Here is a 72,089-nt window from a genome sequence, read left to right as displayed (position 1 = left end):
TATTAAAGGAATATTCTCCAATTTAGATATTATAAGAATATTATCATTATGTTAAAAGGGACTCTATCCTTGAGAGATACATAATAAATATTTATGGAAAAACTATGGGATATCAACAAATTCTGAGATTTGCTTTAAAGTATTCAAAGGAATGTGAATCAAAGATGGTATAAATGAATCAAGGTGAGTTGAAAATTAATGAGGATTTATTGTACTGGTCTCTACTTTTATGTATATTTGAAAATTTCGTTATACCTAATATAATCAGCAGGAATAATATCAGCTTTTGATTTCTCCTTCAATTATTTTGTGTTTTCAGTTCTCTTTCTTGATCTACATATTCTACTTTCAAATGTTTTAAAATATTTTAAATGTGCTTAATTGTGACTTTGAGCAAATAATAGCAGTAGCCCTGTGCCAAGTTTCCTTTGTTGTAAAATGGAGATAATAATAGACTTCCTTAAAATATTGCTGTGACTATTAAATAATACAGAACATATAAACTGCTTAGAACAGTAAATGCTAAATCTTATTTTTAATATTATATTGCATCAAATGGTTACCTAATTTAATTTTATACATGTGAGGACCGATTTGTACCAATTTTTGTTTGTTTGTTCCATTTTGTCTTTTTGAATAACAAGTAAAAGGAAGCGAGGGTTTATTTACTGTAGTAAACGGATGTCGTAGAGGTTGTGATATAAATGTTCACCAAAATCCCACACATCACCACAAAAGAACTTACTCATGTAACCAAATCCCACCTGTTCTCCAAAAACCTATAGAAATAAAAAATTTTTTAAAATCACATATATAAAAGAATATTGAAAGAATAGAGAGCCATTGTGACAAGTAATTTTATGTGTCAACTTGATTGGGCTAAGGGATACTTAGATAGCTGGTAAAACATTATATCTGAGTGTGTCTGTAAATGTGTTTCTAAAGAGATTAGGAATTGAATCTGTAAACTGAATAAAGAATATGGTCATCACCAATGCAGTGGGCATCACCCAATCCACTGAAGACCCGCATAAAACAAAAAGATGGAGGAAGGGTGAATTTGCAATCTCTGAGTTGGTGCATTCATTTTTCTTCTGCCCTTGGACATCTGTGCTCCTGGTTCTTAGGCCTTTGGACTCAGATAGAATTACATCACCAGCTTTTCTGTTCTCCAGCTTGCAGATAGCAGATCATGAGACTTAGCCTCTGTAATCACATGGGCCAATTCCTGTAACCTCTCTCTGTCTCAATCTCTGCCTCTGTTTGTCTGGATAACCCTAATACAGCTCTTCTCCATTGCTCCTGAAAATGGAATGATGATTTGCACCAGAGTATCCCATACATACTATTGTTAGTCATCAGAACAAATAACAGAATTTGTATCTATGGCAATGAGATAGGAGGTAAAATACCAATATAACAATAAAGAAGTTGTCAAGATAATTCCTGGAGAGACTTTCAAGCACTGTGATCTTAAGACCTTACATTTTTGTTGTTCTGACTTTTATTTTAAGTTCAGGGGTACAAGTGTAAGTATTATACATAGGTAAACTTGTTTCATCTCCCAGTGTTAAGCCTAGTGCCCATTAGTTATATTTCCTAATCTTCTCCCTCCTCTCTCTCACCTTCTGAAAGGCCCCAGTGTGCGTTATTCCCCTCTGTGTGTCTATGTGTTCTCATCATTTAGATCTCACTCGTAAGTGAGATCATGCAGTGTTTGGTTTTCTGTTCTGTGTTAGTTTGCTGAGGATAATGGCTTCCAACTCCATCCATGTCCCTGCAAAAGGCATGATCTTGTTCCTTTTTATGGTTGTATGGTATTCCATGTACCACATTTAAAAAAAAATCTTTATATGTACCACATTTTCTTTATCCAGTCTATAATTGATGGGCATTTAGGTTGATTCCATATCTTTGCCATAGTCAATAGTGCTGCAATGAACATATGTGTACATGTGTCTTTATAATAGAATGATATTCCTTTGGGTATATATCTAGAAAAGGAATTCCTGGGTAGAATGGTATTTCTGTCTTTTGGTCTTTCAGGAATCAGCACACTGTCTTCCACAATGGCATAACTAATTTACACTTCCACTAACAGTGGGTAAGTGATCATGTCCTTTGCAGGGACATGGATGAAGCTGGAGGCCATTATCCTTAGCAAAATAATACAGGAACAGAAAACCAAATACCACATGTTCTTACTTATAGGTGGAAGCTAAATGATGAGAACACATGGAGACATAGAGGGAATAACACAAATTTGGGCCTTTCAGAGAGTAAAGGGTGGGAGGAGGGAGATGATCAGATAAAAATAACTAATGGGTACTGGGCTTAATACCCGTGTGATAAACTAATTTGTACAACAAACCCCTATGACACAGGCTTATCTATGTTACAAACCTCCATTTGTACCCCCAAACTTGAAATAAAATTTTAAAACAGATTTATGTACTTTCTCTTGAGTTTTATAAATTTCACGCTATTTTGTTCCATGATTCATTTTGAGTTATTTTTGTAGATGGAGTGAAATCTCAGTTTTTTTAAAAATGTAGGTAGTCAGTTTTAAAACCGTTTGCTCAAAAGACTGTTTCTTCTCTGTTTTCCTTTATTGAAACCTTTGTCAAAAATCAATTGACCATAATATAAGAGTTTATATCTGAATTCACAATTTATTTTATTGATTCTATTTCATTGACTTACATGTCTATACTTATGTAATTCACACTGTCTTATTTACTATAGCTTTGTGTTTGGAGTACATTTTGGGGTTAAAAAAAAAAGTGAGTTTCCAACTTAGTTTTGATTCTTGAGATGATTTTGGCTACTCTAGGTCCCTTATATTGTCATATAAATTTAAAATAAGCTTGTTAATGTCTAGCAAAAAAGCCAGTTGTGACTTTTATAGATATGATGTCAAAGCTATTAATCCTTTTAGGAAGTATCATCTTTTTCATGATATTAAGTTTTTCAATCCATGAACATGGGGGTTTTTCTATTCATTTTAATTTCTTTGATTGCTTTAATTCTTTAATTTCTTTCAGCTTGTTTTATAGTTTTTAAGCATAAATTTTGCCCATCTTTTGTTAAATTTATTCCTAAGTAACATTTTAATTCTTAAAATAATGTTTTTTATCATATTGAGTTACTTTTTCAGTGTTTCTTCTAGGGTTTACCTTATTTATATGTCTGAATTTGGATTCTACATTAGATTTATGCAAATAATTCTACATTCTAAAAAGTTAATACGTGGTAACAATTATTACTTCATTTAATTATGTCTTAAATGAAGCTGAGAGAACAAAAGAGCGAGTATGTTTTATAGAGTTTTTATTCATAACTTTTTTAGTCATTTTTCATTTTCTTTTTTTTTTTTAATTGCATTTTAGGTTTTGGGGCACATGTGAAAAACATGCAAGGTTGTTGCATAGGTGCATACGTGGCAGTATGATTTGCTGCCTCCGTTTTCTTAATTTGTTCCTATGCATTCAAGTTACCATCAGGTATTATTTTCTTACTTTAATATAGCTTTACTCAAGTTTGTTGCCTTTGTGTTGTTATATATAATATATTACATTTCAATATGTTATAGGTCCAATAATATAATTATTCACATATTGTTTTATAATATTTGTATGTTACTTTTCAAATCAGATAAGATAAAAAAGGGAAGGGTATACACATTATTTCCTTTAATAATTTTTCCTGCTCTTTTTCTGTTATTTATACACCTATTACAAATATGTTGATGCATTTAATGGTGTCCCACATTTATCTGAGGTATTGTTCACTTTTTTATCTTTTTATATTTATTTTTCAGGCTGTGCAGTGTCTATAAATGAAGCTTCAAATTTGCTGACTCTTCTTTTTCAATAGCTCAAATCTACTCTTGGATACCTCTAGTAAAATTTCCTTTTTAGGTTTTGTACTTATCACCTCCAGAATTTCCATTTGGTTCTCTGTTACAGTTTGTGTATCTTTACTGACTTTGTCTTTAATTAGACCTTGAATTTATAGTTTCCTTACTTAAGATTAGTTTGCTTTAGTTCTAGAAACACAATAATAGTTGCATTTAAGCCTTTTTTCTGATATGTGATCTGATGTATGATCATTTCCACTGGCAACTTTTGTTGTCTGCTTTTATTTCCTTTGTGTGGCTAACATATTACTATTTATTTGCATAGCGTGTGTGTGTGTGTGTGTGTAAACTGAACATTTTAGATAACACATTGTTTTAAAAGTGGTTTTAGAAGGTCCGTCTTCCAGTATTTCTCCCCATGATATAATGGCTCTGGTATGCTGCCTGCCTCCGTTGGTATTGCACCCAGCTATTGGCCTCCATTAATTGCCCAATGATTGTTCTGTTGTTTATCACAGTGTCCTGGGATTTGAATTGCTTCTCAGTCTGATCCAATTAAATTCATGTCCTTTTTCAGGAGACAATCTTTGAGGCCCATCTTTGAGATCTGTCCTGACACCAACAGGGCTCTTGTTAGAGGTCTTTTTCTTTGGTTTTCACTGGTGAAGTTCTTCCTAATTTACGGGTTACTGTATTAGTCTATTCTTTCATTGCTACCATGGCAGACGGCAAAGGGCAAGCAAGCACATCTTCCCATGGTGAAGCCAGAGAGCGAGCAAGAGAGAGAATAAAGGGGAATTGCTGTATGCTTTTAAACAGCCAGATTTCATGAGAAGTCAGTCACTATCATGAGAACATAAAAGGAGAAGTCCACTTCCATGATCCAATCACCTCTCACCAGGCCCCGCCTCCAACATTGAGGATTACAATTCAAAATGAGGTTTGGATGGGGCACAGAGCCAAAGCGTATCATTTAGCTTCTTGCTGACATGGAGCTACTGCCCCTCCTCTTAGTTGCTTACTATCCCAACTTCCATTGTTTTAAAAAGTGCCCTTAGGTTTGGACTTCCATACACTGTGTTGCATATAGTTATCTCTCTTGGGGAAAGCTGCACTGTTCTCTGTTCTTACTGTCTTTTCCTTCTCGGCTAAACATTTTTTACCCCTGTTCTATAGCTGGAGGCAGGGAGAGTGGCCTGTGTCTCTCAAAATAATTCCTCTTCTTCATGAGTAGGTCATTGGACTGGGGGCTTGTAGCTTCTGGTCCTCTTGGCTTCTCTCTCCCAACATGGCATCTCCTCCTTATGACTGAACTTGGGCAAGTTTCATCTGGAGCCCATTATCCTCAACCTTCTTCCAGGAAATAGGGCCTCCACTCTATGAATGAGAGGTGAGTTGAAGAACAAGGCTCAAAATTCTCAGAAACTCTTTCTTGGAATATAGTTTCTGCAACATGGAGCTGCAAAAGGAAAGAAATTCTAATGTATTCCCTTCCCAAGAAGATAAGGCCATCTTTGTTTTGTATCTAGAGGAAGAGGGAGCCCTGTGTTCTTAGCTGTATTTGACCAAAGTAAAACTTTCCTTTTACTTTATTTTTTGTTGTTGATACATATTAGATGTACATATTTTGGAGGTACATGTGATAATTTGACACATTCATATAATCAACTCAGAGTAACTAAAATATCCATCACCTTAAATATTTATCTTTTTTTATGCTAAGAACATTCTAATTATTCCCATCTAGCTATTTAAAAATATACAATCAATTAATGTTTACTATAGTCACTCTACTGGTCTATTAAACACCAGGTCTCATTTCTTTTATCTAAATGTATACTTGTACTCATTAATCAACTACTTTCATAATGTTAAGCTTGGAGAAGGAAGAAAAAAGGTAGGTCATTGTTCAAATGTCACTGACTCTTGCTCTTCTTATCAACATTGAGAAGTTGTTTTTTGAATAAATGTGTCTTTAATTGTTACATGTTGTTAGGGCAACTTCTAGAGATTGTAACTGTTATCTTTTAAAAAATTGTTCACCAGTTATGTTGTTTCATTGCAGAGATGGTCCGTGAAGCTCTTCACACTGCCATTCCAGAATTCAACTCTCTCTATTCTCATTTTGCCTCATTGCATAATCATCTGTGTCTATGTTCATAAGCACATAGTCAATTATTCTAGTATACATTTATTGTTTTATTCTTATGTAACTCTTCTAGTTTGCTTATTCATATCTACAAGGCCAAGAATGGCTATTAAGACTCAAGACTTACAGTAGGCACTTAATTATATAAATAAAATAATTACCAGTGCTTGTATCTATGTTAAGCACTTTTAATATGACATTTCATTTAATCGTTTAGCAGACTATGAATTAGAAATTATGATCCTGATTTTACACAGTAAAATTTAGGTATGAGAGATTAAATAGCCTCTCAGGATTGAAACCAGACTTTATTTTTTTTTCAGAATGCATAACCACTCATCTGGTTATAATCAGATCTTATACAAAACATTATCTAATTACAAACAAATAGGATGTTTTCTCCTTATTTCAAATGTTGTAAGCTAAATATAGCTGTTTTCAGGGACACAGAAACATCATAGGGAATAAGAAAAACTGTTCTCACTTTCTCTTTCTTTGCATAATCTTCCATCACAATTTTCTCTTTCCTATACTGATCCATTTCTCCTTTTCATTACCCTAACACATGGACTTTTGAATACCTAATACATTTCAACAATGATTATATGATATTTTAAATAAGACATCATTTGGATGATTTTATAAAAATTATTTTTTAGTGCTAGCAATTTAAATGCTTTGACTCTATCCACATTTGAAGAAAATACTTTGCTGAATTTTAAGACACGGGATACTATTATGACTAACTTGTCTAAGAATTCAGATCTTCATAGCCATTTGCTCAGCTCACAGACTAAGAGACTAATGCTTATTTAAGGCACCTTTTAAGTACAGAGAAAAGACTGACAGCAGATGTTAAAATAAGATACATCAAAATTACATTAGTTATCAAAGCAATCTTAAGCAATTCAGTTGTACTCTTGGTCAAAGATTTTTTAAAATTTATTTTTATTTATTTAAATTTATTTATTGTACTTTAAGTTCTGGGGTACATGTGCAGATTGTGCAGGTTTGTTACATAGATATACACATGCCATGGTGGTGGTTTGCTGCATCCATTGCCCCATCATCTACATTAGTCATTCCTCTCAATGCTATCCCTTCCAAATCCCCCCACCACCTGCTATTCCTCCCCTAGTCCCCCAATCCCCAGACCCCAGTGTGTGATGTTCTACTCCCTGTGTCCATGTGTTCTCATTGTTCAACACCCACTTATGAGTGAGAACATGCAGTGTTTGGTTTTCTGTTCTTGTGTCAGTTTGTTGAGAATGATGGTTTCCAGCTTCATCCATGTCCCTACAAAGAACATGAACTCATCCTTTTTTATGGCTGCATAATATTCCATGGTGTATATGTGCAACATTTTCTTTATCTAGTCTATCATTGATGAGCATTTTGGGTTGGTTTCAGGTATTTGCTATTGTGAACAGTGCTGCAATAAGCATACTGTGCATGTGTCTTTATAATAGAATAATTTATAATCCTTTGGGTATATACCCAGTAATGGGATTGCTGGGTCACATGGTATTTCTAGTTCTAGATCCTTGAGGAATTGCCACTCTGTTTCCCACAGTGGTTGAATTAATTTACACTCCCACCAATAGTGTAAAAACATTTCTATTTCTCTTGATTTTTTAATGACTGCCATTCTAACTGGTGTGAGGTGGTATCTCAATATGATTTTGATTTGCATTTCTCTAATGACCAGTGATGATGAGCTTTTTTTCATATGTTTGTTGGCTGCATAAATGTCTTCCTTTGAAAAGTGTCTGTTTATATCCTTTGCCCACTTTTTGATGGGGTTGTTTGTGTTTTTTTCTTGTAAATTTGTTTAAGTTATTTTTAGATTCTGGATATTAGCCCTTTGTCAGATGGGTAGATTGCAAAATTTTTTTTCCATTTTGTTGGTTGCTGGTTCACTCTATTGATAGTTTTTTTTCACCGCACAGAAGCTCTTAAGTTTAGTTAGATCCATTTATCTATTTTGGCTTTTGTTGCTATTGCTTTTGGTGTTTTATTCATGAAGTCCATGCCCATGCCTATGTCCTGAATGGTATTGCCTAGGTTTTCTTCTAGGGTTTTTATGGTGTTAGGTCTCATGTTTAAATCTTTAATCCATATAGAGTTAATTTTTGGATAAGATGTAAGGAAGGGATCCAGTTTCAGCTCTGCATATGGCTAGCCAGTTTTCCCAACACCATTTATTAAATAGGGCATCCTTTTCCCATTGCTTGTTTTTGTCAGGTTTGTCAAAGATCAGATGGTTGTAGTTGTGTGGAGTTCTTTCTGAGGCCTCTGTTCTGTTCCATTGGTTTATATCTCTGTTTTGGTGCCAGTACCATGCTGTTTTGATTACAGTAGCTTTATAATATAGTTTGAAGTCAGGTAGCATAATGTCTCCAGCTTTTTTTTGCTTAGGATTGTCTTGCCTATGCAGTCTCTTTTTTTGGGTCCATATAAAGTTTAAGGGTTTTTTTTTTCCAATTCTGTGAAGAAAGTCGTTGGTAGCTTGATGGGGATAGCATTGAATTTATAAATTACTTTGGGCAGTATGGCCATTTTCATATTGATTCTTCCTAACCATGAGCATGGAATGTTGTTCATCTGTTTGTGTCCTCTCTTATTTCCTTGAGCAGTAGTTGGTTTGTAGTTCTCCTTGAAGAGGTCCTTCACATCCCTTGTTAGTTGTATTACTAGGTATTTAATTCTCTTTGTAGCAATTGTGAATGGGAGTTCACTCACGATTTGTCTCTCTGTTTGTCTTTATTGGCGGGTAGGAATGCTTGTGATTTTTGCACATTGATTTTGTATCCTGAGACTTTGCTAAAGTTGCTTATCAGCTTAAGGAGATTTTGGGCTGAAATGATGGGGTTTTCTAAATGTACAATAATGTCATCTGCAAACAGGGAAAATTTGATATCCTCTGTTCCTATTCGAATATCCTTTATTTCTTTCTCTTGCCTGATGGCCCTAGCCAGAACTTCCAGTACTATGTTGAATAGGAGTGGTGAGAGATTGACATCCTTGTCTTGTGCCAGATTTAAAAGGGAATGCTTCCAGTTTTTGACCATTCAGTATGATATTGACTGTGGGTTTGTCATAAATAGCTCTTATTATTTTGAGATGCGATCTATTGATACCTAGTGTATAGAGAGTTTTTAGCATAATGGGCTGTTGAATTTTGTCAAAGGCCTTCTCTGCATCTTTTGAAATAATCATGTGGTTTTTGTCTTTGGTTCTGTTTATGTGATGGATTACATTTATAGATTTGCAGAACTTGAACCAGCCTTGCATCCCTGGGATGAAGCTGACTTGATCATGATGGATAAGCTTTTTGATATGCTGTTAGATTCGATTTGCCAGTATATTATTAAAGATTTTTGCATCAATGTTCATCATGGCTATTGGCCTGAAATTTTCTTTTTTAGTTGCGTCTCTGCTAGGTTTTGGTATCAGGATGATGTTGGTCTCATAAAATGAGTTAGGGAGGATTCTCTCTTTTTGTATTTTTTGGAATAGTTTCAGAAGGAATGGTACCAGCTCCTCTTTGTACCTCTGTGAGAATTCAGCTGTGAACCTGTCTGGTTCTGGACTTTTTTTGGTTGGTAGGGTATTAATTGCTGCCACAACTTCAGGTCTTGTTATTGGTCTATTCAGGAATTCAACTTCTTCTTGGTTTAGTCTTGGGAGAGTGTAAGTGTCCAGGAATTTATCCATTTCTTCTAGATTTACTAGCTTATTTGCATAGAAATGTTTGTAGTAATCTCTGATGGTAGTTTATATTTCTTTGGGATCAGTGGTGATATCCCTTTTATTATATTTTATTGCATCTATTTGAGTCTTCTCTCTTTTCTTTTTATATTAGTCTGGCTAGCAGTCTATCTAGTTTGTTGATCTTTTCAAACAAACAGCTCCTGGATTTATTGATTTTTTGAAAGTTTTTTTTGTGTCTCTATCTCCTTCAGTTCTGCTTTGATCTTAGCTATTTCTTGCCTTCTGCTAGCTTTTGAATTTGTTTGATCTTGCTCCTCTAGTTCTTTTAATCATGATGATAGGGTGTCTATATTGTATCTTTCCTCACTTCTCTGGTGGGCATTTAGCACTATAAATTTCCATCTAGACACTGCTCTAAATGTGTCCCAGAGATTCTGCTTTGTTGTGTCTTCATTCTCATTGGTTTTAAAGAACATCTTTATTTCTGTCTTCATTTTATTATTTATCCAGCAGTCATTCAGAAGCAGGTTGTTTAGTTTCCATGTAGTTGTGTGATTTTGAGTGAGTTTCTTAATCCTGAGTTTTTGTTTGATTGCACTGTGGTCTAAGAGACTGTTTGTTATTATTTACGTTCTTTTGCATTTTTGCTGAGGAGTGTTTTACTTCCAATTATGTGGTCAGTTTTAGAGTAGGTGTGATGTGGTGCTGAAAAGAATGTATATTCTGTGGTTTTGGGGTGGAGAGTTCTGTAGATGTCTGTTAGGTTTGCTTGGTCCAGATCTGAGTTCAAATCCTGGATATCCTTGTTAATTTTCTGTCTCATTGATCTGTCTAGTATTGACAGTAGGGTGTTAAAGTCTCCCACTGTTCTTGAAATTTATTTATTTCCTTCTTAGGGGTCCTATTAAAGACATTGATGTTACATGATTTTTTTTCTGTTTTTAGAAAGTTGCAGCAATACTGTGCCTTGGGAGGTCTCCTCAGAGTCCAGCTGTTCTTTAAACATTTTCATAAGCCTGAAAGAAAAAAGAGCCTGATAGAAAAATAGTGATACACTTATAGGGTTTGATCAAAAGGGAATTTAAGCAAATATTTCATAGGTATGAAAAACATAGAACACCAAATCTCTATCTTCTTGGTTTCTGTTCTCAAAAGCCATTTTCTTTTCATTCAACATGCAGAGTATTTCTCTATGACAATCACAAGTGGCAAGGTATACTTTCAGGATGTGTTATACAAAGGTATTGAAAATATTTAGATACACATAATTGCTTCCTTGAGAATAGGTTAGTTCAGCAAAGTGTTAAATTGTAAGCCCTGGCCAAGAAGTGGTGATGAAATTTTAGATGTAGAATAGAGGTAGTTTGTCGAATTAAAAACCAATTTGGTTGCTAAGTTAACTTTTTCTTATGGGCTATATGTAATCATATAATTAAATATGGAATATATATATATGGCATATATCTTCTGCCTTAAAAAAATCAAGAAATAAGAAATATAAAGAATAAAAGAAATGTAAGACTAATTCCTCCTACATAACAGGGCAGGTTAATTAAGTGATCATGAAAACCAGTAAGAATAAGCCCTGACATTAGTGAATTTCGTTTAAGGCAAGAAGCTAAAATAAGCGTGATGGGACTTTTAAAACACAAAGAACCAGTGACTAACTGAGGCCAGGGATATATTTTTCCAGGAATAGAAAAGAAACAAAAGTTCAGTTAAGAGATGATTTATAAGTGACATGAGAATTTAGTGTCTAAGATATCAGTTTATTCTTAAATTTTGTGCTTTTTCTGCTCTTACTTTAAATGACGTCTTTTCTTAAGCTGTTTTTAAAGGTCATTACAAGTATCTGATAAATATTTAAGCTACCAACTTAACAAGAAGTTGTGTTTTAAAGAGGAAAGCATCTGGAAGGGAATTGTTTATTCTTCCTCACATTTCCAGTGGCCTATGCCTAGGGAAAACCTCTGCTGTGGAGAGATTCAGATTTCAGTTGGTAGATTCCAGTACTGCAGGCTCAGTACTTAGGAGGAAAATGATTAGTATCAGTAGAGTTAGTCCTACATTTCCAAACATGTTAAGTGACAATAAACATCAAAATTTCCTTTCAAAGAAAGCATCTTTTTCTTGCTATTCTTTGGAAGAAAAGAGATAGATAACAAGAGGCTGCTCTTTGAAATACAGTTTCATATCCAAAAAGGCAGTGGTTTGAAATCACAGCTATGACAAGTATTAAGCTCATCTGCCTGTAAAGCACAAGCACAGCTGTTTCCCTAGGGTGCGTTGTTAGACTTTTTGATTTTCAAAGAACCAACAGAGCTAAGATACATGTAACCCTTCTGTAACAGCTCCTCTTAGTGCTTAATTCCTCTGCACAGTCCCTCTCTCCTGCTAGGCAATTAGAATGGTCCGGAACTTTTTAAAGCAATGATACAGGTTGTCTTACCTTGATGTCCTGATTGCACAAGACTCAAAGGGAAATTCTTCTAAAGCGATTAAAATGTAGTGATCTCTTGCAAAGTTATGGTGTAGCCTAAAATCCAGCCTCCTGCAGGGAAGACAAAGGAAAGAAAGCGGGGTAGACAATTCAACAAAATGATATAGTCAATTCAACAAATACTTCTGTTGTCTCCTGTTTACAGTAGCATGCTGTATTTGCAGCACTGTTCTCTGTGCTTTCCATACTTTATTTTATTTAATCTTTATAATGAATCAGTGAGGAGCATATTTGTTTGTTTCCCAAGAAAATAATGCAGAGTTCCTCTTATATCCTTTCCCAGTCCTCTCTTCAATCATTTGCTAAAAATGAGTTGAGATCAAGATCAAGTTGCCTCACCTCAAAAAGATAGTATCCTTATCTGGATCTCCCAACCTCCAGCTTTCATACTGGATCTTAGTCCCAAGGCTATTACTTGGACTACACTTAGTCCTGAAGTATAATAATTTGCACAAAACACAGAAATAGTAACAGCTAGAGATGTTCTTTGCTCACTCTCATTTGGTAACGAGACTTGGAACAGTGGCATGAGGTGGCTGTACTCCAGGCTCTGGGATAAATGGCCCTATCACTTACACTCCTTTTCCTTTGTCACTAAGAGGTATTGTTTTATTTTTATTTATTTTTGCATAATTTGTATTAGTCCATTTCTATACCGCTATGAAAAAATACCTCAGACTGAGTAATTTATAAAGAAAAAGAGGTTTATTGGACTCACAATTCCACATGGCTGGGGAGGCTCACAATAATGACAGAAGAAAAAGGAGGAGCAAAGGGACATCTTCATGGTGGTAGGCAAGAGAGTATGTGCAGGGGAACTACCCTTAAAACAATGAGATCTCATATCACCAGAATAGCATGGGAAAAAAACATCCCCATGATTCAGTTACCTTCCACTGGGTTCCTCCCACAACATGTAGGGATTATGGGAGCTACAATTCAAGATGAGAGCTGGGTGAGGACACAGCCAAATCATATCACCATTGACATGCTGAATTGAAATAAAATTCAGACTTTGGGGTAGATATAAATGAAACAGACTCACCTACTTTGGTTTGAGGTCAAAAAGGAAAAGGGAAAACAGCAAAGTTTTCCAGCCTGTATTACGTGGTTCTGCACTGGAGTTTGAGCTTAGAAAACACCACTTGCTCCATGCTAGCCTCAAGGACTTCTTGGGCAGAGGTGATTATGGTAAGGTAAAATTGAGGCATGTGGTTTTGGTCAAATGTCAGAGTGCCATCTTAATTGCCCTACAGCTCACAGGATCTCAACAGTATTGCTATTACAGTTTTACACCTGAGGAAACTCAACAGCAGGAAGTTTAAATAATTTGCCTAAGCTCATAGAGTGCTAATAACATGGCAGAAGCGGACTTTGAACCCAGGGTCACCTAATTTCAGAGTTTTTACTCTTAACAACTATCCTAAAACAGTTTTTAAAAATAAAGTAGCAATCCAGACTATGCAGAAATGCCAAGCGAATGAGGTGGTGGACAGCGCTAGTGGAATTGAGATGAAGTAGCTTTTGCAGTGGACAATGAGTTTTCATAAGGATCTCCTGATCCATAATGAAGCACAAATACTGAAAAGGAACTTAAGCAGGAAACAGAAACAGGAAAGGGAAAGTCCAGTCCCGTTCAATATGGCATGCTTTCAGTGGGCCAGCTGATACATTTATGTTGGTGTCCAGGAAGGATGTCCAATGAAATAAACCTGAAGATAGCTAGAAGCTGGGAGTCTCATTCCCACCTCTGCTATGGTACCCTCCTTCCTGTATTCCTTCTTATTTACCCCACCCAGGCCTTAACTCATTTAGAGAGCTCAATGTTTATTTTTACTTTACATCTTCAAACACACACACTCACACACACACACACAGAGCCTGGGAAATTCAAATATACTTTTAAAAGCCATGAAACAAGATTAAAATTTTGAAAATTCTAGCATTTTATTTCATGCACCAAAATTGTCACTTCAGTGGTAGACTACTATCTTCCATCAAAATTCTCCCTTTTCAGTTTAGTTAAGAGACTGTGAGTGTTATTTCTTAATACTTGATTTTTAAATTAAGATGTTATTAAACTAAAGAAAAGCCTAAATGATGTAAATCATGTGAGCATGATTGAGCCTTATATGAATTTGAAGACATGTAACAGATCGTGTATGATGTGTGTATTTTTATATTTGACACAAATTTCCTGAAACTCTTTAAATAACATTATCTTAAGATAGACCATGATGACTTAACTTTTTTTATTTTTTGGTAATTATGAAATATCTAAAGTGTCCCCTGGCAGGCATTTGTTTGAAATGTACAAAGCTTTTTTGTTTAACATTTCTTTGTAATGTTTCTCACATAGTATATGTTGTTATTGTATTTAAAGAACTAAAGACAATTAGTAAATAAGTTCAAAGACAGAGATTCTAGTTTTTTACTATGAATAATTAATTGGACAATCTTTTTCATTAAAAGTTTTTGAAAAGAGCCAATTGAGTACTTCAGGATATTTCCCATAGCACTTCATGCCCACCTGCAAAATTGTTTTTTCTTCTCCAGTACATCTCATTTGTCTTGGTGGAGAAATGCCTGATGGTGATAATAATGAAGCTAATATTATAGAAATAATAATATTTTAGAATGATAATATTTTAGATGATAATATTTTAGAAACAATTGAATGGGGTTCAAATTTTGGTTTACCATTGGATTTAAGATGTATATGTGTCTTCGTGGTAGGTAGGGAGTTCTTAAAATGCAGCTGATTTGTGCTCTGACACTTTTCCATTTGAGAAACATGTACAAATCTCATTCTGCTTCATCTGGAACTGTATTTGATGTGCTCATATAAGTTTGTATGTAGAGAAGTAGCAGAGTATATAAATTTTTAAGCTGGAGGGTTTGGAATACTTTTAAAGCACAGGGCACTTTCTTCAGATAAAGGATCCAAAAATCAAATTTTATAGAAAATCTATCAAAAAATATATTTTGGCTAAAATGGACTGGAGTCCAGATTTCTGCCCACTTGTGATTGGACTTGAACACTACCAAGAAGCTCAAGGAACTCTGAGACTTGCCTGAAAACCATTTGACAACCTCTGCTTTTGACTACTTATTAGTATATGTGAAACTCTGGGATTATAAAAAGAGTATTCTTTAAGTGGAGGAACTGAAAAGAAAAAAATATTCAAGGAAGGAAAAGAGAGCACAGCATGGTCCTTTTTTGTAGAAAAGCATATTTTCAATATCTATTTGGAGCTTATTGTATTTGACAATGTTAAATGATATACTTGTTTCTAGCCTAATGCTTCAAATATCCAAATGTCTGAGGATACAAAAATATGGCTAAAATGAATCTATTAAGACCTTAAGTTCTTCTGAGACATAAAGACTAAACTACCAATTATACCTTAGTATTGTGATCATATGGTTTATGATGGCCCTGGAAATTTTTAGTCCTTGAGTCTGGAAAAGTTTGACATCATCTGCTAGAAAATTAACTGGTAGAAAACACAAGAGAATTAAGGTTCTTAATTTTGGAAGGCATTTGTGTATCTTTTCTAAACATAGAAAAGATACAGTAAAATTATGTTATAATAATCTTATGTAATCACCATCACATACGGTTCACAGTTGAATAAAATATCATTATTGGCATGTGACTGTATTTTGTAATATCAGAAAATAGAAAAGCAAAGAAAAAGGTATCTCAGTTGTCTCACAAAGCCAAAAAATATGTATCTGAAGAGACCTCCAGTAGCAGTTCAAAGATGTGACAGTTTGAGCATGACAAAGAATAATGACTATTAATTAAAACAGCTCGAATATAAATTTTTATAAGTTCATTAATATTATAAAACAAAACCACAAATTTATTGCTTATCTTTGGAGGTTGGTATAATATCAACTCATTTTTGAAATATGATAAAGGGAAAAAGCAAATAATTCAGCTGCTTTTCCTATACAGATTGCACTTCAAAATAACCAAATAGTTGATAAGGAAAACTTTTTCTTTACAAAAGCATTCCAGGGCTTAAATAAAAAGGGGACCATATGGTTAGAAACTTACCATTTTTCAAATTCTGATAAGATAATGGCTCTAGGTAACCATTAGATTCTGAAACCAATGGGTAAAAAACTGATGATGAGGGCCAGGCGCGGTTGCTCATGCCTATAATTCCAGCACTTTGGGAGGCCAAGGCGGGTGGATCACGAGGTCACGAGATCAAGATCATCCTGGTCAACAAGGTGAAACACCGTCTCTACTAAAAAATACAAAAATTAGCTGGGCATGGTGGTGCATGCCTGTAGTCCCAGCTACTTAGGAGGCTGAGACAGGAGAATTGCCTGAACCCAGGAGACGGAGGTTGCGGTGAGCCGAGATCACGCCATTGCACTCCAGCCTGGGTAACAAGAGTGAAACTCTGTCTCGAAAAAAAAAACAAAAAAACTGATGATGACTTTGTAATAAATGCATTAGGCTGGCATCACTCAAGCTTACTGATTAATCTTAGTGTTACTAAGTGAAATAATCAGACAGTTTGTGTTTTCTGATGTAATGCAATTGGAAACACACAAAAAATCCATAAGATATTACCATCATTGAATGTGAATTTAATCAACCCTCCAGTTTTAAAACCGACAGCTAGAGGATCATGTTAAAAAATAACTCATATACAGCCTGACAAACCAAAAATGTGGACACTACAGAATAAATAATTTAGTTTATTTGACAAATAGATCACATAAAAATGGGGAGAATTAAAATATACTTTAAATGTTACCAATAGTGCAATGAGGGACATTTCCATAAATTTAAAAAATAAAAAGCAATACTATAAATTTTATGAATTTCTATGTTCATAGTATCAAAGTCATTGAATCAAACATATTTGCTGTTTTTTTCCCTCATCCTTGCTCTCAAATTCTCTTCTTTTGTTTGAATTAGATTCTTAAGTATATCATTTAGTAAAGTTCCTTTAGCACAAGAGTTTGAGAATTACTAAACTCTCAGTTTCTTGATGTTGAAATTTATCTTTATTTTACCCTAATGATTGAATGATATTTTAGCTGGGTATAGAATTTTAGGGTGAAAGTTATTTCCTTTCAGAATGTGGAGGTAAAAATTATATTGTTTTATAGGATCTGTTATTATAAATAGAATGCTGTCATCAGTCTAATAGTAATTCATTTAAAGGTCAATCACATTTTCCTTCTTTTTACTTTCACTATTTTATTTCATGTTCATTGTGCTATTTCTAAAGTGATTTAATTTTATTTACTCAGGAGTCAGCTGAAACTTTGAAGATTTACACTTTGTGGTGACTCTTTGTCAAACTATGACCCCAATCCATTGAAACATTTTCCTCAATTGGTAGATAGAACTATCTAATTTCTGATTATAAGACAAAGTGTCCTTTGTGAAGTTGGATTTATGGTAATTAATCAGGTTCAGCTATGCTTCTGGACCAAATGTTTTTATTTCTAGAAGGCACTTGAAGCCTTATTCCTAGCTATTAAGGCTTATGTGGTTTTGATGATCTTTTGAATGTTTGGACCTAAGCTTGCTCTCTTCTGATACATTCTCTCCCCTTTTTAAGTAATTGATACTTTCTCATTCAAAGTTTTCAACTTGAGTAATAATTTTGAACACATTTTATCTAGAATTTCTAAGTGTTTGTAGAAGATAATTTAGAATGGCTCTGTCATGTCATCACAGCCTGCTGTAGTTACTGGAAATACCTGAACATAATTTTTGTTTATTTTTAACTATGGAAATATGAAAAGATTGTTGATCAAAAATATCCCCACTTTCTAGATGCTTGATATATAATTGGAGATACAATGCAGATACTCATAGAACATAAAAAGAAAAATGTTATTAGGCAGCATTGTGTAATAGTTAAAGCAGGTAGTATGATGTCAGAGTGCCAAAATTTGAATCAAGGCTCCAGCATTTGACTCTGTGAATTCTAGCTAGACTTTTAATATCTATATGCCTTATTTTTCCTTGTTTGTAAAATTTGGGATAATTTTACATATTTCATAGCCACTGGTAACTCAGTCACTGGTAACCCCTTTTCTATTCTCTACATCTATGAGATCAATTTTATTATATTCCACATGTGTGTGAGATCATGTGGTATTTATTTTTCTGTGCCTTGCTTTTTTTTTTTTTTTTAACTTAACATGATATCTTCCAGGTTCATTCACGTTGTCACAAATAACAGGACTTTTTTCGTTTTTATGGCTCACTAGTATTCAATTGTGTATACATACCATATTTTCTTTATAAATTAATTCATTATTGTACACAGGTTGAATCCATAACCTTAGCTATTGTGAATTGTACAGCAATAAACATGGGAAAGCAGGCATCTTTTCTGAAAACTGGTTTAATTTTCTGTAAATATATATCCAGTAGTGGAATTGCTAAAACATATGGTAGCTCTGTTTTTAAATTTTGAGAAGGCTCCATACTGTTTTTCATAATGGCTAACTAATTTATATTCCTACCAATAGAGTGCAAGGATTCCCCTTTCTCCATATTCTTGCCAGCATCTGTTATCTTTTGTCTATTTGGTAATAGCCATTCTAACTGTAGTGAGGTGGTAAGTTATTGTGATTTTGACTTGCATTTCCATGGTGATTAGTGATGTTGAGCTTTTTTTTTTTCATATACCTCTGGGCCATTTTGTATGTTTTTTGAGAAATGTCTATTAAAGTCTTTTGCTCATTTTAAAATTAGGTTGTTTATTTTTTTCCTTTTGAGTTATTTGCATTCTCTATAGATTTTGAATATTAACTCTTTATCAGATGCATACTTTGCACATGTTCTCTTCCATTCTATAGGTTGTCTCTTCACTCTGTTGATTTTATTTGCTGTAAAGAAGCTTTTTAGTTTGATGTGACCCTATTTGTTTATTTTTGCTTTTGTTGCTTGTGCTTTTCAGATTTTATCTTTAAAAATTTCCCGCCATTTCAATGTCATGGAAAATTTCCCCTAGATTTTCTTCTAGTAGATTCATAGTTTCAAGTGTTTAATACACTTTGAGTTAATTCTTTTAATTTGGTGAGAAAGATTCTTTTGCAGTTTTCCCTGCACCACTTATTAAAGAGACTGCTCTTTTTCCATTGTGAGTTCTAAGCACCTTTGTCAAAAATCAGTTGGCCATAAATGAGTGGATATTTTTCTGGACATTCTATTCTATTAATTAGTCTGTGTGTCTATTTTTGTGTTGGTACCACGCTATTTTGGTTACTTTTGCTTTGTAGTAGAGTTTGAAATCAGCTGGTGTAATTCCTTCAGCTTTGTTCTTTGTGTTCAGGATTGCTTTGCCTATTCAGGGCATTTTGTGGTTCCACATAAATTTTAGGAATATGTTTTCTATTTCTGTGAAGAATGTCATTGATATTTTGATAGGGATTGCCTTGAACCTCTAGATCACTTTGGGTAGTATGAACATTTTAACAATATCTATTCTTCAAATACATAAAGACTATGTATCTTTTCATTCATTTCTGTCTCATTCAATTTCTTACATCAATGTTTTATAGTTTTCAGTATACCTATCTTTCATTTCCTTAAATATATTTCAAGTACAGGCATACTTGTTTTATTGTGCCTTGCTTTATTGCACTTTGCAGATATTGCATTTTTTATAAATTGAAGGTTTGTGGAAACTCCACTTTAAGAAATTCTGTTGATGCTATTTTTCCCAGAGCATTGGCTCACTTAGGGTCTGTATGTCACATTTTGGTAATTCTCACAATATTTCAAACTTTTATTAATAGTATATCTTTTATGATGCTTTCAGATCAGTTTCTTTGCTATTATTATGGTAATTGTTTTGGGGTACCACAAACTGTGCCCATACAAGATAGTGAACTTATCTGATAAATGTTGCGTGTATTCTGTCTGTTCCACTAACAATCTATTCCACTGTCTCTGTCCCTCGCCTCAGATGTCTCTATTCCCTGAGTCACGACAATATAAAAATTAGGTCAAATAATAACCCTACAACAAAGCTACACATCTCCCACTTTAGATCAAAAGGTAAAAATGATTATGGTTAGTAAGGAAGGCATGACAAAAGATGAGATAAGCCAAAAGGTAGGCTCTAGTACCAAAAAGTTAGCCAAGTTGTGAAACCAAAGGAAGTGTTCTTGGAGAAAATTGAAAGTGCTACTCCAGTGAACACACAAATGATAAGAAAATGAAACAGCGTTATTGCTGATGTGGAGAAAGCTTTAATAGTCTAAGTAGATGTTCAATCCAACCATAACATTTCCTTAAGACAAAGTGTCATCCAGAGCAAGGTCTTAACTCTCTTCCATTCTATGAAGGTGAACAGGCAGTGGGGGAAAAGTTTGAAACTAACAGAAATTGGTTTATGAGGCTAAGGTAAAAAGCTGTCTCTATAACATAAAAATGCAAAGAGAAGTAACAAGTGCTGATGAAGATGTGTTCTTTCTACTGAAAGACACTCATTACATTAATTTAACATACATTAATTTAAAAATACTTTACTGACAAAAATCTATCATCTAAGTTTTCAGTGAGTTGTTCTCTTTTTTTTCTGGTGGAGGGTCTTACCTTCATGTTAATGTCTGCTGATGGATCAGGGTGATGACTCATAAAGACTGGGGCAGTGAAAATTTTTAAAAATAAAATAACAACATTGCCGTATCAATGTACTCTTCCTTTCACAAAATAATTATCTGTAGCATACAGTGCTATTTGGTAGCCTGTTATCCATAGCAGAACTTTTTTTTTTTCAAATTTAGATCTTCTTAAAACCTACTACTGCTTTGTTCACTATGTTCATAATATTTTAAATCTGTTAAAAAATCATTTCAACAATATTCACAACATCTTTACCAGGAATGGTTTCTATCTAAAGAAATCGTATTCTTTCATTATCCATAAGCAACTCCTCATCCATTCACATTTGATGATGAGATTGCAGCAATTGAGTCGTATTTTCAAACTTCACTTTTAGTTCTAGTTCTCTTGCTATTTCTACCACATCTGTACTTACTCTTTCCAGTGAAGTCTTGAATCTCTCAAAGTCATCATGAGAGTTGGAATAACTTCTTCCAAACTCCTGTTAATGTTGATATTTTGACCTCTTCCCATGAATAATAAATGTTCTTTTTTTTTTTTTTTTTTTTTTTTTTTGAGATGGAGTCTCACTCTGTCACCAGGCTGGAGTGCAGTGGCGCAATCTCGGCTCATTGCAACCTCCACCTCCCGGGTTGAAGGGTTGAAGCGATTCTTCCTCCTCAGCCTCCCAAGTATCTGGGACTACAGGCATGTACCACCACGCCCAGCTAATTTTTGTATTTTTAGTAGAGACGGGATTTCACCATGTTGGCCATGATGGTCTCAATCTCTTGACCTCATGATCCATCCATCTTGGCCTCCCAAAGTGCTGGGATTATAGGTGTGAGCAACCATGCCTGGTCAGATAATCAATGTTCTTAATAGCATGTGGAATACTGAATTCTCTTCAGAAGGTTTTCAATTTACTTTGCCCAGATCCATCAGAGGGATCACTATCTATGGCAGCTATAGCCTTATGAAATGTTTGTCTTAAATAATAACACTTGATTTTTAAAATTTCATTTAGATATGTTTATGGGTTAGAAGTATAATTTTGTAATGTGAATAGATAGCATCTTGGTGAAGTAAGGGCTTTTAGGATATTCATTACTCGATCTATATTGTGCTTATTAAAGAATTTCTCATCAACTCCTAAGCCTGCAAATCTTCCAAGTTTCAACTGTCTATTATTCCACACTTTATATCCATGCATACACCCATGCAATATTTAGCTCCCACTTAGAAGTGAGAATATGCAGTATTCGTCTTTCTGTGACTGACTTGTTTCACTTAAGTTAATGGCCTCCAAGTTCACCCATGTTGCTGTAAAAGACTTGAAAATTGAAATTACTTGATAATACATGGGCTACAGAATGATATTGTATTAGCAAGCATTAGATTATTAATTTCCTTGTGTTGTTTCTACACCCAGTTTTTTGAGAGTTTTAATCACAAAATAATGTGGAGTTTTATCAAATGATTTTTTATCATCAATTGAAGTAATACAATTTTTAGTTTTTTAGTCTGTTGATATGATGTATCATATTGATCAATTTGCTTATGTTGAACCATCCTTGCATCCCAAGAATAAATCCTACTGGTCATGATGAATGATATTTTCAGTGTATTGTTGAATTTAATTTGCTAGTATTTTGTTGAGGATTTTTGTATCAATATTCATTAGAAATATTGGTCACTAGTTTTTGTTTTGTGATTTGTCTTAATGTAGCTTTGGCACAGGGTATTATTGGCATCTTATAATAAGTTTGAAAGTGTTCCGTCCTCCTTTTGAAATAATTTGAGTAGCATTGGTATTCATCCTTCTTTAAATGTTCGGTAGAATTGAGCAATAAAGCCATCAGGTCCCAGGCTTTTCTTGACTGGGAGACTCTTTATTATGGGTTTAATGTTTTTACTTTTTATTGGTGTGTTCACATTTTGGATTTCTTCATGGTTCAATTTTCATAGGTTGTATGTGTCTAGAAATTTGACTTCTTCAAGATTTTTCAATTTGTTGCCATATAGTTGCTTAAAGTATCCACTAATGATCCTTTAAATTTCTGCAGTTATCAGTTGTAATGTTTCCTTTTTCATCTTTGATTTTATTGATTTGGATTTTCTCTTTTATTCTTAATTAGCCAGGCTAAAGGTTTGTTCATTTTGTTTAACTTAAAAACACACACACACACACACAACTTTTTGTTTCCTTGATGTTGTGTATTTTTTTAGTTCAATTTCATTTATTTCTGCCTGACATTTATTTATTTTTCTCTACTAATTTTGAGTTTGATTTGCTCCTACTTTTCTAGTGTTTTTAAGATGCACCATTTGAAGTTTTTCTTCTTTTTCCATGTAGGCACTTATAGCTATAAGCTTTCTCTTGGTACTGCTTTTGTTGTCTCCTAAGGGTTTTGATATATTGTGTTTCCATTGTCTTTTGTTTCAGGGAATTTTTCAATTTCCTTCTTCATTTCCTCATTGACTTACTGGTCATTCAGGAGCATATTGTTTAATTTCCATGTATTTATGCAGTTTCTAAAATTCCTCTTGTTATTGATTTGTAGTTTTATTCAATTGTATCAGAGAAGAAGCCTGATATTATTTCAATTTTTTGAATGTTTTAAGACTTATTTTGTGACTTAACATATGGTCTATCCTTGAGAATGATCTCTGTGCTGAGGAAAAGAATGTGCCTTTTGCATCCATTGGATGGAATGTTCTGTAAATATTTATTAGATCCATTTGGTCAATAGCGCAGATTAAGTCTGATGCCTCTTTATTCGTTTTCTGTCTGGAAGATTTGTCCAATGCTGAAAGTGGGGTGTTGAAGTCTTCAGCTATGACTGCATTGGAATCTCTCTCTCTCTCTGTCTTAATATTTGCTTTGTACATCTAGGTGCTCCAGTACTGGGTGTATGTACATTTAAAATAGTTATATCTTGTTGAATTGACCCCTGTGTCATTACATAGTGACTTTGTCTTTTCATAAACTTTTGTCTTGAAGTCTATTTTGTCTGATATTAGTTTAGCAACTCCTACTCTTTTTTTTCTTTTTTGGCATGGCATATCTTTTTCCAACCCTTTATTTTCAGTTTATTTGTATCTTTAGAGGTGAAAAGTGTTTTTTTTATGCAACAGATTAATTCATCTTGCTTTTAAACACTTAGCACCTCTATGTCTTTTGATTGGCAAGTTTAATCCAATCAATTTGAGTTTACATTCAATGTTATTATTGATAAGTAAGAAGTTACTTCTGCCTTTTTGTTATATGTTTTCTGGTTGTTTTGTAGACTTCTCTTTCTTCTTTCCTTCCTGTCTTCTTTTATTGAAGGTGATTTTCTCTGGTGATATAATTTAGTTTCTTGTTTATGATTTTTTATTTATCCATTGTATATTTTTTGGTTTGAGATTACCATAATGCTTGCAAATATTATCTTATGACCTATTATTTTGAGCTGATAACAACTTAACACTCTTTGCATAAACAAGCAAACAAGCAAAGGAAACAAATAGAAATTATATGCCTTAACTTTGTTTCACTGCTTTTTAACTTTTTGTTGTGTTTATTTATTTCTTATTATACTGTCCGTATTTTGAAAAGTTGTTGTGGTTATTATATTTGATAAGCTCATTGTTTATTTTTTTCTACTTAGGATAATAGTAGTTCACATACTACAGTTACAATATTATAATATTCTGTGTTTTTCTGTGTACTTACTATGTCTAGTGAGTTTGTATCTTCAGGTGATTACCTATTTCTCCTTAAGGCACTTTTCTTTCTGATTAAATTACTCTCTTTATCATTTCTTTTAGGACAAGTCTGGTGATGATGAAATCCCTCAGCTTTTATTTGTCTGGGAAAGATTTATTTCTCCTTGATGTTTAAAGGATATTTTCACTGGATATACTATTCTGGGGTAGAAGTTTTGTTTTGTTTTATTTTCCTTAAGCACTTTAAATATGTCATACTTTCTCTCCTGGACTGTAGGATTTCCACTGAAAAGTCTGTTGCCAGACATATTGGAGCTCCATTTTATTTTCTTCATTTTTCTTTTTCTTGCTGCTTTTAAAATCTTTTTTTTTAACTTTGATCTTGGGGAGTTTATTAAATGCTTTGAGGTAGTCTTCTTTGGATCAAATCTACTTGGTGTTCTACAACCTTCTTGTATTTAGATATTGATATCTTTCTCTAGTTTTTGGAAGTTCTCTGCAATTCTCCTTTTGAATAAATTTTCTTCCTCTGTCTCTGTCCCTACCTACTCTTTAAGGCCAATAACTCTTAGATTTGCCCCTGTGAGGCTATTTTATGGATCCTGTTAGCAAGCTTTATTGCTTTCTATTCTTTTATCTCCTCTGACTGTGTATTTTCAAATAGCCTGTCTTCAAACTCTCTAATTCTGCCTGATCAATCCTGCTATTAAAGACACTGATGCATTCTTCAGTATGCCAATTACATTTTCAGTTCCAGAATATTTGCTTGATTCTTTTAAATTACTTTAATCTGTTTGTAAAATTTATCTGATAGAATTCTGATTTCTTTCTCTGTGTTGTCCTGAATTTCTTTGAGTTTCCTTAATACAGCTACTTTGAATTGTCTGTATGAAAGGTTACATATCTCTGTTTCCCCTGGATTGACTCCTTGTTCTTTATTTCCTTTATTTGGTGGGTTCATGTTTTTATGAACTATCTTGATACTTGTCTGTATTTAGGCATTGAAAAGTTAGATATTTATTGTAGTCTTTGCAGTCTAGGTTTGTTTGTACCCCTCCTTCTTGGGAAGGCTTTCTGGATATTCAAGGGGACTTGGGTGTTGTGCTATAAGCTGTATCTTTTTTAGGTGGCACCCCAGGCTCAGTAATGCTGTGATTCTTGCAGACCTGTAAAAATACTGCCTTAACGGTCTTGCACAATATCTAGAAGAATTCTCTAAATTATCAGGCAGAGACTCTTGTTCTTTTCCCTTATTTTCTCCCAAATAGAGTCTCTCTGACTATGCTGAGCCACCTAAAGCTGGAGGTGGAGTGACACAAGTACCCTTATGACCACCACCACTATAACTGCACTGGTTCAGACTTGAAGCTAACACAGTTCTGGGTCTCATCCAAGGCCCACTGTAATCACTCCCTCCCTGCTGCCTATGTTCTCTCAGCATTCTGGGGCTCTACAGTCAGCAGATGGCCAAGCCAATCAGTGCGGTGACTTTTTCTTTAGATTTATGACTTCTCCTAGGCTCCAATCAAGTCCAGAGGTACCATCCAGGAGCCAAAGACTAGTCAAAATCTTAGAAGCCTACTGGGTATTCTATTGTACTATGGCTGAGGTGACACTCAAACCACAAGATGCAGTTATTCCCACTTTTCCTCTCCTTTCCAAAGGGAGATTAACCTCACCCATTGGTGCCACTGTCACCAAAGGCCCTCAGGGAGTACTGCCAGACTAGCTCTGATTTTCCTTTGTGGTTTCAGGCATCTTCAGTCAGCTTGTGGTGAATTCTTCCTGCCTGTGGCTCACTCTTCAGGGCAGTGGGCTCCTCTCTGACCCAGAACCATTCCAAAAATTTGATCCAAGAGTCAAGTCCTAAAATCTGGGACCCTAAGAGCTTGCTTGGTGCTCTGGCCCCTGTGGCCAAGCTAGTACCCAAGGTATGAGACAAAGTCCCCTTCCCTTTTCCCTCTGTTTTTCTAAATCAGTAGGAATCTTGCCCCACAGACACCACAGCTGAGAATGTGTTGAGTTTCACTAAAGCAGTAAATGTCAGAATCTCAGCCAAGGCCTTTGATGTAGTACCTGGGTATTACTGCTGGTTATTCAAAGCCCAAGGGTTCTTCAGTTAGCAGGTGATAAATGCTGCCTGGACTGGGTTCTTCCTTTCAAGGCAGCAGATTCCCTTCTGGCCCAGAGAGTGTCTGGAAATGTCCTCTGGGAGCTAGGGCCTGAAGTGGGGGCCTCACAACTCTGACTGGTGTCCTATCTTGCTGTGGCTGAGCTGCTATCCAGGACCTTAAGACAACGTCCTCCCTACTCTTTCTTCTCCTTTCCTAAAGTGGTAGGAAGGGGTATATTTGGAGCCATAAGTTGTACAACCTGAGGTTATGGAAGAGGTGGTTCCAACATTCCCTTAGCCACCCAGCAGGTATCTCATTAAGTCACATGCCCCCACAGTGCATTGTCTCTGGGCCTACTTCAGCACTAGGACATGCCTAGGAATTCCAGTCTTTGTGGCTTAGACTGAGTTTTGAGTTTATTTGGAGATCCAGAGCACTTTAGCCAATAGTAGGGAAGCTTGCAGCTTTTCAGCTGCTGGGATCACAATTGTCTTCTGGCGAGGGTTGGTTTAGATGCTCTTCCATGGGTGAGCATCAGCTGAGTTTGGTCCAGTTTTTTTTTTTTTTTCTACTCTACCAGGATAGCACTGAGTTCAGTGCATCAGAATTGCTGTGCTCTCCCTCCCCCAGTGCACTGAACCATGTCACCATTGCCAGGGGAGGGAGGAGGGGTGGTTGCCAATTTAAGACTGTTTTTTCCACCTCTTCAGTGCCTCTTTCAGTGATACAAAGGTTAAACCAGGTACTGAGTGCTCACCTCATTACTGGTTCTTTTAAAGGTATTTTTTTATGCATAGATTGTTGTTAAACTGGTGTCCTTGCAGGGGTACAGTTGGTGGAGACTTCTATTCTGCCATCTTACTCTGCCTCCACTCTGCATCCTTGTCTTATTTTAGATCTTAGGAGAAAAACTTTAAACTTTTCCTCATTCAGTATTATATTAGCTATCATATATGGCCTTTATTGTTTTGAAGTTTCTTACTTATATACCTAATTGTGTTGAGGTACATTACCTCTATACATTTTTTCAGAGTTTTTGTTAGAAAATTATGTTGAATTTTGTCAAATGCTTTTTCTGCATTTTTGTTCCTCATCCTATTAGTAATATGTTTATTGATTGCCTAAGTTGAACCATCCTTGCATTTCTACAATAAATCCTACTTGATCATGGTGAATAATCTTTCTAATGTTTTGCTAAACTTGGTTTAATAGTACTTTTTGAAGATTTTTGCTTCTATGTTTATCAGGGATATTTGTCAATTTTTTGGGGGGGGGCTGTGTCTTTGTCTAGTTTTGGTATCGGGGTAATGCTGGTTTCATCAAATGAGTTTGAAAGTATTCATCATTTTTTTGATTTTTAAATAGTTTGAAAATAATTGGCACTTTATCTTCTTTAAATATTTTGTAGAAATCAATAGTGAAGCCATCAGGTCCTGAGTTTTTTTTTTTGATGGAAAACTTTTAATAATGATTCAATTTTCTCACCTGTTATTGGTTTCTTCTTATTTTCTGTTTCTTCATAATTTAATCTTAGTAGGCTATATGTGTCCAGAAATTATCTATTTCTTTTAAACTGTGCAGTTTTTTTTTTTACATGTAATTGTTCATAGTAGTCTCTTATAATTCTTTTTATTTCTGTGGTATCAGTTGTTATGTCATTTTCCTTTCTCTGATTTTATTTATATTATTTTTTTATTTTCTTAGTTTAGCTAAAGGCTTGTTAATTTTCTGTAACTTTCTAGTCTATATTTTATTTACTTTTCCTCGATCTTTGTTATTTGCTTCCTTCTACTAATTGGGGGTCGAGTCTGTTCCTGTTTTTCTAGTTCTTTGATGTGCAGTCTTAGGTTGCTTATTTGATATCTTTCTTCATTTTCAATGTAGGCATTTATTATATAAAGCTTCCTCTTAGAAATGCTTTTACTGTATTCCATAGTTGCTGATATGCTGTTTCTATTTCTGTTTGCCACAGAAACCATTTTAAATTTGTTTTTTTAATGTCTTTACTGACCCATTGGTTACTCAGGAGCATTTTGTTTAAGTTATATGTAATTGTAAAGTTTCTGAATTTCTTCCCATTATTGATTTCTAGTTTTGTATCATTGCAGTAAAAAAAAAAAAATACTTGCTATCATTTCTATCATTTTAAAATTTGTTGAATTTTTTTTTTTTTTTGAGACAGTCTTACTTTGTCACCCAGGCTAGAGTGCAGTGGCACAGTCTTGGCTCACTGCAACCTCTGCCTCCTGGATTCAAGCAATTCTCCTTTCTTAGCCTCCAGTAAAATTTGTTGAAATTTTTTTTTTTGTGGCCCAATATCTTATCTATTTTGGAGAATGATCTATATGAGGTTGATAAAAATGTGTATTCAGTAGCCATTGGATTAAATATTCTGTAAATATCTGTTAGGTTCATCTGATCTAAAGTACAGTTTAGATTTAAAGTTTGTTTCTTGGTGTTGTATCTGGGTGATATGTTCATTGCTGAAACTGCAGTATTGATGTTTCCTACAATTATTCTACCACAGTCCATCTTTCCCTTTAGATCTCTGAATATTTGCTATATATATTTATGTGCTCCAATGCTGGGTGCATGTGTGATTGTTATATACTTTCTCAGAATTGGCCTCATTATCATTATATGAAGAACTTATTGTTTATTCATACAATTTTTTACTGAAAGTATATTTTATCTAAGTATAGCTATTCCTGCTCTTTTCTGGTTTTCAGTGGTATAAAATGATTTTCCTGTACCTTCACTTTCAGTCTGCCTGTATCCTTACAGGTGATATGAGTCTCTTGTAGGTACCATATAATTGAATCTTTGAATTCATTCATCCACTTTATTTCTTTTGATTGGCAGATTTAACTTATATTCAAGGTGACTATTGACAGTTAAGGATTTACTGCTGCCGTTTTGTTCAATGATTTCTTGTGGTTTTGTAGAACTTTTTTTTTCCCTCTCTTACTGGTGTCTTTTGTGGTTAAAGAGTTTTCTCTAATAGTATGTTTTAATTCCTTTTTAAAAAACTTAGTGTATTTATTACTGGTTTTGGCTTCATGTTACCATAAGGTTTACATATATTGTCATTAAAACAGATTTTAGGTAATAAACAACCTAACTTTGATTGTTTAAAAAACCTCTATATTTTAACTCCACTTCCTCTTCTTTATGAATTTTTGATGTCATAATTTACATGTTTTTATAATTTATATCCTTTAACAAATTATTATAGTTATTTGAAATTTGCTTCTCTTCATTTAGCTTGTTTTTCATCAGTTTATCTCTGTATTGCAAGACCATAAAATAAAAATTGTGAAGTAACATATAAATATATCAATCCAATGTATAATCTTATTCTTTTAATTAAAAATCCCTGAAGCAAAAATGACTAAATTTTAAAACTTACTAAAATATGGATGGTTGTACATGTGTTATGTTTTTAAAATTTATTTTAAAATAAAAATAATGAGCTGTATAGTCAAGGAATAGAGGATGGAAATGGAAAAATGGTAACTTCACCAAAAAGAAACTTGACAAACATCATCTTGTTAAAGTGATGAAGTTTAACATTATCAGCAATGGCATGTGAATATCATGCTTCCTGCGATTTGATGTGACAAGATTGCATGTATAACAATCTTTCCAAAAACCCATAACCTTAATTTATTGATGAGAAAACCATTAAATACACTCAGAGTGGGGGACATACTGTAGGATACCTGGCCCATACTCCTCAAGACTGCCAAGATCATGAAAAACAAGTGAAGACTGAGCAAAATATCATAGGCCATGAGAGAAAGGAGAAACATGAAAACTAAAAATAATGTGGTACCTTGGATTAAATCCTGGAACAGAAAGAGGGTATTAACTAATAGTAAAACTGACGAAATCTAAATAGGCTGGAATTCCCTTAATAGTAACATGCCAATATCAATTTCTTAGTTTTGACAAATATAACAAAATAAGACAAGATGCTAACAATAAGGGAATTAGATAAGGCATATTCAAGATTTCTTCGTATTATAATTGTGACTATTTGTAAATCTTAAACTATTCTAAAAGACATTTAATTTAAAAACAATTTTTTTAAAATAAATTATTTTAAACTTAGGTAAGCAACATCCCATTACTGTAAAGTTGAATGAACAGTATTTTATACTTTAAGCAAACATGATACAAACATGAAAAAAGAAGAGAGAATGCTTTCTTATTTTGACTGAGACTATGTTAGCTAGTTAGCCTTAAATATTTAAATAATTGATCCTCAAAAAAGCACAGTCACTGGGCTGTTTGACAACATAACACAGAGATTTCATAATTTTGTTCCATGTGGAATATATTTTAAGCTTGGTTTCAGTTAGGAAATTACTTTTTATTCCAGCCTGTCAGGGGCTGTTAAACTATTGTCATTGCCAGTGTTGGGCAGATTCTAGAGAATAATCAACCAAATAGAAAGCCTTTGGATACTTACTGTAGAGCAGAGTACCATACTGCATCAACAGATGCTTTTTTTTTTCATTAAAGCAGGCAGCTGGCATTCTACAGGTATTTGGGGAGAAACAGTCTTCTTAGCTGTCATGTAGAAAACTGCATTAGAAATCTAAACTGTGAAAAACTGTTGATACAGAGAGCAAGAAGTCTGATAATGGGAAATGCTAACTCAGCACTTCTTGCCAGGTTTGCAATAGCATGAGACAGAAGGAAGAAAATCTGCAAAGCCTGAGTGAAAAGTGGAAGGAACAGAGAAAATTACATTAGTAAACTCAGCTTCAGGTTTCTACCAGTTTCTTAGAAAAAGAATACATTCAAAATGAGTACCTGAACTTTAATTTGTGTGTGAATATTTGTGTTTAGGCATAATAGGCTTTATTTTGTTCCCATTCCGTTACCTTTTAAAAATTCTCAATTGAAGAATAAGATCAAGTATAACTATCGATAGATTTTGTTGTTGTTTGTGGACATATCACAGCATCTAGAACAATGTCTAGCACAAAATAAACGCTAAGTAAATTTTTGTTGAAGAGCAAAATGAATGATATCTCCTACTGGTGCCACTGGCTACCGATGAGTCTCAGAGGCAGTGGAGGAGAAAAGTGTGTCTCTAACAAATTTTTATTAGTGGAACACCTGATAAATCTCTCTTGCTGAGGCACTAGGCTTTCCTGTTGTTGTCAGCAGAGCCCCTGTTTTATCTGGAGGAAGAATGACCTACTGGGCCATTGTTTTAGTCAGTTTCAGCTGTTATAACAAACTACAATAGACTGTGTAGTTTAAACAACCAACGTTTATTTTCTTCCAGCTCTAGATTCTGGAAGTCTGAAATCAGGAAGCCAGGACCATAGTCAGGTTCTGCTCAGGGTTCTTTTCCTGCCTCATAGGTGGTTGCCCTCTCACTGTGTTTTCAAATGGCCTTTTCACAGGGCATGCAAATTGAGAGAGACAGAGAGAGAGAAGGAGAGAGAGAGAGAGTTCAATCTGTCTTTCTCCTCTTAGAACTATTTCCATCATGAGGGTTCTGCCCTATGACTTCATTTAAACCCAATAACCTCTCAAAGGCCCTACTTCCAAATACCATCATACTGGAGGTTAGGGCTCTAATATATGAATTCTAGGTAATACAAACATTCGTTCCCTAATAGCCACCTTCTGTTGCCAGCTTGAGCAGCTTGAGTGTCTAGAGATGCTGGGCCTGGGTCACCTTTCTTTGAGTGAGCGGTTCTATGAAGTCTTGATACTATGTCATTCCTTTGTCCTTGGGTCCTTAATCAGTTTGCCTTCCTCTTCCCATTTTTTTCAGTGTTCTCTTTTGATTGTCACTTGCATTATTTCCAGGATGTTTAGTTGTACTTAACAAGGACGAGAAGGGAGAAATGAGTCTTTGCTGACTTGTTTCCACTGAAAAGTGCATTTAATTTTGAAGTCCACAGAAAGCTCAGCTAAATCTCAGTATCTTATTTCTATGAGCTTCCCACAATTATTCATCAACTTCAAGCCCAGTGGTTTTCCTGCTGTGATGTCAATAGCCAGAACTAACTACCCTTACCTAAGGAGTCCCTGAGCTAAATATTCTGTTCATAAAACCAACTTATAAGTTCTGCTCTTAAGCTATTTGATTACTGTGAGAGTGACCTCACTATATCAGAGAACAAAAAGTGGAAAATTACTTTAAAAAGTTAATATTGGCCATTTTAATCTCACTCATTGGCATAAAAATGTGTTCTGAGTTGTCTTATTATGGAATTTTCCTCTCTCTCCTTGGCAGGCCTGAGTCTCTTAATTTTGATTTCTTTTAGTTTTATTCAGAGAATTAAGCCATCATTTGTGTATGTTTAAAAAATGTTTTAAGTGAGCTTATTATGCTTGAAAAGAAGTGACAATAACTATTTTGACTTATTACTTTCTGTCTGGTTTGGATAATCAAACATTCAGCAAGGAAGAATCAAAGCACCGTAGGTGGTATAAATGAGCATGAAAAAGAGCTTCCAAAAAATCTCTTCCAAATAGAGAACACGTCCTGCTCCCTTCTCTCCCCTCTTCCCACCACCCACATTCTCCCCCTACTTTTAGACTATTCCTGAACCAGGAAGTAAAAGTTGTGAGTGGGAAGGGGTGGGGAGTGTGTATGTGTAACCAACAAGGGAATTTATTCTTTTGATGAATCATGATTCTACTATAATCACATATTCCCACATGCAGTCCTGAATTCCTGTACTAGCATTCAACTCCCTTTGCAAAGCTGGCACCTTTTATTACCTTCACCAGCTTTTCAGGCAAAATGATATATTAGAAAATTGGAGCTATAAAGAACCCTGAGATGCTCAAATTCCAGTGTCTCACTTACAGACGAGAAATGGAGGACCCGGAACATGATGGAAATCACTCAATTTCATATGCTTCTTAGAGGCAGAGCTAGAGTTAGAAGCCCTATATTCTGGCTCCCAGACCAGTGCTCTTTCTATGAGATCAAGCTGTCTCATTTTAGTTGTAGCCACTGTAAGCTTGCATGCTTTAACATATATTTAGTAAAGCTAGGAGTAGGTGAGAGGCTACCTCACTGGTGCTTAGGACTATAAAAATGTCAGAAAAATAAATGGACAAACAAATCAATGAATGACTATAGCTGTAACAACACAACTCGAAACATACACTCAATGCTATAATTTTTGTGACTGGTACTCTATGGATTCCCACATTTGTTTCACCTTTATTTCTTCTTCTACTTCTTCTTCTTTTTTTTCTTTTTTTTTGCATATAATGATAGGGACATTATGGGAGCTAAAGGGATATTTTTGTCTTAATATTAAAAAAAATTTCTACTGGAATAGGACAAGTGTCTCACAGTCAAAGCCCAGGGACTTAAGGGGAAAAGTCTAATAGCCAGACCAAGCAGAAGGTTCTCATTTCCCCATATACCCAACTTTAACAGAGGCCCTAGCATGTAGGACATATATGAATCTTTGAATGATATTTCCTATGATAAAGATCTGTTTTATTCCAGGTTTTGTATATTAGAACAAAGAAATTGATGCAGTTATTATTAGAGTGTTTAGCAATGATGTGGAAAGAAGTCACAAAGTCTGTTAAGTTAACCATACATCAGCACAAGGTCAGAATCTGCTATCTGAAGAGTGGGAATCCCACCTCTGAAACTGGGAGTTGTACCCGGGAGAGAAAAAATATTATTAATGGATAAGTTATTTGGAGAAAAGTATTCCCTATGATGCTAGGATGAAATAAAATGTCCAAGACCAAATACTTCTTTCTCATTTGTATATGGACCTGAACATAATCCTGTCTGGATGAAAAAGAGGGATCATAAGAGTAGGTACGTTCATGGCAAATTATGCAAGATCTGATTTCTGGCCATGGTGAGTTTGCAGACTAATTGCTCTAATGTGTGAGGTGAATTAGGAGCATATACAGAAATACAGGTGGCTTTTGAAAGCGTATCAGAGATCAAGGTGGTTTATATAAGTTGGGAAACTATAAAGTTAATTCTGCTGATAAGGGGAATTTCCTCAGAGAGACAGAGAAGAGTTGAGGAAACAGAAATAAATTATTGGTGATGTCTAATTATATAGCTATGGAAAAAAATTGTAAAGATGTTAGAAAAAGTTCGTTGAAAAGAAGAAATTTAATAAGATTAGAATAAGTAATTTAAATATCTCAAAGATGATCATGTGGCATTGGGATTACACATCGAGAGGATGTCACTGAAAGAACTAGGTCCACTGGGGAGAGTTATATAAAAATATTTATGTGAACATAAGGAAAAAGTTTCCAACAGCAAAAACTGTTCAAAATAGTAATAGCTTTAGAAATGAGTAGTTTACTCTTATCACTGGTGGTGTTCAAATATAGGCTTAATATCATAACAAAAGCAGCATAAGAATGCATTAGTCCATTTACATTGCTATAAAGCAATGCCTAAGACCAGGTAATTTTATAAAGAAAAGAGGTTTGTTTGACTCATGACTCTGCAGGCTGTACAAGAAGCATCACACCAGCATCTGCTGAGCTTCTGGTGAGGGCATTGGGAAGCTTTCACTTACAATGGTAGGTAAGGGGAGACAGCGTGTCATGTGGCAAGAGTGGGAGCAAGACAGAGAGGAAAAGATGCCAGGGCCTTTTTAACAATCAGTTGCCATGGTAATTAATAGAGTGAAAACTCATTCATTCCTGCCAAGGTGGCACCAAGCCCTTCATGAGAAATCCATAGCCATCACCCAAATGCCTCCCAATAGGTCCCACCTCCAACACTGGGGAATCACATTTCAACATGAGATTTTCAAGGGAACAGATATCTAAACTATATCAAAGGAGAATTCAAGAATCTAATGAATTCATAACTATATAGTCCTTAATAAACCCTCACACAACAAAACCCAGCCTGCTATGACTTTATGGAACTCACAATTACTCTGGCTAGTTGAGCATTAGGAATAGAACAAGACCCTGGTTGGCCCTTTTAACCTCCATTCCAGAAAGAGTAACTCAGTATCTTTAGGAACTATGTGCAGATTTTGATATCCATTTTTCACATCAACTTGACTGTCTTAATTTCTCAGATTTATGAATGTCTGTATTCTCGCAGGGAAGCTACATCTAAGTGTTCATTTATAGAAATACATAAAAAATTATATAGTAATTGTTCACAATGGAAAACATAAATGGAACCCTTGCTAGTGGATATAGCAAATACCTATTATATAAATCAGGTTCTTGATAGGAAACAAAACTCATTCCAGATGGTTCAGATTAAGAGACTTTAACGAAGAGACTACTTACAGAATTGTGGGATGCATTAAGGTAACCAGGGAAAATCCTGAGGCCAGCAGTAGCTGGAAGCTATTATTGCTTCTAAGGATGAAGGGATCAGTGAGAGATCAATATTCCAGGAGCCCATGAAAGCCCAAGGAATGTGGACTCCATTGTGGACAGGGAAGGTGACAGCTACTGCCTGGCTTCAGCAGTAATGGAGCAAAGATAACTGCTTTGCTTATTTGCTGTCCTCTCCTGTGATCTCCCAATGCTACTCTGTGATCAGTTCCTACCAGATGTCAGCCCAGCAAAGGGAGCCCTGCTACAGCAAGGCTGGAAATGGCAGAGAGTGAATCTGGATGATCAAAGGTCAAATGAAGAGCAGCCAGCAAACCCAGAGAACAGCTAAAATGTGGCCCCCAGCTGTGACATATATTGCTAGATATTGATTAGATGTGTATTTTATTCTTGTTATTCTTTGTAGTTTTTATTTTGTTCTTGTTGCTGTTTTCCTAAGGCCTTTAAAGACAGGTTTGAGGTGGTGACTTCTTTCATATCTAGTAGCTCATTTCATGGAAGCACAAACAATATTCAGCTCTAATTTTCTCCTATATTGTCTTTCCTTTTGTTCTGTCAAAGTAAGATTATATTTCTCAGCATTTCTCCTTACATTTGCCCCAAATGCTGCAAATCTGGTGACATTCTCTTTATCAGACACTTGTGTTGTTTATACTACTAATGATTGAGAAATATGACTGCCAAGCAAGTGATACAAAGTGGTGATAAATTGTAGCTACAGTGTGTCTGTCATGCCAGCTGTTTAAACCAATGGAGTCATTACTAAAACATTGGGTGATGTTTATGGACATAACTCATAGTAATTTCAAGAACTGATCATTTTTGAAAACATATCAAATATTATATATTAAGCCTTTGATGGTGACTTTTGCAAAACTGCATATTTGGAAAAAAATACATATTCACTTCTTTTGAAGTTTCCTGTACATTGATTTCCAGAGATACTTTATATTTCGACCTAGAAATGTCTTTAGTTTTCTCTCTCTGGTTCCCTTTGTTTAGTGCCCTCTAGTTTTCTCTTGTCTCTTCAGTCCTACATTCATCATCTAAACAGTATTTCATAGTATTAATATTTAGACTTACAAGGCTTCTATAACACTGTAAATATGTTATTTAAAATGAGATGAATATGATAGATTGGAGAATAGAAAGTAGAATTGTGGAGAGGAATAAAGAAAGATCATGTATTTCTAGAGTTTCTCCAAAATTCCAACACATTAAAAGTTAAGAGACTGTTTACCCAGAACTTTATTTGGTCCCACATTACCGAGGCCTAAATCTGGCAAAAGCACATATGAAATTACATAGAAAAAGACAATATTGACTGGGCTCGGTGGCTCGTGCTTGTACTCACAGCTCTTTGGGAGGCTGAGGTGGGGGTATCACCTGAGGTCAGGAGTTTGAGACCAGTCCATCCAACATGGCAAAACCTCGTCTCTACTAAAAATACAAAAATTAGCGAGGTGTGGTGGTGGGTGCCTATAACCCCAGATCCTTGGGAGGCTGAGGCAGGAGAATCACTTGAACCAGGAGGTGGAGGCTGCAGTGAGCTGAGATCTCACCATTGCACTACAGCCTGGGCGAAAGAAGGAAACTCTGTCTCAAAAAAAAAAAAAAAAAAAAAGGAAAAGAAAAAGCCAGTATCTTCTTTAATGTTTCAAGATACAAGTTTGCATTAATTGTTTGAGTGAAACAGCAATATATATTTCTATCGATATCAACAGATATTGAATTTATATCTAAATATATAATGAACTCTGTTTTAACAAAATGAAACAAAAACTAAATCTGGCAAGAGCAAAAATACAAATATAGCAAAATGAAACAAAAACTAAAATGAGTTCACGCTCCTTAGCAAGAGTTGAAGAAAGAGAGGAATCTAGAAAATTTAGGAAGTGTTTTTGCTAATATTTTCCCTTTATTTTTCTTATGATATTTGGTATTACTGCATATGAACCCAGGATATCCACAATATGGAAACAATATTAGGATTCACAGTAAAAGCAACAGGATAGGTAGCAAGAAAGGCTCCTTTAGGAAAAGATGAACACTACGTCAGTGACTAGCAGAGGAAACCAAGATAGGGAAGGTCTTAGTGTTCAGACACCTAAGTTTCTATTAGTGGAAGTTAGGGCTGCCATGCTACTACTTTGATGGTGATGTACCTAGACTTAATTTGTCTCAGTTGTTGTGGGAACTTGTGATGTTTTTCTGACATTTCACGGTTATAAAAGAAGAGGGTTGTGCAAAACAGTATTATTAATTGGGTTACTACTGGCTTTTAGTTCATTTCTATTTCCTCTCCAACCCTGTATGCTCTACTAAAATTAAAAAAAAAAATCAGTTCTCATTTCAAAGCAGGAAAAGGATCTTTTTCAGAGGACATATAATAAGGTCACTAAATCTTAGCTCATTTGGACCAGACCATGATGTCTTTGAAATTTAGCAATCTTACATAAAGTTGCTTCTGGTGAGAAAATATAATGTTTTATCAATTCCAATAATTTATTAATTCTTCATATTCAACATTTTTTACCTTAAGAAATGAGGTTACAACTTATTGAAAGTATTTAAACATATCTGTAGGTCTACCATTGATACACTTATCATTTTCTCAAACCTTCAAACTTGTTTCCAACCCCCTGCCCTCCTTGATGGCATGGCTTGACAACCGTATCCAGCTAACATGGAAACCAGTAAGTTAACTGTGGCCCATCTGAGGGCGGAATAAATGTCTTTGTTGTTCGAAAATTGTCTGTTGATGCCTTCAAGTAAGAGCAAAAAAGATCTTAAACATAAAATTGTACATAATGGGGGCCAACGGGTTGGTTGAACACTTTATAAACAATAGAGCATTTTAAGAATAAATACTACATTGCGCAAGCTCTGGTTAGCACATAAGTTGATGTTGCTTGGAATACGAAGATATTGGTGACACTGAGGCCGTGATAGAAAAAGCAGTATTCTTCTTGCTTTCTACCATATGTAACTATAAATTTTTACGGTTTTAAGATATTGGCTAACTAGCAACACAGGTCTATGGTCCTTAAGAAAGGAGAAAAAAAGAGATATCAAAGATCTGATTTCAGCAAAATAAGTCAGTGAGACTTTTCAAAGTTCATTACTGCAAAAGAGGCAGGTATGCAGAAAAATAGTTCTAAAAATCTGCCTAGGGTCTCCTTGAGTCTGTAGCCAAATAACAAGTTGTCTTTATATAGGGTAAAAGTTCATGAATCTAGGCAAAAAAAAAAAAAAAAAAAAAAAAAAAAGGACAGAAAATCTTAAAGATTGTAAATTTCTGAAGCTTACGTAAGACTGGGATACATTCAAGTTTATCCAGAGTAGAAAATCCTCTTAGAACGCCAGGGCATTTAATAAAAATCCCAGAAGAGTAAAATCTTAGAGTATGGCTAAAATAGTCCTGGAATAAAAGCTCCTAGAGACTTTACCAAACAAATCTTAAAAATACCAAGTTAATTTGCAAGTAACATAATTGCCAGGCAAAACAAAATTTCATACACTGTAAAGGAAACAATAAAATCCAGTTGTACAGTAAGAGAGGATCTACAAAGTCAAACATCAAATTAAAAAAAAAAATCATCAGACACGTAAATAAACAGAAATATGTGACCCATAACCAGAAGAAAATTCAGTCAATGAAAATAGAAAAGACAAAAATAAAGCAATTAGCAGAAAGGAACTTGAAAGTTATAATAAATGTGATTAAAACTGAAGGAAGACAAGAACATACAAAGATAAATAGAAGATGTGAAAAGAGGCATGCACTACTTCTGGTGATCAAAAACATGGCATTTAATGTAAAGAAATCTACATAGGAAAACATCACGGAGTCCAAAAACATAGCAACAGAAACTACCAAAACGAAGCTGTGAGAGTGAAAATAAAATGGAAGAAAAGCTGAACAGAATGGAAAAATAGCAGCCTAACAAAGAAGTTGGAATTGGGAAGCTGAAAGAAAATTATCTGAAGAATGAATGACTAGGACTTTCCCAAATATGATGGCAACTCTAATCCCAGAGATCCAAGAAGGTCGAAGAAACTCCAACAGAATAGACACAAAATTGCACTATGATAAACCATAATACAATTCCTGAAAATAAATGATAAAGAAGTATTAAATACTGCCAGAGAAAAAGAGAGACGAAGACTTGCAACAAATTTCCCATCAGAAATGCAAGCCATTAGACAGTGGAACAACATCTTTACAATTATTAAAGAAACAAGTAAAACCAAAGAAAAAGTCCTGTCAGCTGAAAATGCTACAGGAAGAGAAAATATCCTTTTTTTTTTTAAGATACTTTGTCAGACGCATTTAATCTGGGAGAAATTTTTTCCAGCAGACATCATGGCCCACTTAAAAATTAGTCAAAAGATGTAAATATGCCTGAAGTGTTTGGTTGTGCTTTTTGTTTTATTTTGTTTTATGTTTTAAGGAACAAAATGTGGATCCCAGAAAAGTATGAAAGATTCATGGGGATCAGGGAAAAAAGTACAAGTTTTAAAATGGATCTTTTAGCCAGATGACCTGTAGCAATTAGAAGAGAACATGTCATTATTAGTAGCCAGTAAAAATTTAGAAATTGCGAGACAGGCCAAATGACTTCCTTCCTTTCCCTATTGGCTTACTATAGAGACAAAATGACAATATCCACCAGCACATTGTATTTCTAAAGTCCCCCAAACAAATTCCCTTGTGACACCTGTGGTCAAGACGGAAACATTTATGTGTGATGACTATACACTTGAGTGTATTCTTAGACAATTAAGAATTGTACTCTAAAAATATTAATAACAGAAAAAAATTAATAGTAACGATTTTTTGATAAGCATTTTCAATGATTGAAAGTTTGTCTTAGTAAGATGCTGATATTATTTTATAATAGAAAAATATTTTATTTCTAATTAAGATAAATTTTATGCAGAGTAATATGAGAAAAATCACTGATTAAATTATACAAACTCTGCCTTTGCCTTTCAATAACTTACAACTTTCCTTATGTTAGTCTATTTCCCTGTCATTTTATAGTTTTAATTTTTTGGGAAAGATATGTAGTATTTGGATTTTTAAAATGTCTAGACGTTTTTACAGTTTGAATAATCTTTCCCTAAATTCTATATAGTCACAAATCTCTTTTCGTCATTCAGCTACTTTTAAGTAGCAAGGTAAGACCACAGTTAATCCTGGGCACTGCATTCTCACAGTAAATCCATGAAACACCGAAGATGTGATTTAAATTTGAGACTCCATTTAGTGTTTTATAATAACTTGTTTTTGCTAGATTTTTCTGAAGTGGTTAATAAACCTATTATAAACTCTAGGTAAAGGCAAATCCTTTAATTAAACACACTGAAACTGCTTAGGTACACGCTAGATAAAAAATTAGAAGTCTTTTAAATATTTAAGAGCGAAGAGTATAAATTGCTAAGAGAATATTATTAGAGAAGACAGGTTGCATAAAGAATAGTCAAACAGAGATTAATTATTTCTCTCTCCTCCCCCAAAATAGTAGACATAATTACAAGTTGATGAAGTTCAAGGCATTACTATTGCTCCATCTTTGTCTAAGTTTTATTCCTCTTTCTTCAAGAACTTATTTCATTGATTTATAGAATATTTATTAGTGAAATATTAAAGGTGGGAGTTTAGTGTCTCTCTTTCTCTCTCTCTCACACACACACACACACACACACACACACACACACACAGCCCACAAGTACTGCTGCTTCTCACAAAAGCCTGAATATGTAGGCAAGACATGAAACCAAGCAAATTCAGAGTATTCCAATGGAGACTTCTAGAGGTAGTGAGGAATTACACTGCTTCCATGACATATGAAGCCAAATATTTGAGGGTTATAAATATCTTTATTATTCTCTGTATATTAGTGATTCTTAAATAGTAGTTTTATTAAATGAGCCAATTTTGAATTTTATTTATATTTATCCTCAATATTAAACACTTGAAAAATATTGTACAAGTGAAACTTTATCTTGGAACTTTTCTTGATTGGGCAGTTAGATAATACTTTCTCTTGCTATCTGATTTCACCTAGGGCTTCAGTGTCACCTCAAAGTAATAAGATTTCAGTCTCTGCTCATTCATGCATAAGAAACAGAAAGAATCTTGTTTTATGAGTTGGAATATAAAATTAAAGTTGTTCCTTTAAGAAAGATTTTTTTAGAATCTATTAAGAAGCCCCAGGAGAAATGGAGGCACTCAGAAGTCTGGCTGTGGAGGAAGAAGTAAGAATATTAACTTCCATAGTTCAATTACCATCTGTATCTTGGTGATGCTCAAGTTTGTATCTCATACCCAGATCACTCCCCTGAGATTTGGACCAACATGTCCCATTGCCTATTTTTATTTCTACCCAGATGCTTCACAAGCAACTACATTAAACTGTGCAAAATGGGAACCTGTTTCCTCCTCTAAACCTTCTCTTCATCTTGTGTTCTCCATCTCTATGAAAGTCTCCAAAAGAAAACTGGCTAAAATGGAGTGGGCAGTGCTGGGGCAGGCTGTGTTGGTGGGATAGGAGGAATAGTGTGATCTCACATGGGCATGGTAGATTTTGCCATGAAAAGGCACTCGTCATTTTCTTACATCTGTTAAAAAATGTTATGAAATGTTTCAAACATATTTGTTTTGTTTTTGGTAATATCAAGTACTTTATCAAGCTTATTTTATATATTATCAAGTATTATTTCTCACAACTCCAAAATCATACATATTTCCCCCATTCTAGGATTTGCAATGGTATATGGCAATATTTGGAAGTGTAGAATAATGCAGGGTACAGAATTTAAAAAGACTCCAGGGGCACGGGCTAACAGTTTAAGATGGCATCTCTGCTTGCTAGATTCTCCAAAACAGAAACTATTTTCCTGGATTACTTATTCTCCCTCCTTCTGACCTCAAAGCAGTCATCAACTACATTTGATTATACCTATCAAGTATTTATAGGAATGTGGGTTGGATTCTATTCACTGAAATCTACTCTCTTTTTTTCTACTCCAAGTTTCTCAGTTACGCGGGCATGCACAAAAGAAGCAGTAGCCAATGGGAAACACAATACCACATGAAGTTATTAGTGATGTTCACCCCAAATGTATTGCTTTTCACTCTGCAGCCCATGGTTTCCATATCATACTTTGAAGTTAAGTCTTTGGACAATGAAATGTGAGGAGAAGTGACAGTGTCATTTCCAGATGAATCCTTTAAAGGCCAAGGAGGGAATTCATCATATCCCCTCTCACTTCTGCAGTGATCTGGGAACTGGGAAGCACATGCTGATATGAAGCTTTACTATGTCAGTTCTTTGAGCAGTTGTGATGAGCAGCAACCCCCATCAGCCTACATTGAACACAGACCAGGAATAAGAAATAAATTTTTGATATGTTAAGCTTCCCACATTTTGGGTTTGTTCATCTTAACAATATAAACCTGTCCATCCTGACTGATGCTTATTATTTAACTAATAGTTGAGCAACAAAATTTATCTCCCTCCTATCCTCCATGGAGTGTTTCTCAGAAGAAAATAGATTGAAGAATAATAGCTTAAGTGAAGTCTCTCACTTCTTTGACCGTTAAGTGTAGAATGCCTGAGACTACAGAGGAAACTGCAAACATGTCCTTCTTCACATGAAGGCAGGAAGGAAAAGAAATGAGAGCAAAGTGAAGTGGAAAGCATCTTATAAATCCATAAGACCTCATGAAAAACAACTCAATATCACAAGAAAAAGACAGGGAAAAGAAATGCCCCCTGATTCAATTACCTCCACCTGGTTCCTCCCATGACATGTGGGGATTATGGGAACTACAATTCAAGATGAAATTTGAGTGAGGACACAAAGCCAAGCCATATCGATTTTTTTCCTCCTTTTAGGAAAGGTAGATACTTTAAAACAAAGGATAGTTCCTCCTTAACAAATCTTCCCCTCTAACTTATTGACACTTCTTACTCTTAGTTTCATTAAAGAAACTGAGGTTATGGTGACCCCCCCAACAACTCTAAGAAGGCTCCCTGACCCTAGCCATAGTCTTCTTCAGTCAGTTATTTATATTGCAACCCAAGTGATGTTTCTCTAAAAACATGTCTAAATCTTCAGGATCTTTTAAAAAAATTCTTGAGTGTTTTCTCATTGCCCTAAGATAAGGTACCAAAATCCCTATTAGGACCTATAAGCTTTTGCAATGTCTGTCTCTCCTCTCCTTGCCTCATCCTTCACCACTACTCCTGATCTATTACTACCATCCTGAACTTCTTTCATTCATTCAAAAGCAGTATGTTTCCTGTTGTCTCCAGGCAATTGCACTTACCATTCCACTTTCTGGAATGATCCTCGTTTTCTTCATTGACTAGTACCTACCAATGCTTCAGGTTTTAAATTTAAGTGCCCTTTCTGTTGGAAAATGTTGATAAACTGCTCTTTGCAGAAATTATGGCAAAAGCAATCCTGGCACCATCTTGTACTTGGAAGGTTTTATTTCTCCCATCCTGACTACTCTCCTATGAAAACCTAGAGATGTAAAGACCAAAGGTGCAAGGGATGCTCTAGAATTTAGAGAGAAATGTGGATTCATCTTTCCTAATGTTGTATATTAATGGGATTGCAAATGTCACCTGATGGTATTGACCTATAGAAATAAAGATCATGAAGGCTCACTTTGATTTTGTAAGTGAAGGTCTTGGGCTGATGAGGTTCACAAAAAAGCCCATGCCCAGGATTCCATCCACATAGAGAATTATGGCTAACGTCTTGTAATAATAAGCAATGAAGTTTTTTTGGACATTATTTTAGTCTTAAAGAAATTTTCAGTTGCCTTAATCCATTCCTCTCTCCCAACTCCATTTAACTTACATCTCCATTTTTTTCTTCCTTGACTTTTTCTCTTTTACCCATGAGTACACCCATCATAATTGAATAGTTTGTTATTGTTCAAGTTATTCTTCCCTCTCCTTCCTCTTGTTACTACACCTATTGATAAAATAAACTACACCAATTATCCTCACTCATTCAACCTGGAGTCTATTCTCAGCCAGAATGATTTGACTCTACCTTAGTTTGTCATTCCAAGTGACTCTTAGTGATCAGGAAACTCCCTGTTATCCAAAGACAGTAGCATGCACTCCCTTCTATAATTTCTCTGCAGTAAGTTACATGTCACTTAATGATGGTGATACATTCTGGAAATTTTATTGTGGTGTAAACATCATAGAGTGCACTCACACAAACACAGATGGTTTAGCCTACTACATACCTAGGTTAGATGATAGAGCCTATTGCTCCTATGCTGCAAACCTGTACAGCATGTTACTGTAGGCAGCACTGTAGCAATGGTGACATAGCTAAACATATCTAAAGTTAGGAAAGGTACAATAAAAAGGATGTAGAAAAGATAAAAAATAACATACCTGTACAGGGCACTTACCATGAATGGAGCTAGCAGGGCTCTAAATTGCTCTGGGTGAGTCAGTGAGTGAATGTGAAGGCCTGTAACATTACTGTACACTACTATAAACTTGATAAATACTGTGCACTTAGGCTGCACTACATTTATTTGAGAATATTTTTTTCTTCAACAGTAAATTAACTTTCACTTAAATAACATTTTAACTTTATGAACTTTTACGGTTTTTAACTTTTTGACTCTTTCATAATAATACTTAGCTTAAAACACAAAGACATTGTATAGCTATACAAAAGTATTTTCTTCTTTTATATTTCTATTCTATAAGCTTTTTTCTATTTTTAGAATTTTAGTTTTTACTTTTTAAACTTTTTTTTTTTTTTAAATTAAGACACAAACACACACATTAGCCTGGCCCTACACAGGGTCAGGATCACCAAAACCACTGTCTTCTGCCTCCACATCTTGTCCCATTGGAGAGTTTTCAGGAGCAAAAACATGCATGGAGCTGTCATCTCCCGTGATAACAATGCCTTCTGGAACATCTCCCAAAACACATCCCTGAGGCTGTTTTACAGTTAGCATATATTTGATATACTCTAAAATGAAGTTAAAAAGTATAGTATAGTAAATACATAAACCAGTAACATAGTTGTTTATGTTATTACCAAGCATTATGTACTGTATGCAATTGTATGTCCTAAACTTTTATATGACTGGGAGCTCAAAGTAGGTTTGTTTACACCAGCATCATCACAAACAGGAGTAACACATTGTGCTATAACATCAGGAAGATTACATATCACAAGGTCATAGGAATTTTTCAGCTTCATTATACTCTTATGAGACCACACCATAGTTTACATGGTTCATCATTGACCGAAACATTGTTATGTGACTGGTTTCATGTACTGGGAATATTGTATTTTCAACCCACAGTTGTGTGAATCAGTGGATGTGGAACCCACGTTATAAGAAAGACTGACTGTACTTCCAGCTGCAATTCATTTAATTAAAAAAAATAAATTAACTGTTTTTGATCACTGGGGTAGAATTAGGAATGTTAAGATGAGTTAGAAATAGTCCCTGATTGTTGGAAGCTTCCCTGGAGGATGTGATTCGTTACATCTAAAATGAGATCTGAGAATCTGTCTTTTTAACAAGGGTCTAAAGTAACCAGGTAGATTTGAGAAACACTGGTCTAGAATAGCAGTTCTTAAACTTTAGTGTTCCTAAGTACCACTTGAAAATCCTGTTAAAATAGCAGACTTCTGGGCTTGATCTTCCCAAACTCAGATTTAGCAGGGTTCAGTTGGGTCCCAGACACTGGAATTTTTAAAAAGCCCCCAATGTTACTCTTTTTCTTTCTTTCTTTCTTTTTTATTGTACTTTAGGTTCTGGGGTACATGTGCAGATCATGCAGGATTGTTGCATAGGTACATACATGGCAAGGTGGTTTGCTGCCTCCATGCCCCCGTCACCCACTGTTATTCTTATACAAGGGTTATGAAAAAGATCTTCTAAGAAACATTGATATAATGAGTCAGCAGGCAGAAAAAAACAAGATGGCAAAAACATAGTCAGTGAAGATAGACAAATATTTTTTTCTCTTATGGTCCTCTTAGGTTTTCTCACTCCCATTCTGGAAGCTCCTCAATAAACTCTTTCAGTGGGACTGAAATAATAGTTTATGGGAACTCAAGGCCCTTAGCTGATACCAAGATCATTAGTATGCAAATTAATCCAGTGAATAAGAAGTTCTTATTCCTAGCCAGGTAGTTCTCGCTGCTGCATAGTCAACTAGGGATTGCCAGTCCCCTACCAGCTACCTTATAAATATAGAGAGTTGTATAAGAAGAGTCCTTCTTTTGCAGTACTTTCCATGTGAGTCTAGCTGTGCTTGACTGAAGCACTCCTCCCTGTGGGATAGCGAGAGATGAAGGATTAGGATTACATATATTCAGTTGCTTACCTGCCTATAAATTTCCCTACTCAATTTCACTGAATATCTTGCTGGTCGTTTGTATTCCTGTACCCCAGGATAACCATTGCTGATCGCAATAGACATACAACACTTTATGGAGCTATGGTTTTAAGCAATAGATGAGAGAGTTCTAATGCACTATGCTGGTGGTGAAATATTTTCCCAGGAATGATTGGATGATTGCAGATTACCAAGAAGGCTGGTGTACAGGTAACTATTGCCTGTGAGGCACAACAGCCTTAGAGTGACCAGGTCACTGGTTATTGTAAAATGCCCTTACACTTCAGTAGATGTATTCATGAGCTATTATATTTAAGGATTGCCCAGACCACTGAAGCCCCAAAAAGAAAGGATCATTTGAAAATTCCAGAATAGTAGATTAGCCTCAGGGTAAAAACAAACAAAATATATTAGTCATGCTGCTGATAAAGATATACCTGGGACTGGGCAATTTACAAAAGAAGGAGGTTTAATTGGACTTACAGTTCCACATGTCTAGGGAAGCTTCACAATCATGGTAGAAGACAAGGAGGAGCAAGTCCCATCTTACACAGATGGCAGCAGGCAAAGGGAAAACGAGGAAGACACATAAGTGGAAATCTCTGATAAAACCATGAGATTTTGTGAGACTTATTCACTGACATATGAGAGAACAGTATGGGGAAAACTGCCCCCACGATTCAATTATCTCCGACTAGGTCCCTCCCACAACATGTGGGAATTATGGGAATACAATTCAAGGTGAGATTTGGGTGGGGATACAGCCAAACCATATCACAAACAATAAAAAAGATGCTAGTAGCCAGGGGAAAGAGGCCTGTCTCAGCAAAAATCCAGCAATGACACTTGCATGCAGTGTCAGAACTTACAGCCAGACACTTAGTCTATGGCAGCTGCTCTTAAAGATCAGAAAGGTGTATGGGAACACAGAGAAAGTCATAATCTCTGCAGAGATGCAGAACAGATTTAGAGAGATGTGGGAGCAAGTTCAGCAAGAAATTTGAGAACTAGAGCCATGTTCTTATGCCATACCCGACTTCCCATTCCCCACCAAAGGGCTATAGGAAAGGGTGAAGGGAGACTCATATAAGGCCTTACTGTATATTGGAGCTTCTAAAGCTGTTGCTGGCTTTTTCATCTGGACTGCTTGCTGTTCTTCTGTAAGAGTGTATAGTCAATTTGGACTTTCTGAGTTCTTAAATTCAGTGAGAGTACAGGATGGTTGAATGAAATCATTAATACCACCCTGATGGGTCCTTTGACATTTGACCAGAGGCATTGCTAAGAAATTAATGTAACTCTAAAACTTGCTACAGTCACGTAATGGAAACAATCCTGCTTTCCAGGAGTAGACAAATGAATTCATTTCCGTGTAAAAGATTTAATGCAGGCAGAGATACTATGCAATGTGATTTCCCAGTTAAACGACTTTATCTGACTGAAAAAAAATTTAAAAAGTCACTAGTACTTTGCACTTCACTGTGGATGGTAAAAACTAAACAGAGAAGTGCCCTCTGTTCCATACTGGCATATATCATAAAGGTGATTTAACAGATGCGTCTGTTACTGGCACTTGGTATGCAGCCTTGCATCAGCTTTCTTCATAACCTCTGTAATCCTTCACAAAGAGGATTAAGATAAGTTTGCCATCCCCTACTAAGGCATCCAGTGCACAATAACTGTCCTGAATCCTCAGCTAGTGATATATCATCAGCAGTTAAGAGAACCCTAACATAATATAAATTACTCATTGGAGTCCAAACATGTCATTAAAAGCATTCTTAGTTTAAAAAATTTAAATATACACAAAATAGATTGTATATTAAACCACCATATATACATCGTAAAATATCAACATGCACATTTTGAATATTAACATTTATCAACATTCTGACATTTTTGTTTCATTTACACTTTCCATGTTTTTTCCTCCTGGCAGTATCTTGAAAGAATTTCAGATGAATATTCATGGTATTTTTAGAGTGACTCTACCAAAGAAATAGCTTGCATTGCTTTGCATGCCATCTAAAGGCAGTCAGCTAAAGATGGAGGAATATGAGGATAAAAATCTAAAACCTGCTTAACACTATATGGGCAGCAGCCCAAAGTGACTTTCCCCAGCTTATTAAACTACAGGACTTGGAACCACCACCTAAAACAAAAGTGGTTAAATACTGCTTGGTTTCCATAGCTATTGGAGGCAGCGTATTCCAGGTTTAAGGGTTTCATGATAGCCAAGTCACAAAACAAGTGACTATGTTCAAATGGGAACTCCAAAACAGAAACTCTTGAAAAGCTTCCAGGCATCGGTAAAACAAGACATCCCCTATACATTCAGAGTCAATGTTATCATTGTTGTCTGTGAATAGTCTTAAAGATGACTGGTGCTCTTGCCAGTGAGGTTCTGCCAATACCCACCTGCTCTTGAATTTTTGAATTGGAGGATTTCCACCTGCTGATGACCAGAACACAGCCTTGGGACCATGATGCTAACCCCTCCTGAAGTCATATACTAGTCTCATCAATGGAAAAGTCATAATTCCCTGACTTAAAATCCTCACGTAAGTGGGTTATATCTGAACCAAAGTCCCATATGTTGAATTAAGAGTTCTTAAAATGCTCAGTGTAAAAATGATTTTATCTAGGATCAAAGTGTGGCCTTATGTTAATTTTATAATTCTCTTATATTACAATAATATGAAGACTTTCCTATTCTCACAGCTGTGGGAATGAGATCCTGAATGTGACTGTGGTCATGGATGAGCAAAATCCTTGATTTGATATATAGAATTCCCCAAAGTTATATCATAATTTCCCTTCCCAGTCTTAGTTCTCAACTGCCGTGGACTGAATTGTGTCCCCCAAATTTTATATATTGATGCCCTGAGCCCTAATTTTATGATATTTGAAGATAGGGATTTTTTTAGATAACTAGGCTTATATGAGGTCATGAGGATGTGCCCCTTATGATGGGATTAGTATCCTTTTGTTCTCACTTATATGTGAGAGCTACATGATGAGAACGCATGGACACATAGAGGTGAACAATACACACTGGAGCCTATCAGAGCATGGAGGCTGAGAGGAGAAAGAGGATCAGGAAAAATAATGGGCACTAGTCTTAATATATGGGTGATGAATTAATCTGTACAACAAACTCCCATGTCACAAGTTTACCTATGTAACAAACCTGCACTTATATCCCCGAATGTAAAATAAAAGTTAAAAAAAGAGACCCTAGATAGCTTGCCTTTCCTCTTTGCCACCTGAGGACACAGCAGTAAGACAGCTGTCTGCAAGCCAGGAAGAGATCCCTCACCACCACCTGACCATGCTGGCATCCTGATCTCAGACTTCCAGCTTCCAGAACTGTGAGAAAATAAATGTCTGTTGTTTAAGCTGCCCAATCTATGGCGTTTTGTTTTGACAGCCAGAGGTGACTAATATCCCTGGCTTTTCTTCTCACATCACGCCCTAGAGCTCCTATGAGCTTCCTCTACATTTGAATACCCGTCTTACTCCATTTCTGCACATTCACATCTTAATAACTTTTCTAAACCCAGTTCAAATGTTCCCTAATACTCTCTTCTCTGACGTCTTAAAGAACTTCATATTTTCTTGTGACACGTTCTTTATTGTATTAAAGTTACTTATATTTATGACAAGTTTCAGTAATTATGTGTCAGGAATTGAATTGCATGAGGTTAGGCTCTGAAGAAGAAACATCAAGTCAAAATACCTGTCCCAAGGAGACCATGACTTAGAAGAGTGGGTGGAAAATTAACTAGCCTTAGATATGGCTGGGGCTCTACTGGAGAAGATGTATCAAGGGTGGTAGGGAAGAGCAGAAGAGGGGGTGGCTCCCACTATTGTCCATATTATTAAAGGCCTCGGGAAGACATGATGCCCAAACACAAAGTAGAAGGATGTATGGGAGTTTCAACATAGCCAAGAGAGAGAAAGGTGTGCCGAGTAGAATGTATCACATTTCCCTCTCTGTTATGAAACTGCAAGTGCCTTCAAGGCAGGAGTGGTGCTGATCATTAAAGGTCTCAAAGTACTTTTATACCTGATATAAAGGACAGATTACCTCAATATGTAATGTCTGATTTTTAAGATGATAAGTATGACCAGAATAGCATGTAGAATTTGGGTAACTGAAGGGCAATGAAATAAGAAGAAAGGTAACATTCAATACTTTACACTGTTACTTAAGACTAGCCCTGCCATTATGAAAACTGGGGCATGGAGGAGGTTGTTCTCATTCAAATCTGGTTAGAAACCTAGGAATATGGCATCAATTTTGTCCTTGCATTTACAGTCTCTGAAGACTTTTACTGTTTGTACCACATTAAGAGCCCTGTCCTGTTATGCAAAGAGGATACTACTGATCTGTGACCTATAGTTTGCGGAGGATGATAATGAGGTTTCTGAGCTACCCACAGTTACTCATTTCCTCTGTTCAGTCAAAAGGTGCACATTTGTAAGGCCATCCCCCAGGGTCAAGAGTAGAAAGAACTTTCACCTCATTAGCAGCAAGTCCTAACCAGCTAAACTAATTGGCTTAGAAGAGAACTATCTTAATAGTTTATAAACTTTTTTTTAAAAAATAGTTTGTTTTTTTAAAAAAAACAAAAAAAAAGTTGTTTTTTTGTGAATACCAAAATAGGTATTCACAAAAAAGTTGTTTTCTGTCGTTTTTTTAAAAAACAGACAGAAAAAGTGGAACATAGGAATTTAGAGTTAGACTGCTTGAGTCCAGGATTTAGTTCTATGTTTCCATTATATACTAGTCAAATCCATTCATTCCTTCATATCCAAGTTTCCAGAAGGAGTTGTTTGCATTTGCAGTCTTCACTTCGTCACCTGTGGTCCACACGTAAACCTGTTAGCCATGTCATCATCATCCATACCTCCTCACCAACAGACCTCTCACCAGAGTCTCCACTGTGTCCTTTATGTAGAGTAACTTAATTTTACTGCAATACCTGATCCCTTTGACCAACCCACCCTACTTAAAACTGTTCGAATTTGTTTCCTTGCTTGTTTTGCATTTTTCAGATGTCCCTTCTCAGGTTCCCTTGCTTGTGCTTGCCCAGAGTATTGCCTTCAGTTATCTTCTGTTTTTGTTTTAATATTCTTCCTGATTAATTTAATCCTCTCTCCTTGGTTATATAACTACTGATAGATCCAAAATGTAATTTTAGTCTGGGCTTCTGGCCTCTAGATTCATATATTCAACTCCACTTGAATGTCCGTCCCATTAAACGTGCATTTGAACTTGAACTCCATCAACATTTCACGCTTAGTATCCACTTAATTGATCAAGTCTGAAAACTAAGTTGTCCTATGTTTTATACTCACCTTAATATCTTCATCCCCTTTTCCTTTTCAGTGTATTCACTGCCCTTAATGGAGGCCTTGAATTGTTTCACTCTCCTACCTAATCTATGTACCTCCAGGTCTGTCCCTTCTCCAAACTATTTTCACAAACGCTGCCAGAGGTTTTTTTTTTTTTTTTCATAAAAACAAATATAATGATGATATTTTCCTGGTAAAATGTCTCCTTCAGGCTGAAATCTAACCTCCTCAGTGTAACATATAAAGATCTCTCCTAATTAGGCCGCTTCCATCTGCAGTTTCATTTGTTGTCATACTGTTGGACCCTGTATTCCAGCTATCCTGCACCATTGGTGACTTCTTCCTTCCATGATCATGTAGAAATCTGTTCCTTATGAAATACTGATGCTACTGCCTGGAATGCCCTGTGCAGTTGTTTACCTAACTAACCTTCATTGGTCATTAAAATTTAATTAACTTTTGGTAGTCCTTCCTAACATACACTGCTAAACTGCATCAGCTGCCTGTACTTTAGGTATTTCCATAATATTCTGAGCTTACTTTCTGGCTAACAATAACATTGTAGTTTGAGAAATTAGTTTCTCTCTCCACTGTACTGTGTCTCCTTGCATTAGTTTTCTTTCTCTACTATGGCACAACACTGTATCTGGCACAAAATAGGTATTCACAAAATGTCGTCTGAATAAACAGATCTGTGGTATATAGGCAGCTCTACCCTGTGTTAAAACTATGTTACAGGTTCTCCATTTATCAAGTAGGAATTATGACAATATCTACCTCACAGGGTTATGATGATTAAATGAAATGTTGCACATGAACGGATTTTGAAACCATAAAGTACTTTGTAAAAAATTTCAAACCAGAGCTCAATCCTCAGTTATAGTCCTCAGTCAATACAAGTGTGTTTACATTTCTCAAATATGTTTGGATTTCGTAAAATTTGTATACCATCCAAGACAGACCCAGCCATCACTTTTATATTCTGAAAACATTAATAAAAACAGAAGGCACTTAGCTGAGACATTGCGTTTGAGAATAGAAATGCAAGCAAAAGCATGATACGTTAATCTGCTGATTTTAATGCCCAAGTAGGGATGTTATTTTAAACATATAGGATTTAGATGTCTTCCTCTTGCATGTAAGTAGTAAAAACCACAACCCTGAAAGACAATTTTAGACAGCTTCTATTGATAAATTTACCTGTCTGTTTTTCATCAGATCACATAGCTCCAAAGTAGAAAATAAGGCAAATACACTGTATTTGAAAGCTTTCTCTGCAGGATGACTCAGTCTTCTGATTATTGTTCATTCTACTTCTTTTGCTTATGGAGCCACTAGGAGGTCAATTTAAAGTTTTCAGGAAGTCAGTGTGCTCATCTCTTGATTTATTGCTTAAATAAATAGCAAAAGAGTTAAATGGTCATCCTCCAAGTGGTGCTACATTCAGAAAATGACCAAGCAGAAAACACTGTCATCTTTAGCACTGCATTGTTATAGTGCTATTATCTTCAAAGGAAAATATACTTCCTTTATTGATTAAAGTAGGTTTCTGTAGCCTCAAAGTCAGGGGGTTACAGTTGGGAATATTAGATTCTTCACTCCCTTCCATGTGACAGGGGATTTGTTACGGCCCATCTGATTGCAGAAGATTTAAAGTCTCATTTCTAAGGGTCAGTCAACTCTGTGGTCCCTGCAGAATTCAGGAAATAATAGACTGACCTACAGTACTGTTTTTTTTTTTTTCTGGAGAAATATGATTTTTTTTACGGCAACAAATTTAATGACAAGCCTATTTTGGAGCATGAAAAGTTAGATTTTATGAAAGGTTATGGAGGATATGTCATGTGATTCATCGATCTATCATCTGTCTATCTATCTATCTATAATTGCCAGTTAAAATATAGAACAGAATAAATTTTTATTGCCCCATCTTCCCCAATCCTGAAGCACTATTGATTATTACAGTGCTCATTCAATATGCTAGAAAGGATTATTGATCAAACCCTTTTCTGTTCCAATTCTTTTTCTTATTCACAAACTTTAAGCAACATATGTATTGCAAATGATGCTAATATATCATTATTATTTTATATTTATCTTTGAAGTTCCCAACTATTTTTTTAAAAATTATTTCAAAACGAAATTTTACAATGATATTTGTGGTAGGAAAACTATTAGTAGGTATAACACATAGAAGGTTAGTGTGTAAACAAAGGAAAATAAAAATATTTAATGCCAGGAGCAGAACCCAATGCTTGCTTTCTCCTTGATAAAAAGGGATACTAGCTATTAAGCACACCAAACATAATTTTTATCTTCATTCAATCAGAAATATTGAACTTAGTGTATGAGAAAGCTTTTTTACTATGGTGCATCATGCTATTTAATGCTGTGTCCACTTACTGCTTAAAACTATTCAAGCATGTCTGAGATGATCACACATTCCTTCAGCAGGAAATACTGTTGTTAACTTTTGTTACTGGAGTAGCCAGAATCATGAATGGAACTATCCCTTATGGTTCATCTGGTATAAATCTACCTTTACCACCTGTAAGAGAAACTTTAGAATGGCTAAGAGCAAATTTGTATAGATAAATATTTATTATTCTCTCTCAACTGCCCCCCCTCAAAGACTAAAGATTCTGAGAGATGTTCAGACAACTTATGACCATTAAGAAACTCCAATGTTTTATATTTTTCTCCTGCTGATGCTTATATTTTGCTTGGAAATTTATCGATGTATAATATACACTTAGAAAAATAGGTCAAGTGCGGTGGCTTATGCCTGTAATCCCAGCACTTTGGGAGGCCAAAGCGGGCGGATCACGAGGTCAGGAGCTCGAGACCAGTCTGGCCAACATAGTGAAACCCTGCCTCTACTAAAAATACAGGAAATTAGCCAGATGTGGTGATATGCACCTGTAATCCCAGCTACTCGGGAGGGCGAGGCAGGAGAATTGCGAGAAGGAGAGGTTGCAGTGAGCCAAGATCGTGCCACTGTACGTGACAGTGTGTACGTGATCGTGCCTGAGTGACAGTGTGAGATTCCATCTCAGAAAGAAAAAGGAAAATAACAGACATTTTCGCTATTCAAACCTCCATGTAATTGGTGGTACTCAAATCAAGAAACAGTATATTATCAACATCTCAGAATACTCTCTTATACTTCCTGTCGCTACCTACCACCCTGACTTCTAATACTACCGAGGAGTTTCAACTTTTAAAAATAACAACTTACCCACTCACCACATACATATATTTAAGTCAGCTTCATTGACTTATAATAATAATAAAATCAATTGTAATAGTATGTTTTATTGAAAATATGATTACTTTTTATTGACTACTAATACTGAGTATTCTTGTATATTTTTTGAATGGATATACTAGTATTTATTGAGTAATATTACTCTTGGAGAATAATAATACTCTATTGAGTATAATATTGGGTAATATACTTTACATTAAATAACAGTCATTAACTTCAAGTGTAAAGTTTTATAAATTTTGTTAAAAATATGCATTTGTGCAATGACCACCTTAATCAACATACGGAACATTTCTATTACTCCACAATATTCTCTTGTCAACATTTACAGCCAACTTTGCCCACTACCACAAGCACAACCAACCATTCTCCTGTTTTTCTTCGGTATAACTTAGTCCATTTTAGCATTTATGTAAATTGAATCATGTGCAAAAGTATGTAATCTTTTATGTACTTCTTTCACTTAACATAACATTGGTGAGATTATATGTTAGTGCCTATGTCAGTTCTTTTTTTTTTAATTGTTGAGTAATACTCCATTGAATAGCCATACTACAATCTGTTTGTATATTCATTATTTAATGGGCATTTAGTATTTTTGGCTTCTTGCTGTAAATATTCATGCACAAGTTTTTGTGTGGTCATATGTTTTATTTCTCTAGCCATTTTTCCTCTTGCATTTTTATTTAGTCTGATAGTCATTGACTTTTAATTGGAGTTTTTGGAGTGTTAACATAATTATTTATATAACTCTGTTTAAAATTATTATCTACTATTTGTTTTCTATTGGTTCAATCTGTTTTTTGTTCTCTGTCACCCACCTAACACCTTGCTTTTGGGACCTCTTTTGTACAGTACTGTTTTTTATAGCTATGTTTTTCTTTATTATTTATATATTGCTCCTCTTTCTTTTCTTTTTCTTCTTTGTTTTGTGGTTGCTTTACAAACATTTTATATAACAAGATAGGTATTTTCAGCTTTGTGAGCCATATGGTTTCTTTTACAACTAGTAAGCTTTGCCTTTGTAGAACAAAAGCAGCTATATAAACACATAAACAAATAGGTATGACCAAATTTGGGCCACAGAAAGCTAGATTAGGCTGTGGCTTGTAGTTTGCTAATCCTTGCTCTAGAGTATAAAATATAAATATTTAGCTTATTGTAATCTACCTTCAAACATTATACTACTTCCCATATAGTGTAAAAAATTTACACATTGTATAATAAATTTTCTTTTCCCATCCTTTCTTCAATCGTTGTAATACATATTGTTTTTATGTGTTACAAAGGCCATGTGCATCAGTCTATGTCATTAAAATGTAGTGATCTGTTAAAGAGATTATATAATGAGAAAATTATAAATATTACTGCAAATATTCGTCATTTTGGTTGTTCAGCTGCTGCTGTCATCTTTTGTTTGTTTGTTTGTTTGTTTGTTTGTTTTGAGTTGGAGTCTAGCTCTGTTGCCCAGGCTGGAGTGCAGTGGTGCAGTCTCGGCTCACTGCACCCTCTGCCTCCCTGGTTCATGTGATTCTCCTGTCTCAGTCTCCCAAGTAGCAGGAACTACAGGCGCACGCCACTACGTCTGGCTTTTTGTATTTTTAGTAGAGACGGGGTTTCACTGTGTTCGCCAGGATGGTCTCAATCTCCTGACCTCGTGATCTGCCCGCCTTGGTCTCCCAAATTGCTGGGATTACAGGCGTGAGCCACCGCACCTGGCCACTGCTGTCATTTTTAATATAGATTCAAATTTGTTTCTCGTGTCATTTTCTTTCTGACTAAAGGATTTTTTTTTTCTTGTAATAACCTGCTAGCTTTAATTCTCATAGCTTTTGTTTGTTGAAATATCTGTTTTTCACCTTAACTTTGAATAGATATTTTCATGAGATAGAAAATTCTAGGTTAACAATATTTTCATTTTAGCAAACTGAGAATGGGGCTCTGTTGTCTTCTGGCCTTCATTATTTCTGAAAATTCTGCTGTGATTTTTATCTGCACATGTTTTTCCTCTCTAGATTTTTAAAGACTTTTCTCTGTCATTAGGTTCAGACATTTGGTTAGATTTTGCCTTCTTTTGTGTAAAAAGAAAGTTTATTCTCTTAGAGTCTATTGAGCTTTTTGGATCTCTGAATTTAAAATTTTCATCAATTTTGGAAAATACTGGCAGTTACATTTTAAAAACATTTTAATACCCTTATCCTTTTGTTATGGTACTCCAGTTACATATATGTTGGTCTGATATTCCATGGATCACCTAGGCTATGCTAATTTTTTTCTTTCTTTGTTATTTTTGGTACGCTTCATCTAGGATATTTCTAAGGCCATGTTTTCATGTGCAATGACCTGTTCTGCTGTAGTATATAACCTGTTGTTAATTTCATCCCGTGTATTTTTTTTTTTAATTTGAATTTTGTATTTTTATTTCTAGAAGTTTAATTTGTGTTTTGGATCTTTATTTTTTCTTTTTATTTCATTTTTTTTTTCTTTATGTACTTTAACATATTTATAGTTCTTCCTCTTCTGAATTCTTGTGCCTTTTGTTATTTAGTCTCTTTCCGTTGATTGATTTTTCTTTAGATATGGTTAATTTTATTCAGCTTCTTTGAATGTCTGCTAATTTTTGATTGGGTGTTAGATATTATAAGTTTTACATTTTTGAAAATTAAATATTTCTACAGAGTTTTTGGAAGTTGTTCTTGTGCACAATGAGGTTATTTTATATCAGGTACATGTTTTCATTTTCCTTTAAGGTTTATTATGGTGGATCTAAAAGCAGCCTTTATTCTAAGGCTAATTTAGTCTCACTACTAACCCCATGTTTCTGCAGAAGCCCCATTAATACCAGTTCTCCTCTTTTTTTGCAAACACAAATTATCCCCAAATCTGTCTGAGCTCTGAGAGTAGTTTGCCTCTTGGTTTCTAATGCTTCTTTTGCTGATGTTGGGGGATTTTATCTAAAACAAAAAGCTAAAGCAATGGTAGGACTTACCTTGGGCATTCGCCTTCTCTCTTAGATCATAATCTTTTTCTACCTCTTGTACAAAGTCTACAAATAATTGCTTCATTTATCTGTACAGTTTCATAATTTGTCATCAAAAGTTGTCATCAATGTTGCCAGAAACCCCATCATATTGTTGTGATGAGTGGTTGCAAATTTGGGGGTGAAAGTAATGTTGGCTTTGTCTGGTGATATAGAGAGCAAATTAGCCCGGAGTCAGTTATTTTATCATTACCAGATATAGGCAAACTCCGTGTACATACTATTTAACGCCTGAGCAACTTCTTTCTAGGTATGCATTTGAAAAGGAGGTTGTGGAGGACTCTGAGTATATAAAAGGAATACATAAACTTCTAGATTTCATAATACTTTCCAAAATATTTCCTGCAATGTTTAGTAACTAAGGATTTTTATCTATTTCTGTATCGTATCATCATCAATCTCCTTCTGACTGTGTTAGCCTAGATTTTGTGATCTTTTCCACATCCACTCATGTGTGAGCTTCCTAAGTATTTTTGTTAAATTGTGTTGTTCTTATTTGCTTATTTCCTATTCCTATTCCTATTATAACCTCACAATCATTCTGGTTTTAGCCCCAAACTATTAATCCTAATGGCATTCTGTTTTCTGACGAATTTGATGGGCTGATTCTTTAGTCCAAAGTGGCTATTGTCTATGGGCACTTAAACACAAGGTACTAAGGCATTAACTATAGCTACCTGGAACTAACAGGTTGCAAAGGTATTTTTAATGTATTTTACAGTGGTAAACAAAGTCAAAGTTAATATCACCACGGTGATTTATGTTACTAGCAACACCAATGCCACATTTAGATAAGCATGTTTTTCTATTATACTGGAAATAGCCAAACATGTAACTAACAATATTATTTTCTTGAAGGTGTTGATAATTTATAAGATTACAGAATAAGGAACTCATAGTTTTATTGGAAAGTCTACCTACTTTTAACCTTTCAAATATAAAATTTCGATATGAGTAAGCAGTTATTTTTCAATTAAATAATTACTCAATTCCCAAAGCTACAGCGTGCTATAATAGGCATTACTGAGCAAAAACAAAAAAAAATCCATTGTCTCCATAGTCTTTTTCAAAAATCGATTACAGGTTTTCACAAAGTTTCTAGCCAAAATGTGGTTGTTTCAAATTTTCTCTTGCCTAAGTTTAAGTAAATTTCCTCTTAGTGCTTTCTCAGTAGACATGGAGAAAAAGAAGTCATGTTTTTTATGTAAGAGAGTTAATATATTTATTATTTTAGTTTGCATAAAAGTATGCATACAATAATTTCCTTGGATTAAAAGAATTTAGCAAAATATTCTGAGGCATTCACATTTTTAAACAGTTATCAATGCTATAAATATAATTAAAAATAGCCCTTATAAAACAAGAAATGCCATCTGAAAAGGAATATTTTAAACTGTGATCAGATCAATGACTCAAACCTTGTCAAATGAGGTCATACATGGAAAATGCCAAATTCCAGTTATTTGGAGATAAAATATTTCAATTGCCAAGAGGAAAACTCTCCAAGACAAAAGAAGAAAAATAAAATAGGCAGATCACTGAATATTTAGAATTCTTTTTTGTTTGTTTTGAGACAGGGTCTCTCTCACCCTGTCACCCTGGCTGGAGTGCAGTGGCATGATCATAGCTCACTGCAGCTTCAATCTCCCAAGCTCAAGCGATTTTCCCACCTCAGCCTCCTAAGTAGCTGGGACTACAGGCACAGACCACCATGCTCAGCTAATTTTTTTGTGTCTTTTTTGTAGAGACAAGGTTTTGCCACATTGCCCAGGCTGGTGTCAAACTCCTGAACTCAAGTAATCCACCTGCCCCAGTCTCCCAAAGTGCTGGGATTGCAGGAGTCCGCCACTGTGCCCAGCCTGAACATTAGGTATTCTTTAATAAAGCTTACTGTCCTGAGAGCTCAAATATAAACACACTGTACTTACTGATGGGCATAAAATCAGATACATGTCTTCACTGAAACAACCTCCAACACTTGTGCATAAAGAAAGTTATATCCAGGACTTTTTCAGAGGGCTAAATAAGTCAGTTTCTAACCTCCCCTAAAGGTACTTTTTTTTTTAAGGTAGAGATTATATAGAAAATGATTAAAAAATTTTCTCATCTTTACACAGTTTATGAAAGTCATGATTTTACCAATGCCATCACACTTAGCTGTCAGCTTCTTCTCTTCCCTGCCCCATAATCTATGCTTTATCATTTATATCCCTATTATATATATTGTCTGCATCCTCTACTTTCTTCTTTTTGCTGAGATACCTACATAGTCTTATACAGATGTGTGAGTGTTGACAATTGTATTACTAGAGTGAAGTAAAATAAAGTAAATGGTTTTTTTCTATCTTTTTTGCTATGTTGCAAGCCAAGGTGGTGACAATTATTTTTTAAGCAGTTTATTTGAAATTATCTGTAAATATTCTATTAATATGTAACAGGTTCTGTGGCTATTTCTGAGAGGGATTCTTAAAAATTTTCTCCTCTAGTGTATACTCGTTACAGAGAATTTCGAAAGTAAAAAAAGTGTTTAAAGACTAAGAATAAACTCCACTATTATCAAATAATAAATATGTTAGTGTTCAGAATCTCATAAGCTTTCTTTTTGATTTTCTCTTAGTCTCCCTGTTCACAAAGATACATATATTTTAAAATTTGAATTATTTTAGGTACAATTTGGTATTCTTCTATTATAATGACTATTGTGTGAATTTTCTCACATTAAAATTTAATTGCATTTGTTTCAATTTATTATAGTTATAATGTAAGTCTTTGAGCATAGAACACAAAACTAATTTTGGTGTGCAACAATAGTTACTGCTTATTTGAAAACATTTTTAAAATGTACAGAAAAAGGACGTTTCAATTTACAGCAACATGGCAGATTAGACGTTCTGAAAATGCTCTTGTCATGTCATAAAAAATCAGAAATGCCTAATTAAATGCTGTAAAACACACCTTTAAATTCATTGCTGGCCTGGTGAAAAAGATGGTAAATCTTTACAGTCTAAGAGAAAAGTGCAGGATGGTAAGTGGAGACAAAGGTTGGGGCTGTACAGAGTCATTTGCTACTGTCTGGCAGTTGAAAACCCTAGGTTTCAATGAACCACAGGATATTTTAAAAACTTTTGTTTATGTAGTAATAAGAAACTACAAGTTAAATTCTAAGTCCAAGAAGGCTGTTCATCAGTGAAAAACTGCATTCACTCCTATTATATATCTCTGGGTAGATTAAAAAATGACATTAAAAAAGTCAAAAACCAAGAATACAAAAGCAAGCAAGCAAACAAAAATTTTTCCTGATAATTTATAAGCAATAGTTGTTGTATATATTTTAAAGTTTGAAGACCCAAACTGGTATAATCCTAAGCCCTTTCCACCTCAAATAAATTCATTTTTAAGAGGCAGTGGGTTTATAAAATCTGTGAGTGCTGGCCAGAAACACATAAATCCTCACTCATGAAGCCAGAATACAGTGTGAGAATGTTGTCAAAATGTTGAGAAAACAGAAGTGACTAGTTAGATTGTATATCTGGTGAAAGTATCTTTTAGGAAGAAAGAGGAAATAAAGATATTGTCAGACAAAATGGTACTTACTAACTACATGACTTTGGGCAAATTACTTCATCTTTCTACATTTCAGTTTCAGTATCTGTGAAAATGAGCTAAAAGTAGTGCCCTCTCACAGGATTCTGCTAAAGATTAATTGAGTCAATACATATTTAGCATCTGGAAGAGTTCATGGTAAGCAATAAAATGTTATCGGCTAATATTACAGTAAACATGCACTCAAACATTCTTTATTTCCCCACCAATTGGCAGAATTTCCTTCTATTCTCCTTTCTTAATCAGTTCATTTTTGTTTACTTTTTTTTTTTTTTGATCAGGATGACTCTCTGAAGTTAATTTACATGTAATAAAATACACCTATTTTTACTGCTCCTTTTTTAAAGGAATGTCTGTTCAGATAATTTGCCCATTTTTAAATTGGGTTATTTCTTTTCTTACTGTTGAATTGTGTTTCTTATACATTATGAGTATTAATTCCTTGGCAGATGAATAGTTTGCAAATATTTTACCCATTCTTTAGGTTGTCTCTTCATTCTGCTGATTGCTTCCTTTGCTGTTGTACAGGAGCTGTTTAGTTTGGTATAGTTCAATTTGTTTATTTTTGCTTTATTTGCCCATACTCTTGAGACCTTATTCATAAAATTTGCCCAGAACAATATCTTGAAGTATTTTCTCTGTGTTTCCACTGGTAGTTTCATAGTTTGCAGTCTTACATTTAATTTTTAAATCTATTTTGAGTCATTGTTTGTATATGGTGAAAGATAAGGGTCTAGTTTCATTCTTATGCCTATGAATATCCAGTTTTTTCAGAACCATTTATTGAAGAAGCTTTCCTTTCACCAATGTATATTCTTGGCACCTTTGTTTAAAATCAGCTGACTGTAAATATGTGGATGTATTTCTGGGTTCTCTACTCTGTTCCATTGTTCTGTGTGTTTTTATGCCACTACGATTGCGTAATATATTTTGAATATATTTTGATGTCAGGTAGTATAATGTCAAATTTTATTTGAGATTACATTGATTCTGCATATCAATTTGAGAAAATTTTTCCATCTCAAAAGCATTAAATCTTCACATCTATGAACATGGTATATATCTCAATTTATTAGTTCTTTTTAAAAATAATTTTAACTTTTATTGTATATTTAGGTGTATATGTGCATGTTTGTTACATGGGTATATTGTGCAATGCTGAGTGTCAGGTATTATTCCACCACCAAAGTAGTGAGCATGATACCCAACTGGCAGTTTTTCAGCCCTTGCCTGTTTTTCTCTCCCTCCATCTTGTAGCCCCCAATGTCTATTGCTCCCATCTTTATGTCAGTGTGTTCCCAATGTTTAGCTTCCATTTATAAGTGAGAACATGTGTATTTGGTTTTCTATTTCTCCACTAATTTGCTTAATATGATGGCTTCCAACTGCATTGCTTTTATTTCTCTTTACAAAGTTTTGTTGTTTTCATTGTAAGGTTTTGCACATAGATTATAAAATTTATTTCCAGGTATTTTAAAATTATGTTATTGAAAATAGTTATTTTCTTACTTTTTATTTTGAAATAATTTTAGGTTTAAAGAGAAGTTGCAATAATAATATGGAGATTACATATATCCTTCACTTAGCTTCTGTAATGCTAAGCTCTGGTATTAGTATCGTAAAGTAATGAAAAGAATAAATTAAAATTTATATAATAGTATTAACATATCTGCAGATGTAATTTGAATTTCACCAGTTTTTGCATTAATGCCCTTTTTCTGTTTTAGGATCCAATCTAGTATTCCAAATTGCATTTACTTCACGCTTCCTTACAGTCTTCTAATCTGTGACAATTCCTTAGTTATCTTTTGTCTTTCATGATCTTGACTCTTGGAGCACTGATTATTCATTTAGTAAACTGTTCTTCAATTGAAGTAATTTTAATATTTTCTCTCTTTGTTTCTGTCCATTTTTTGGCATAAAAAGTTATGCTCTTCATAATGATTTTTACTAGGGGTATAGAAGGACAATATACCTTATTTTTGCTGGTATTGGTCTTTGATCATGTGATTGAGATAGTGAATTCTAATTTATGTATTGCAAATATGCTATTTTTTCCTTTAAAGTTGAGGACTATATTAGCAAATATAATGTGAGACTATTCAAATATTTGATTTCTTCTTTAACTTTCGTCTATTAATTTCAAAAATCATTAGACTATGTTTCCAGCAACAATGTTATTGTGATGCTCTTGTGGTCATTTTCTATTTACCTAATTTCTTCTACATTTGTTGATTGAAATTTTTTGTAAGAAACAGCTGTCCCTTCTCCCCAGTTTAAAATATTCTGTCATTTATTTATATCATTAAAAACTCACAAAGATTTATTTTATTATTTTGGTAAAATAATGTACCACTTCCCATGTAATATTAGGATCTTGCAACATTATACTCCTAATTGCTCTCTCTCATTCTTTGTGCTTTTGCTATTCAATATTTTCCTTTTACATATACTATGAACACACAGAATGTTACTGCTATTCTTGCCTTAGGCAATCAGTTATCTTATAAATTTTTTAAAATAGAAAAACATTTTTTATGTATTCAATTTCCAGTGTACCTCATTTCTCTGTTCAAATCTAAGTTTGCATCTCAAGAATTTCCTTTAACAGTTCTATACTATAATAGAATTTTTATCAATAATTCAGTTTGTGTTTTGTTAAAAGGGTCTCTATGACTTCTTAATTGGAAAGATATTTTTACTGGGTAGAGAGTTCAGGGTTTCCACCTGGCTTTTTTTTCCCCTTGCTGCTTTCACTTTAACTATATAATTCCAGTGTCTAGTCTTTTTGCATGTTTTCCCATGAGGAGTGTGCTGTTTTCTTATCTTTGTTACAATGTTTGTGATGTGTCTTTTTTCTCTGGATGTGTATAAAATGTTCTCATTTTCAGCTGTTTAAATATAATATGGCTAAGTGTGTGTTTATTTTAATCTTAGTATCCCTTCACCTTATTGGATTGTGGTTTGCTATATGTCATTTTCTTTCCCTTGTTTGTTTGTTTCAGTAGGTTTTTGGGAAATAGGTGGTGTTTCATTAAATGGATAAGCTGTTTAGTGGTGATTTCTGAGATTTTGGTGCAACCATCACCTGAGCAGTGAACACTGTACCTAATGTATAGTCATAATCCTCACCTCCCTCCCACCCTTCCTTTGGAGTCCTCAAAGTCCATTGTATCACTGATCTCCCTTTGCATCCTAATACCATAGCTTCCACTTATAAGTGAGATAATTTGATGTTTAGATTTTTCATTCCTGAGTTACTTCACTTAGGGTAATAATCTCCAACTCTATTCAGGTTGCTATGAATGCCATTATTTCCTTTCTTTTTATGGCTGAGTAGGATTTCATGGGGTGTGTGTGCGTCTGTGTGACTGTGTGCATATGCACACACAGTTATATATATAACCACAAAGAAACTATACACGCACGCACAAGCGCGCGCACACACACACACACATATGAAAAACATATGTTGAGAAACCACATATATATAAAAATAACATGTTGGCATGAGTGTGGTGAAAAGGCAACACTTTTACATGGCTGATGGGAATATAAACAAGTACAACTACTATGGAAAACACTATTAAGATTCCCTAAAGAACTAAAATTAGAGCTACCTTTTGATCCAGCAATCTCACAATATATATATCTCCATATATACATATATAAAACTACATTTTATTTACAGGTATATATATATATGTCTCCACATTTTCTTTATCCAGTTGTTGATTGATGGGTATTTGGGCTGGTTCCTTGTTTTTGCAACTGTGAATTGTGCTGCTATAAACATGTGTGGGCAAATGTCTTTTCATATAATGACTTCTTTTCCTCTGGGCAGATAGCCAGTAGTGGGATTGCTAGATCAAATGGTAGCTCTAATTTTAGTTCCTTAAAAATCTCCGTTGTGTTTTTCATAGTGGTTGTACTAGTTGACATTCCCACTAGCAGTGTAAAAGTTTTTGCTTTTCACCACATCCATGCTAACATATATTATTGTTTGATTTTTTAATTATGGCCATTCTTGCAGGGGTAAGGTGGTATTACATTGTGGTTTTAACTTGCAACTCCCTGATAATTAGTGATGTTGGGCATTTTTTCATATGTTTGTCAGTCATTTGTATATCTTCTTTTGAGAAGTGTATATTTGTGTCCTTAGCCTACTTTATGATGAGACTGTTCATCTTTGTTTTGCTGCTTTGTTTGAGTTCCTTGGGTTGAGTATATATACATTTCCTTATATACACACACATTTATAGATATACCTTGTATATACATTTTCTGTATATATATATATATACACACACACACACATTTCCTTCATGTAGGTGTGTGTCTATGTATGTATGTATATGAAAAAAGAAAGAATAAGATAGAAAAAGTATTTAAAGAGTTAATGGATTAATGGCTGGCAGAAAACCATGGTAGTTAGGATGCAGGACTAACTTGCAGCTCCCACTCAAATGGACAAAGCAGCATGTGGAAACTCACATTGTGAACTTTTGCTACAAGAATTACTGCAGGAACACACCAGGAAACCAAAACAACTCACAGACCCATTAAAAGAAGTGGCTTGCTGCTGCAAACTCTGTGAGACAGCCAAAAAACTGTGAGTGTCCAAAATGTGAGAGAGGAAATGTCTGCCTCCAAACACATCCTCACCGAGGAACTTGAACATCCACATCACAGGAGGATTTAACCTTACCTAGAGCTGAAATGAATTTAGAGAGCTCAGTGAAATATAAAAGTAGAAGAAACAGCTGAAAGAGCCCAGTAGGTACTTCCAATCCCCAGGAAGCCCAGGGAAGCCATTTCTACCATTACTAACACAGGGATCTTTGGGGAGAGCTGTCAGTGGAACTGGGGGAGGACCAAAGGGAGAAGGAAACTTCCAGCTGAACTTTGTAATAATGTCATCAGAATGTGAATTTTCCTGGGCAGAATCAGGGGGTTAGGAGGTGGAACATAGGAAGTGCAGATCTATGCACAGAAGCCACAGCAGGCAGGGAGGTTCAGGACCTGAATACCCTGCTTACTTTCTCATTGGGAAGGCTTGTAGCCTGAGGCTAGATCTCAGCCCAGCTTACCAGCTGCCTGGGTATAAACGCAAAGCTGTTAATGGGGCACAGTGAGAGTGAGACTGGCCTTAATGGCTGCTTTGCAAGCTGGGTGAGCCCTTTCACTGTTGACTTTCCCCTATTTTGCTGGTAACCTGCATGACACATAGGAGACAGCCATAATCCTCCTGGGAACATAACTCCATTGGCCTGAGACCCACACCCCAATCCCCACAGTGGCTACAGCAAGCTGCACCCAAGGACACTATGAGTTTAGACATGTCTAACCCTGTCCCCACTAGATGACCTTTCTCTACCTGCTCTGATAGTCAAAGACAAAAGACATAAACTCCTAGGAGCTGTGTGGCCCCACCCATCACCTGAGAAGCCCAAATACTTATCCAGGTTATCTATGGCAAGACTATATCCACTCCATACTACTGCAGCTGATGCTCTCCTGAAAACATCACATCCTGGCTTGAGGCCAGTCAACTCAAGCCATTATGGCAACTCATGAAAGAACAACCCTACTCCAAGAAAAGGAGAAAACAATAGCTAATTCCATCACTTGTAACATCCTGTCTAGCCAGAGGTACTGAGTCTGTCCACAAGGCAACTTCACTGCTAGCACAACCAGCATTTGAGAAATGAGGACACTAAACAAAACTACAATCAAAGATTATAGAGTCCACTTCACTCCCCTTCTACCTCCACTGGAGCAGGTGATGGTATCCACAGCTGAAAAACCTGAAGACAGTTCACATCACAGGACTCATTGCAGATACTCCCCATGATCAGCCTGAAGCCCGGTAGTCCTGCTGGGTTCCTAGACCCAAAAGAGCAATAATCATTAATGCATCCAGGTTCTCAGGAAGCGCCATCCCTAGGAGGAGGGGTAGAGCATCACGTAAAGGGTTCACCCCATGGGACAAAAGAATCTAAAAAGTAACACTTAAGCACCAGATCTTTCCTCTGACATAGTCCACCCAAAGGAGAAGGAACCAGAAAAACAATTCTGGTAATATGACAAAGCAAGTTTCTTTAAAACCCCTAAAAGATTACACTAGCTCGTAAACAATGGATCCAAACAAAGACAAAATCTCTGAATTGCCAGAGAAAAAAATCAGAAAGTTGATTATTAAGCTAATCAAGAAGGCACCAGAGAAAGGTGAAGTCCGACTTAAAGAAATTAATATATATATATATATGTGTATATATATATAATATGAATAGAAAAATCCTCAGTGAAATAGATAGCATAGATAAAAAACAATCAAAACTTCTGGAAATCAAAGATACACTTAGAGGAATGCAAAATGCACTGGAAAATCTCAGCAATAGAATTGAACAGAAACAACTTCAGAGCTCAAAGACAAGGCTTTCAAATTAACCCAATTTGACAAAGACAAAGGAACAAAATTAAAAAAAAAAAAACTGAACAAAGCCTCCAAGAAGTTTGGGGTTATGTTAAATGGCCAAATCTAAGAATAATTGGTATTCCCAAGGAAGAAGAAAAATCTAAAAGTTTGAAAAACATATTTGAGCTAATAAGGAAATCTTCCCTGACATTGCTAGAGATCTAGACATCCAAATACAAGAAGTTCAAAGAACACCAGGGGATTTATTACAATAATATCATCACCTAGGCACATAGTCATCAGGGTATCTAAAGTCAAGATAAAGAGTATAATCTTAAGATCTGTGAGGCAAAAACATCAGGTAAGCTGTAAAGGAAAACCTATCAGTTTAACAGCAGATTTCTCAGCAGAAACTGTACAAGTGAGAAGGAATTGGGGTCCTATATTTAACCTCCTTAAACAAAACAATTATCAGCCAAGAATTTTGTGTCCAGCAAAACTAAGATTAATAAACGAAGTAAAGATATTGACTTTTTCAAACAAATGAAAGCTGAGAGAATTTGCCACTAGCAAGCCAGCACTACAAGAACTGCTAAAAGGAGCTCTAAATCTTGAAAGAAAATTTTCAAAATACACCAAATAGAATCTGTTTAAAGCATAAATTTCAGAGGACCTATAAACAATAACACAATAAAAACAATGACAACAACAAGGTATTCCAGCAACAAATAGCATGATGAATAGAACAATACCTCACATCTCAATACTGGCATTGAAGTAAATGGCCTAAATGCTCCACTTAAAAGATATAGAATGGCAGACTGGATAAGAATTCACCAACCAAGTGTCTTTTGTATTCAGGGACTCACCTGACACATAAGGATTCACATAAACTTTAAGTAGATACATTTCTTTCGTGTGTGTGCGTGCGTGCGTGCGTGCGTGTGTGTGTAGATATACCCTATCTCAATATATGTATTTTATATATATAATATATATATAATATTTTATATATTTTTACGTATGTGTGTGTGTATGTGTGTGTGTATATATATGTGTGTGTGTGTGTATATATATATATATATTTGAGATAGGGTCTCTGTCACCCAGGCTGAAGTGCAGTGGCACCATATAAGCTGACCACAACCTCCACTCTCTGGGTTCAAGCAATCCTCCAACCTCAGCCTCCTGAGTAGCTGGGACTGAAGTTGTGTGTCATCATATCCAGCTATATTTTTGCATATTTTTGTAGAGACAGGGTTTTTGCTATGTTGCTCAAGCTGTTCTCAAACTTCTGGGCTCAAAAGATCTACCTGTTTTAGCCTTCCAAAATGCTGGAATTACAGCCACTGAGCCTGGCCTTCTTCTGGGATTTTGATAACACATGTGTAAACCATTTGTTTTTTCACAGCTCTTGATTCTTGTGTTTTTAATTTTACGTATTTTTTCTTTGTGTTTCATTTTGTGCAATTTTTTGGCCTGTATTCAATTTCATTAATTCTTTTATTGTCTGTGTTTAGTCTACTGTAGGGACTATCAAGGGCTTACATCATCTCTCATGATGAGATTTTCATTTCCATAATTACCATCTTATGATTTCCACAGTTTTTACTTCTCTGCTAAAATCATTTATCCAAACTTGTATACTGTCTACCTATTTCATTAGAACATTTAACATACTAATCAGAGTTATTTTAAATTCCCCATCAGAAAGTTCCAAGAAATATCATACTTCTGTTGACTTTTTATCATTGGGAATGTGGTTTTTTTTTTTCTTTCCTTTTAGTATGCCTTATTATTTTTTGTTAAAGTACAGACATCTTATGTAGGATAGTATGAACTGACATAAATACTTTTTGTTCTTTGCAATTGGCATCATTTTCTCCTACTGGGTCTTACTATCCATTTGTAGTAATCCAGCCAGGGCTGTTCTGGGCTTGAGGCCTGTTGTCACTATGACTACCCTCAACCTACCATAGTCTTGACATTCTTCTAGTTATAATTTGTGTTTAGCAGGGGGTTGGGAAGTTGGGAGAGCTGCCTTGCCAAAGGGTTTGTCTCAATCTCATCTCTATGGCCAGATTTAGGTCTTTCCTTTATACTGTTACTAAAAAGAGAGAGAGAGAGAGAGAGAGAGTGTGTGTGTGTGTGTGTGTGTGTGTGTGTGTGTGTGTATGTTTTCAGCTCCTTTAACAGTATTCAAGAATTACTTTTGCTCAATCACTGCTGGGCTGGTGATGGGAGATACAAGGATATGTTATTTAATGTTCTATTTAAGCTTCAGTCTTAGTCACATAGTGTGTCTTTGAGTCTTCCAGGTTAAAAACTGAACAAGTATTTCTATTACTACTGAAGCTGTTGTTCTGGGTCCAGTGTTTATTTTATCATCTTTACCAGGTGTAGGATATGTCATTTTCTGTTGTTTTTTTTTTTCTTTCGGATGCAATGGCTTTTCACTAGTGACCTATGGAAGACAGTTTTCTATTTTCTTTCCTTGGATATTAGGCTTTCATTTCATAGGAAAAATAGGTCAGTAGGGTCCTGTTATAGTTCTTTGCCCTTTAAACAGTTGCTTCCTTCTTTCTCAGGGTTGTGCCACCAGGGAAGCTCTCTCAGGAATCTTCCCAGTTGCTCTGTGATCACATCCACAAGTGTAAGTGTCATCCAACCATGAGCTGCCAAGGAGATGGCCAACGGCTGGTTTTCTTTCCTCTCAATAATTACAGAACTATTTTTTCAAAATAGAGCTAGAAGAATTGCCAGTCTGGTGGATTTTAAATACTTGATATTGAATAGACTGAAAAACATAGATTTGAAAAATAGAATTCTAAGACTATATTTCAGGGAATAACAAAATTCGAATGGAAATGTGGTATGACAAAGAGCTGACACAAAATCTGGAACACTGAAAATACTAAATGTTCGTAAGAATGTGGAGCAACAGAAACTCTCATTCTTTGCTTGGTGGAAACACAAAAGAATACAGTCATA

The sequence above is a fragment of the Aotus nancymaae genome, unplaced genomic scaffold, assembly GCF_030222135.1.
Source record: "Aotus nancymaae isolate 86718 unplaced genomic scaffold, 86718_ANA_hifiasm-v0.15.2.pri h1tg000002l, whole genome shotgun sequence".
Lineage (NCBI taxonomy): Eukaryota > Metazoa > Chordata > Mammalia > Primates > Aotidae > Aotus > Aotus nancymaae.
Note: the sequence above shows the minus strand (reverse complement) of the source record.